Raw genomic sequence first — 72,089 nt, forward strand, 5'->3', positions numbered from 1 at the left:
ACACCATTATCATTGTATGATATTTGACCAGTGTCCCTCCTTGTCATAAAGGCTTCAAGAAGAAAAAGAATCATTTGTCATAGTTACAGAAACAAATACAGGTAAAGTTACAGTCTAAAGACAAAACTTAAAACAGATAAAAAAATGGGAAAGTGAAGCATTAGTGTCTCAAAACAAAAGCCTCCTTGTTGCTAAGTCGTATCTTCAAAGCCTTGTTGATTGGCCAGAATATTATCCTGTAGACCTCGGTCAAGAAATAGTTTATTTGTATTGAAGAAAATATCTCAAATAGATTTACTTTTAATACGTGCTAGTACTTACATCTTTCTTGGTAATGTCTCGTGGGTCAATGCTTGACCATCGAAGGTGGCCACAGGTCATGACGTAGTACCTGAGATGCCATCATCCTTGTGTGCCCTTGTGAGCTTGCTGGTCAGATGGGTGGGAGCAGGGCATGCCATCAAGATCCAGGCTTCACGGGGCAGACAGGTTGGCTGTCAGTTTCACCCCCCCATCAACTGGGCTTGTCTGCAAACCAAAAAATGGTTCTGGTCTGATCCCTCAACAGCACTTAAACACCTTGAAATTAGTTGTGACTGTTGATAGAAAGTCTCTATTAAATAAATAAGGAAAATTACCAAGATTCCTGTGTTTTTCATTATAACAAACTTCCACATGCAGAGCAGTGAACTAGATGCATGCAACAAAACCTTGCTGTGCTTGGGTAATGTCATACGCAATAGGAGGAAATAAGTGCTGAAAATATTCCAAAGCAGTCATAGAAATGCCAATGCTTCTGAATGCTTCCTCTAGCCTGTGGCTTTTCCATCATTATTGTAAAGCAACCTCTCCAATACCATTACTCTAGTGCAGAAGACCATGAATGATGAAGCTCAGATTTAGCAGCGAAAAAACACTGTTCTTCAAACCAACCTGTCAAGTCAGAGAAGAAAAATGGCAGAAGGAGCCTTGTGTTGTTCAATGTGGTTTTTTTCTTTCATAGTACTAAATCAGTTTAACTTTAGTTTCTGCAAAATAAGTTGTCTATCATCACTAATAAGCAATTGTTAAAAAATAATTCTGGCTCTAAGCATTCTCTCAAGGTTTTTTTTGAAAATAGGGACCTAAAATAAGGAATGATTTCTGAGTGGCCTGAATGGTCTGCTAGCTGGAGGTCCAGAGAGTCAGCAAGTTCAGCTGAAGTTAATGGAACTGCAGAGGACTTATTTACATATTACTTTAGGCATTCATCTCTGAAAACATTGATTCTTTTTCTCTCTCTTTAAAAACTGGTTCCATATGAAGTCAAAGGATTCTGAAAATAAGTACTGATTTACTTCCTTGAATGCATTGATCAGTATATCTGTGGTGTCTTTTACTATTAGTCTATACTTGCACACAGGCAATTTGTTCCACTCCAAAAAACAGCAGTGAACTGTTGCAGCTTGCCAAGAGATCATACCGACAGCTTAACAGACTGAGAAAGCAATTTGTCCATTTAGTACACAGACATAAATCTTTTCTCCTAACAGCTTTGTTTAAGGAACAGGACTGCTTGCTTCTACACCTGAACCTGCCACTGACATACATATGGTCACACTGGGAAAGAAGTTATAGTGAGGGAGAATGCTTACATTTGCAAAAGTTGACTTGAATAGTGTTGCTCTCTCTTACATGAGTTTATACAGATGCAGAGTTCATGTTGTAGTCCAAACTTCCCTCGTGTTCAGTACTTCCGTGCTTGTGGCTGTGCGAGTTACTAAAGCGTAGCCACGTCAAGCAGAGTCATACAAATTCCGCCTCTGATTTCCCTACACAAGGGCAGCTCTTGCGTTCAAGGATTACGGCCCACCCGTGTCCCTGCCAGTCTCCCAGGTCTCTGCGGAGGAGGTCTCTCATCACAACTCATCAAACTGCAGGAACCGCGTTCCTTTCTCCAAAATCTTCTAAAAGCAATAGCAACGATAGATTTCTGCACTGCCCAATGGCTCAGATTTTCTAAGTTTGATATCCTTCATAAAAGAAGCTATTGATGTGGAAATGGTTGCACTATTTTTAAATAAAATTATTAAGTTACATAAGGAAGAGCCCTTTTATCATTAAAAAGAGGAAAATACAGATACTTTTTATTACTCAGAGCATAATTTGACACTTAGCTAAGAACATTGGAAAGGCTGTGCTAGGTCAGGGTAAAAGTCTTCTTGCCCAACATTATGTCCCTGACAGAGGCCAATAGCAAATCCTTCTGGAAAGAGTGTAAGGGAAGGACAAGCAGGTGGTGATAGCTTCGCCATCCCGGTTCCAGCAATTACCATTTTAAGGATTTCCTGAATAGAGGTTGCAAGTGGACAATTATGTTTAATAGCCCTTGATGGATCTTGCTAGTAGCTATTAATCGAAAAGGGAGCCTCTTTTGTCATTTCATGACTGATTAGTTGCTTTGAAAGCTCTTAGTGAGGACCTTGTGTAAGGCTTTTTAGACATCCAGGTACACTGCAGAAGCCAAATCACCCTTATTCATACGCTCACTAACTTTTTGAAAGAATGCTATTAGGTTTATGAAGCATGTGTTCCTGGGAGGCTAAGCTGTGCAGGTGCCCCTGGAGCCTTTGGAAAAATTGGCATCACATTTGTTGCCCCCTGTCTTCTGGGACAACTGCCAGAGCCAGTTAAATAACAGCTACTGGCTCAGCAATTTCGTATTTTCATTTGTCAAAACCAGCATCTGATCCCACCAATGTTATTAATTTATTTGAAATTAGCCATAGTGCCTGAAATATCAGTCCTAAAGGCAAAATGATCCCTAGCTGTTGCTCTCATGTTGCTGCAACAGCTAAGTGGTTTTATGGAGCAAATACTAAAATCCTACAGCTTTACCTCCTCATGATTACCTTTTAAGGAGATTAGAACTCTGGAGTGGCATTGCCACTCCTGATTGGCAAACTTTATGCTTAGCCAAAACACATAATTGAAGCAAATGTGTCCTCATTGCCTTTGAAAATGAAAGGAAGGTCATTAATAATGCAGACTAGTGACAACTGATGTATATTAGTGTAGCTCAAATAACATCCCTGTAGATAAAAAAAAAAATTAAAAAAATTAAATTCCCTTCTCTAAAAATATATCAGCTTTCTGCAACAGTTTTGCTTTTTGTATGTATGAATGCATTTTAAGAGTTATTTAAAAAACTTATTTCAATAATCAAATGGCTTCAGATACTGCTATCCAGAAAAACAGATACTGTTAAGACCACTGTCTTCTTCTAATCTAGGCCTTAACAATGAGGCACAAAACTCTGAGGCCATTTAGAATTAAATTGTCTCATTTAAAAGTTGCCTATTAATCCTGAGCTAAAAGTATCTACATTTCTGGGCCTATTTTTAGATAAGACAGTGGTTACATGTATTTGTCAAAAGAGATGCAATTAACAAAAATGTTACAGCTCATATAATTATATGTGCTGCCTACCATATATATAAAAATCATCATCTTTTTAGTTAATGTTTGGGCACATACACCTCCACCAAATTCAGTGGAGAGACGTGACGCTGTGCCAGTTAAAGTTCTGGCCCAGAGCTAGATTTCACATAGAAGTTAAGAGGCATTTATAAAAATTCAGGAAAAGGATTTGCCTCCAAATTAGCCATTACTAATAAAAAGAAATCAGTAAAAAACAAATGGCTGTGTATCTACAGTGTTGAAATGAAGAGTGAAGTGCCAAAAAAAATTCATTGGAAGTGCTGGTATAGTATGAAGATCCATAGCAGTTCATTTCAAGTAACATATTAATGCATACAGGTCCATATGTGTAAGTGTTTGTGTACATGTGTATGTACATTAGCGTGCAACATGCAGATATGTGGTTACACACATACATATTTATCTATATACACACATCTACATGAAAAATGAAAAACAACAAATATTCTCTATGTGTCAGTGCCTATGAGGATAATTTATACATCGATAATGAGATGGTGATAGCACGGCTTTCAGTTCTGAACTAGTTTTTGGTAAACCTGCTCAGACTAAAAGCCAAGGAAACCCTGCCTGCCTGCAAAAGAAGAAAAAACAATCCAGTGAAAGAGGCAGGCTACCATTTAACACTGAGCATGCATGAAAGATGGGTAGGAGCAGCTTTCAAAGCACTTTCTCTCTCTGTTCTAGTTAGGCTGTTGATCAGTGTTTATTCATGGGCAGGGGAACAGGGCAGCAGAGCAGTCACAGCCGGCCAGCGTGCACCCCGGGAACCCTGAGCACAAGCCTCCCTCCAAACCTGTGCTGAAAGGTGCCTTCATCAAAGCCACTGCAACCAGGTCTCTGGTCACTGAGGCTTGAGACCGGAGGCAGCCTAATGCAATGCCAGTTGTGTGTCCTCAGGTCCTCTCAGACACACAAGAGCTCTCTGGTACACAAGACAGGATGACTTTGAAGAACATAAATGGACCCAGGTCTTCTAAAATCTCACTGGCTGGTGAAAAATAAGGGGAAAAAAGCATTCCATGATGAATTCCACAGGCTTCTTTAGACTTATTCCCAGGACAAATAACAGAAGCTTCTCATCGTTGGACCACTAGGCAAGATGGGAATAGACTGAAAGTTGTCAGTATTGGCTTTTAAAGGCATCCATCACACACCGGTACAATGCTAGCAGCAGTCTACAAAATGCCAATTATTTAGACACAGTGAATCATACTATGCTACACGAATTGAAGGGGTTTGATTTTATTACAAATATTTCTGTCTTTTCCTGTTAAGAACATAGAGCATTATGTAGTGATGTGGAACTGTCTTGTTAATTTACCCTTGGAGAGCATTTTTTTCCAAGTAAACAATAACAGTAACAGAGGTAGAAATTAGTTTTCCTCTCTCACTTGCAATGACTGTGATGGGGCTTAATAGGAACGGTAATAACAATCTTGATCCAATCTGCATTTAATCTTCTGTTGCCATGAATGGAGTGACAGCAATTTGCACAATCTGATGATTTTTTTGTTCTTTGCTTCATGACAGTAGCTGTATAAAACAGTTTCAGCTTATTCACTCTTTCCAAAAGAAGGATTAAATCCATACATATTTACAAAAAATATGTATGTTGTTCATCAGTTTCTACTCGGTAATGTACTTTTCTAGATGACAAAACATAATTTTATAAACATGCATAATAATGCTTTACCATTTAAATCCATTGCATCATTTGATTTTGATCTACATAAATGGGTATTGTTAGAACAAAAAAACTTGCAGGTAAGAGATAAAGTGAAATATTTATTCTCTAGTCTTATCTATTTACTTGAATCAGTATTAGATTTACATCTAGGTCAGTCCTTAAAAATACGGCCTCTGAATTACATTTATTTTCAGATATCTCTATTAGGAGTCTTTGCACAGTCCATCAGAAACAAGAATTTTATTCTTTTGTGCTCCACTTCTCTCTCACAATAGAGACGTAACCCTGGATATCATAATCTGTTATCACAGACATTATTTCGAATTACTTTTCATTTGGAGGATAAAGGGGGGAAGAAAAAAAGGAATTTTTGTAGATTTCACTTAAATATGGCTTAAAGTGAGTGAAATGTAGAATCGCACTCGTTTATTCCAGAAAATACATCCCTGTAGACTGTTTTTCTGTTAACATCGTTGAGATAAAAAACACATCTTCAAATTGCCGATTTCCATTTAAACGCTGCCAGGGAGACATTTCCATTCTTTAAGTTGCACTGCCCTCTGGGGGAGATGATCTTCAGATATATCTCCATATCCATGTCGAGAGAACAAAAGCCTTCCTCGGTTTTCTCCTTCAGTTTTGAAGGCTGAATATTTTGCTTCCTCCAAATTTTATGCTGATGCTTGATATGATTTTGGCATCGTAGCACAAAGATGAGAGAGGCCCCATTACAGAGACCTTTTATTTGCTCTTTTATTCCCTTACACACATTCTCTTTTTTGTGTGTGTGCTTGGAAATCTTGTCTGGGAAGGCCTGGAGGTGCTTTTATATTTTTCTGAGATTTGTGGATGTAAGGTAGACTGTTCATGATGAAAGGTCTGCTGCTGCTGGATAGTAGTGCTGGATGCTTCACAAAGGTCCCTAGGTCCTGAAGAAACATGCTCACAGCTTCTGCACAGCTGGGGGTGGACAGAAAACACGTCAGGCTCAACACTTTTCACAAAATGTTTTCACTTCTGCTTACATAGCGCACATTCATAGCACACACACGTGCATTCCCTAACTATATGGAGAACTGCTGGGCTTATGGTGCACATGCTGCACACATGGTCACCGTGCGTATACCTGGTGTTTCCTGCAAGGCTTAGGGTTTATCCTGTGTATGCCAGGCAGTATATTCTTTGCACTGTGTTCCCAGCCTCCTACTTGCTTGTTCCTTCAAACAACAAATGCAATGAATGGTAACTCAATTACTGAGGGCAGGAATTCATGGCAAGAAGTGCAGACTCCCTCCGCGCGAGGCAGGCAGGCAACTTGTCCACCTCCCATCCAGAGCGATTTTCAGGATTCTCCCTCTCACGCTGTTTACCAGTGTGTTGAACCACTAATAGAAAACTATGGATTTGGAAAAGCCTTGCCTAAAGCATAAGCCTGTTTAGTGTATCTTGTGCTGGCTAGCTTGCCCTTCCTCTCAGTGGTCTGAAGACACGAACTTGGGAAACAAAATGGTCACCAGGGCTTTTCTGCTGCAGGTTAAAATGTGTGTAGCCATGTTTGGGATCCCTCATGATGCAGCTCTGGGCTCTCTGCAGACCTGGTGTTCACTGAAGGAGCTGATGGAAGTTGCTTGTGCAGACCATGGAACTGACAGGTGGTCTCTAGTCTGGAAAAATCCTCATTTTCCAGTAAGCATCTGATAAAAAGGCAGTTTTTAGTAAGAAAGAAGCTCCCTACACAAACAAGAAAAAAGAAGTTACTTCAGCTATTTGGGTCCTGTTATTTTCTAAAAAAATTCAGAGAGCTACTCAAATAATGGATGACTATGATTCTTCTATCCATACAAACTCAAGAGGCTTAGAGGGAAGCAGGCGATCACACCGGGGAAGCCATCTGAGACAGATATCTGGGTATGCAGGATTCCACCCTGCTTCAAATTGAATAAAACTGAAGCACCTCAATAAAAATAAAGGACTCAAACCTAGCAATGCTGCAAGAGGCTTTTCCAGTGGCAAGTAGACTGACAGCAACTAGTTAAAAGATGCTCCAGTACAAAGGAAAGTATTTACCATCATGGCTGAAGGTAAGCAAAGTCCTAAGCATTTCCATAGCAGCATATGAACAGCCTAAATAGACCTCCAAATTCCTGAGGAACAATGTTGAGAAACTGCTAGTTTCTACAAAACCGAGATTTCACAATACAATTTAAAGCTGTCAGGCACACTGTATGACTTGAAAGTGAAATAAAACTCCAGAAGAGAAATTCTTGTAGCAGATAGGTTCTCTATTACAATTTCTTAGAAAAGTTGTGTGATGCAGAAGGAGGAGGACTTGGTTCAGTGAAGTGTAGGTAATGCTTCAGTATCTTTCCACAGCAGATGCTCCAAATAAGACAGCAGAGAGAATGAAAGAATCAGAGAACAATGATGGATTTAATATTTTGAAACAAAAGACATCAGGTTGGTCTCTCAGAAATAGTCTGCCTTGGCTGTCAGAGGTTTTTGTAAGGAAAAAGAGCGCACTGTGAAGACTGCGGGAATACTGAAGCAGAAAAAATCTGTAACTAATGAGGGAAAGGCTGTGGATGTTGTCTACCTGGACTTTAGTAAAGTCTTTGACATGGTTTCCCACAGCATTCTCCTGGAGAAACTGACGGCTCATGGCTTGGACGGGTGTACTCTTCACTGGGTAAAAAAGTGGCTCGATGGCTGGGCCCAAAGAGTTGTGGTGAATGGAGTTAAATCCAGTTGGCAGCCGGTCACAAGTGGTGTTCCCCAGGGCTCAGTATTGGGGCCAGTTCTGCTTAATATCTTTATCAATGGACGAGGGGATCGAGAGCACCCTCAGTAAGTTTGCAGATGACACCAAGTTGGGGGGAGTGTTGATCTGCTGGAGGGTAGGAAGGCCCTACAGAGGGACCTGGACAGGCTGGATCAATGGGTCGAGCCCAGCTGTATGAGGTTCAACAAGGCCAAGTGCCGGGTCCTGCACTTGGGTCACAACAACCCCATGCAACGCTACAGGCTGGGGGAGGAGTGGCTGGAGAGCTGCCCAGTAGAAAAGGACCTGGGGGTGTTGGTCGACAGCTGCCTGAACATGAGCCAGCAGTGTGCCCAGGTGGCCAAGAAGGCCAGCAGCATCCTGGCTTGTATCAGAAATAGTGTGGCCAGCAGGACCAGGGAGGTGATAGTGCCCCTCTACTCGGCACTGATGAGGCCTCACCTCGAGTACTGCGTTCAGTTTTGGGCCCCTCACTACAAGAAGGACATGGAGGTGCTGGAGCGTGTCCAGAGAAGGGCAAGGAAGCTGGTGGAGGGTCTGGAGCACAAGTCTTATGAGGAGCGGCTGAGGGAGCTGGGGTGGTTTAGTCTAGAGAAGAGGAGGCTGAGGGGAGACCTTATTGCTCCCTACAACTACCTGAAAGGAGGCTGTAGCGAGGTGGGGGTCGGCCTCTTCTGCCAAGTAGCAAGCGATAGGATGAGAGGGAACGGCCTCAAGCTGCGCCAGGGCAGGTTTAGATTGGATATTAGGAAAAACTTCTTCACTGGAAGGGTAGTCAGGCATTGGAACAGGCTGCCCAGGGAAGTGGTTGAGTCCCCATCCCTGGAGGTATTTAAAAGATGGGTAGATGTGGTGCTTAGGGACATGGTTTAGTGGTGGACTTGGCAGTGTTAGGTTAACAGTTGGACTCAATGATCTTAGAAGTCTTTTCCAACCTAAACGATTCTATGATTTTATGATTTTATGATTCTATGATTCTAATGAAAACTCGTATTTGAAAAAGAGTAAGGACCTCGCAAAGGAGAGGGAATGGACTCCTGTTTTGAGAGATTATGAAATCACAGCTAGCTGGGGCTGATGTAGAGCCTGCGGGACCTTCTGGCTGTCGTGGTGGTGCTATGTAGAAGATGAACACAGCACACTTTACTGGCTCAAATTAGTGCACAAACTCTATCTGAAGTGATCATTAAGAATTACTATTGTGGATCTGCTGGCCTAACTAAAGGGAGTCCAACATTTTCCCCCCGCCCCTGCCCTCCCGTTGCCCTTCTGAGGAGACACGGGACGCAGGAGGACCAAATCCTCGTTCGCCGCCAGCCCCAGCCTCACGCTCCTGTGACAGGGAGCGTGAGAGAGCAGCACTCGCTGCCTTCCTCTCCCCGTGTCTTTCCTCCTCCTTGCCACAGCTGCAAATCCACTTCCATTACCCTGCCGAACATGGGGGAATGTCCCATTGCACTACAGTCAGTCTTTCGGGGGAAGATGGCTCAGGCTCATCTCCCACCCTCAAGTACCTCCACTCTACCAACATTTTTACTTTATTTATAGAGATTTTCAAAAGCTTTCTTAACCTTTTGGTAATGACAAGCATGCTGCATTTTATTTCAGTTCAGCATTCAATGCCCACTAATTCTGTGTACTTACCTTTCAAACTCATAGCTATAACCGTTTTGTTAATTATTCTGATTCCCTTTTTTATCACTGGACAACAATCACAGCCTTAAACCTTCAGGCTGCAAAAGTTCTTTCTTAGCTTTTTCTTTTCATGTTTGATTTTGATTTTCAAAATAGGATTGCCCTTAAAATCAATTATAAATGATAGACTTAGCAACATTCATAGATAGATTAAGTCCAACCTGAGCACTAGTTCAGTATGTAGTATGTAGTACTATAATCACTTCATATGCTAGTCAGAAGATAAACTTGTGAGTCAAAAATGTTTCTTAATTTGTAAAATTAGGTTACATATTGTTTACTCCATACGAAATGTTCTGCCTCATACTGCTATTTTATTTAAAAATTCAATTTAATTATTTATCCTTCTTAAGTGCTTATTTTTGGATATTAAAACACATTTGACAAATGAAATGGTTGTATTTTTTCCGCTGAGACAGTATCCTTGGTATTATTATGTCTGTATTATTAAAACGTACATTTTCTGTTCCTCCATTGTCCAATTATTTTATAAAGATTTTTGAGGAGTACTTTTTCTTTTTGGACTATTTTCTTTTTTGGACTTTTTTGGTTTTGGACTATGTTCATCTTCTACATAGCACCACCACAACAGCCAGAAGGTCCTGCAGGCTCAACGCTTTTATTAGTACTTTTAAGAAATGTGGTCCCTAATGACATTTGATGTGGTGAAAATTGTATATGGTTTTACACGGGTTTTATGGGCTGAAGCCTACCCTTTAGCATTGCTCAGGTAAGGGAGACTACAGCCACCCGGTTCCAGCCCGCCAGTGGGTTTCTGGAGGCGTGGGGCATCAGTGCAGCTGGCCCGTCTCTCCGGGCGACATCTTCCCGCGCTCCGGCACGCCCTGCTTTAGGTAGGCGTGGGAAGGCAACGAAGCGGCACAGGCCAACTCATAACCACTTCATATCCTTTTACCACATCAGGGAGGTGCCCAAAACGCGATCGCGGCCGCCGTTTCAGGGGAAGCCGGAGGCCGCGCCCGGGGCTGCGACCAGCGCGGCCGCCGCCGGCCTAGGCCGGCCGCCACCTGCAGCGGTGCGCGGGGCAGCCGGGCCGCTCCGGGCAAACCAGCGCCTTCTCCAGTCACACGCTCAGGGACGACGAGCTTAAATTTAAGACTAAACCTCAGCCTAAACCTAAGCCTAGGACTGGATTAGGAGCGGAGCCGCCCGGTCCCCGTCCGCCGCCGCCCCGCCCCCTGCTTCCCTCCGGAAGTGACGTCGGCCGCTGCCATCGCAGCAGCCGGAAGCGCCGTTGGGAGCAGTAAACAACCCCGTCGGAGCCCGCGGCCGCTGCGCTTCCATCTTTGAGGAGCCGGAGCCCGAGCCCGCGCCCGCCGCGGACCATGGGCGGCGTCCTGGGCCTCTGCTCCATGGCGAGCTGGGTAAGGTGGGGGCGGGCGGCGCGGTGGTTCCCTGCCCTTCCTTGTCCGCCGCAGGCCCGGAGCCGGCGGCCGGTGCTGCCCCCCTCGGTTCCTCCCCCGGCCCCGGGCCTCGCCCGGCGCCTCCCCGGGCCTTTGTCTCCCAGGGGCGGGGGCGTCTGTGGCGCTGCCTTCCCGCCTCCTCCAGCGCGGGGAGGCTGGAGGCCCCCTCCCCGCTCCCACCCAGGCTTTCTCCGCCCCTGCTCCTCCGGGACAGGGCTCTCTCCCCGGCAGGCTGGAGGAGGCGGGCCCTGGGGCGCGCCCCCGTGCTGGCTCCCCCCTGTCGGGCTTCTCCGGGAGCCCCCCAGGGATCTGCCGAAGCCGTTTCGGTGGGGCGATGGAGAGCTTCGTAGTTAGTCAGACAGGCCGGCCTGCTGCGCGGCTGCTGGGCACTGCTTAAACCTCGGTACTGTGGGGGAGGCGTTGCTGTGTCCGCTAAAATTCCCCCTCCCCAAATCTGTAAAGGAGTCAAAATCTAATTACACGCTTACGAAGTTCGGCGTTTCTTTCAGGAAAAGTAAAACTTCCATGTTTCCCTGAATCTGATGACTGTATTTAGTTTCTCTTTATTACGGCTTTGTCTTGAGCGGCTCCACCCTTTGTGGCATCTTTGTCTTATCGAGGCATCGTTTTCTCACTGCACAGTAGTCTGTGGTAATGTGTCACCACCATGCTGAGCATCGTCAGGTGATTTTTCTTAACAGGAAACAATTGTTTGAGATGGTTTTAAAACTATTAGCACTACGCGTAAAAACATAGAAGTTGGTAGAGATCCTTTATGGCAGTCCTCTGCTCAGTTGAGGCATTGCTGTCTTGTCCGTGAGTGGTATGTCGTTCCAGATCTAGTCCTTATGTAAATCGACACAATCAGGTGGATTGTGACTCTTTAGACATTTAGGTTAAAAATGCCAGTTGGTTTGTGAAAACCTGAATTTTCCGTACCAAAAATATCGTACCATACTTGGATTAAATGAAATTATGTATGTTTAAACAGGGGTCCACACACACAATTTAATGGTTTAACAAAAGTTAGTGCCAGGTTAATGATTGGACTCGATAATCTTAAAGGTCTTTTCCAACCTAAACGATTCTATGATTCTATGAAAACGTCACATTGATTGAAACTCCTATCTTTTGTGCTATCAATGTATATGAACTCTGGTTCCCCTAGTACAGACTGATATTTAATTAGAGAGGCGATATTTAACTCCTTAATCTCTAGTACAAATTCTATGAAATGATCACAGAAGTGGTAAATCTGTATGAGCTAAGCTTCCAGGCTGATATGCCTGTAAATAAGAGCCTAGAGCACTGATAATATCCTGCTAATGAAGTACTGTCAGTGTTCATTTTGCTTTAATTAACATTTTAAACACTTCTTAATGGATTAGCCAGTTAGGCTTTAATTACTAGCTGAATATAGTTAACTTTAACATTTTTAATTATGGTCAAATACTAAGCAACAGTATAACTATAGGTTTTAATTCAAATACTTGAGTTAATATATGCTGCATTTTCAAGTGCATAAATAGCCTTTCTGATAACTGGATGGTGTTTGTAGTGCATGAAGAATCCCTGTATACTTGCTCTTGATTTTGAGTTTTTGTTTCTGTAAAGAGAAATTCAGTTAATGGTCTTTTAGATAAAATGATTTACATGAGCATGTAATCTTGATTTAAGTCAGATTTACTGTGGGTAACTAACCCCCATCCTTTCCTTTAAAGTGCCCAAACAAATAAGGTGGGGTTTTTTTGTTTTGTTTTGTTTTGTTTTTTCCCCCGATGGCTTTAAAGTGTTCATTTTCTTTCCACGTTTAAAACCACAGCTAATCGGCGCTTAAAGCCTATATGATAGTTCTTATAGGAGAAATCTGTCTGCGCTGGTCTCTAAGTATATGTCAGTATAAGCACCATTTGTGGCTCTGAAAGAGAAACAAACTGTAAGGGTGAGGTGGCAGGGGAGCCAGATGTAGTGGAGTTTGTGCTAGTGCAGACTGTGCCATGGCCAGGAAAATTGCTCCTCTTTTGTCTGGGAAGACGCTGCTGCCAGCGTTGCTTCAGCTGTTTAGCTTCTTTTCGAGGCTGCGTGTTGTACTACGCAGAGCTGCTCTGTGTAACTGACCTCGGCATCTGTCCTCATACTTCTATTTCTTCTGGGGTTTTTTTTTTGTGTGGTGTTACTGCTCGTTGTAGCTCTGCCCTAGTGTGTGCTGATGAGGCAGTGCTTCAGGTCAGTGTTTCTAAGAGCAAAGATGAGCATGTCAGGGATGGGGGGGGGAAGAGCACTGTCATCTCACTGGATGACCTAGATTGGTCAGGCAGTGCCGTTTTCACTCTGCTGGGTCTTGCCTCTATTGCACTGTTCTCTGAAATAGCTCAGCTGCTGTTTTGCTCACTTGAAAACTCTCTTACCAAGGCAAAGATCTTGATTGAATCGGTTCCTTTAAGCATGAGTAGGGATGATGTAGCTAAAACCTGACTAGGCCCAGCAGGGGGGGCTTAGTGTTTTTGTAACTACTTAATTCAGTATATAATCATTTAGTCATTATCCCAGTAAGAAGATTATCTTTGATATTAAAAAATTGTTCTGTGTGCATCAGGGGCAGTAACACTTGAGTTTCAGTGGTTTTGTGGGGTTTTCTCTCTCCTGCAGTATTCATGTTGTTATGTGTTCCTCCTGCAATTTCCCCTGTCCTAGAGAAAGAAGTGACTGGTTTAGCAGGCATGAATTAACGTGTCTGCCCAGCTGGCTGCTCCCAGAATAGGTGTGTGGGTCATCTCTTCTTATTTTGCCTCAGTGAACACCACTAAGCTGCTTATTTTTCTCAAAAATGTGCAGGCATGTGAGTGGGTTGGTAGGTCCAAAAGTTACTGGATGGCAATAGGTTTATGCAGTTGCGACTTAGTAGCTGTTGTCCGAGCTTCGTTAGGAAAGCAAGCTCAAAACTAATTGCAGGGTAACTCTTTGTCTGCATCTCCAACTAAGCTGGACTTCACCTGGGGAGTTTAATATTAAACTTTGATCTGTGTAGTAGTATCTTACTGTTTGTACTGTAGTGTTTTTGTTGGTTTTTTTTTTTTTTTTTTTTTTTTTTTTTTTTTTTTGTAGGAGGCATGCTCTGAATTTAGGAAGACAGTGACACAAACTGTCCTTGTCTCCTCTGCTGATAAACTCAATTCCACGGGCCAAATGTTCTTTGCTCTCTGTTGTTTTAAAGTCTGTTACTTGCTAGTAGTGTTTTTGCCAATAGCACAATAATATTATTTTATTGGAATGGTATATATTTTATTCTATCTTGCTAAAAGAAAGAGGGACTTGGACTGTAGTGTGATTCCTTGTGGAAGTGGCCAGCTTGTATAAATAGCATCAATAGGTCTCTTGTTCAGTAATGTGCATGATCACAGCTTGTAAGGATGAGCTGTTTGGGAGCAAAATGTTTTAAAAGCTGGTGTTGGAGTTCAGACACTTAAATGAGGTATATTGCCTCATTTGAGGCACAGTGTTTCCCAGTGAGGGGAAGACAAGTCATCTTTATTTCAGCCACTGCAAGCCTGCCCTATCTCTAGAAACGTGCATTCCTCTGTGTTCCCCTTGATGCACTCAGGAGGAAGCTGCTTGAATTACTTAGGTATTTAACAAGCAATTTAACACCGGGATTCTCCAGAGGAGTGACTTTTATGCCAGACGGTCCTTGCACCAAATTTTCTGCAGCAGATGAGCCGAGGCTTGTATTCTACTCTGCCAAATTCAACCTTTTATTCAACAGTATCTTTAAAAATATTAATGCAGATAGAATTAGTTCAAGAAAGTAGTTTTTTTGAACAGAGAATAGAAGTATTCTTCACTAGAAAGGTTATTTGTGTGTGTGGAGGAAATAGTGTGATACATTAGTACTATAAAATCCTGATGCATCCTAGGCCAATATTTGCCATACATTTCCTGCTTACTAAGCGTAGATGCCCCGAATGTAGTTGCTTGCAGTCGTAGAACAGCCTTGAAGGGTCATCTGCTCCAACCTTTCGTGGGGAAAGGGAGCTGTGATGAGATGATCTAGCACCCTGTCCAGTTGCGTCTTGATAACCTCCAGTGACGAGGACGCTACTACGTCCCTGGGGAGGTTGTTGCAGTGACTGGTTGTTCTCACTGTAAAAAATGTCTTCCTTATATCGAGATGAAACATCTCCTGGAATCAACACCTTCATACTCCTTGTGCTATAATGATGGTGGAGGAGGAGGTGAAAAAGGACAATACAATATCTTTTACATACTGAAGTAGTTACAATGAGAATCTACCTAGTTTCACTTTTTTAGCAAGACAAATGTAATAATAAAGTTTACTAGTTTAAAAATGGTTCTATAGCATAGTGGAGTGAAAATTCTTGGCTCCTCCCTCCTTGTGAGGGAACACAAGTACAAAAAGAATACAAGGAAATTATTTACAAGAGCTAGTGCGTGGGTCTGGTTGAACCTGCAAGAACAGATAATCTGAGCCTTTTCCTGAGGGCTTCTCAGGAGGCTGCCAGGGAGTGTTGTGGCAGGCTGTCTGCTCTTCCCTGCGAGCCCTGAGGCCTTCCTGGTAGCGGCAGACTGCCGGCATTTTTGTTTGTCATATGACTAAACTTTTAACAACTCTGACACATGCCGGTCATACCAGATGATTGACATGCGCTGGTCACGTGGCCGTGTAACTAGTCATGTTCATATGTGACTGACTGGGTGTCTTTCATGCGGTGATTAACTCCTCTGGCTTTTGTCACGCTGTGGAGGTGTCGCTGCATGTGTGCTGGGGCACAAGCTGGGTTTTACTGCCCTACAAGCTAAGTTAACTGCTCACTGGGATTTCCCATGTCTTCTAGGCAAAATAATTTATTTGTAAATTAAAAAACAAAACAAAAAAATTTGATTTGTACCTTTCCTCTTCTGGCTTATGTTTACTTGTGGAACCTTGCCCTTCTTTTGCTTCCTGAATTATCACTCGGCAAGTTGCAGAAAATTGCAAACGGGTGAAGTATGTTACCTGCTCCCCCCGCCCTGGTGAAATAGCACTGGTGAAACAGCTCCCTTTCCTTCTTCCCACAGTTTTCTGTTTAAGACTTAAATCCAGGTAAATGTTGTCCTATTTTTTCCCCTCGTAGTATTACAACGGTACAGCATTCCTATCCACTTCTGCTGTTGATATTTGGTAGCAATGATAATATGTGTCCTGTGTGTTTGCTTTGTTCTTGCAGTTTGCAACTTTTACATTGCCTAAGTTAATTTTGCCAGCTAGCAGAATTATGTGATATGTGAGTAGCTGCTAAATACATAATAATTTGCAACGTAAGCTTTAGGCTATTTTATCTATTGTTTGTGGTCCGGTAATGTTTATGGCCCCAGTGAGGATTGTGGCCCAACTCTGCTAGATGCTGAAAGTGTACCTAGATGGCAGTTGTGCTCAATTTTTTTTTGTCTGTGGTGTATTTGTTTCATCTCTGCAGCTGTGGAAGGGAGGATGTAGTTGTTAGCTAAAAGCAATCCTTACATCTCATTTAGCTGAAATGAAATAAAATCCAAGAGAACAAATGAGCCTGAATCCAGTCTTTTATTTCCTCTGAATGCATAAATGATTACTTTTGACATAGCGTTAATTTCACTGTATAGTGGTGCATTAGGAAGTGCTGCCAAGATTGTTAGGGGGCTCTGTGATATGTCGCAGCGACTTAGTCTACACTAGTAATGAGATGCATAGGATGAGTCATTTTCCATCATAACTTCTGATGATCTACACAACCTGATTAAATATTGAAATCTAGCAATGCAAAACTTCTTTAAAGGATTTGTTTTATGTTCTGTCTCTCTGTCAGATACCATGCTTATGTGGAAGTGCCCCGTGCCTGCTCTGCCGATGCTGCCCCAGTGGAAACAACTCCACCATAACTCGGCTGATTTATGCATTCTTTTTACTTCTTGGCGTGAGCGTTGCCTGTGTGATGTTAATACCAGGCATGGAAGAGCAGCTGAAGAAGGTCAGGTTGCTTCTTTGCTAACATGTTTGGTAGAACAAATGTCACAGATAATTGTAAATGACGTCTTGAAAGCATGGGCTTTATCTGGAAATACGTAATTGTGCTGCCACCTGTGCTTCACAGTCACCATTAATTTGATTGTAGATCAAATAAACAAAGAACTGGTGGGACAATCACTGCATAGATAAAAAGCACTATTTAGAAATAAAGTTGCACCTCTTCTTTAACAGCTCAGAGCAGAAAAAAATAAAATCTTATATCAAACAAGAAAACGTAATTTATATATGGGGGGTTTTAAACTATATATTATTGAGGGGCTTGTATTTGTGCCACTTGATTGATTTTGATTGCTGTTAATAAAAGAAAAAATAACCACAATCTAAGATGTCTTCTAGTTGCATTTTGTTGTACTAGTTAAAATTCTATTTTAAAGTCTGCAAATGCATAACAAAATGTTTTTCACTAATGACAGTAGCATACTTTTCACTAAGGAAATTAGGAAGTGCTTATAGGATTTTATAGTTTATTAGCTATATGAAGATACAATAGTGCATGTAAAATTAGAGAGTGATAATTTGAGTTATGGGAGAGCTTATAGGTTCACTGAACTTGGGTTGCATGTGCTTTGGTTTTGTTAGTCTTCGTTTTGCTGTCTTTAATTTTTTTCTAGTAGATAGTAACTTCTGTTAGGCATGCTTTTGATTTTCTTCCCCCCCAATGACTCATCTGTAAAGTTTATTTCAGAGTGGTATAGTAACCACATTAGAGCTTCAGTGAGAGCTATGTTAGTCACCTAGAAAAGAAAATTACAGCCTTCTGGAGTATGATTTGACTTCAGAAAGATGTTGCTCATGTGACTGGAAGGGATATTCTCAGCTGTTTTCATATGGAAATTACAGATACTTCTAATTATGTTACTTTTTGGGGGGAGGCTGTTTCTGTTCTAAAGAGTTGTAAGCAGGGTACCTTCTCCGAGGTATGTCAGGAACCTGGTAGTAACTGTCAAGTCAAATTTACCAAATCCTAGATCTTTTATTTATCTCCTGATTCAGATCGACAAGTGAAAACTACATTTCTTTGAGAAGTTCTGAAATTTCTAATAACAAAAAATCCCCTACTGTTAATAAGATTTATTTTTGTTTTTTGTTTAGAATTTGCCTATGTGGGATTTTTTTTTCCTTGAATGTGTTTAACATTCTCGTCGGACTGTAACTAACAATAAAGCCCTTCAGTATCATATTTTCTAGAAAAGTTAATAGTTGCATAATGTTACAATATTAATGAATTGTGTATTAATAAATTGCTAATATGCATTTACTCACAGGAGGCCTTTTACAGATCACTGAAGTATCTTGTGTTTATCACAGATTCCTGGATTTTGTGATGGAGGGATGGGAACAACTATTCCTGGAGTGCACGGCCACGTGAATTGCGATGTACTAGTTGGTTACAAAGCCGTGTACCGTGTGTGCTTTGGTATGGCCATGTTCTTCCTTCTCTTCTCCTTATTGATGATCAAAGTGAAGAGCAGCAACGACCCAAGAGCGGCGGTGCACAATGGGTAAGATACAGAAATGAGAACCGAAATGGGCGGTGTGGCGTGTGTATGAGATACAGCTACTGTGAAAATAAAGCCTGTGGCTGAGCGTGCTGGTCAAATTTACTGTTCCACAAACAATGAATTTCATAGTATCTGGAGGAGTGTTGTTGCAGTAGAGGGCCTTCAAAGTTATTAGAGTTCTTAGCCATGGCAGATTAATTTTTGTAAGAGGAAAAGATACACGTGACTGTCACTTTTCAGTGAGCCTGAACTATGACAATGGATAATCTGTCCAGAGATTTCCCGAGATGAGGGATTCTGCTTTTGTCCAAAGATGACAAAATTCAGAGATGGATAATGGTACTAAGTTTCATTCCACTGAGATTTTTTCAGCAAATAGAAAGATTAAAAAGCCTCATCTGTCCTCTAGGAATTACGTTCCTCTTAACTTTGACGTCTGTAAGGGCTTGCTGTTTTCTCAACAGTTTTATTTTAAAGATGATAACAGTTATATCTCTCTATATAGGTCTATAACGTATCTCTTCCCCCTCTGCTATCTTTTCTTCAGTCTCCCCTCTGCTTAAAGAAGGGTTATGTATGTAGTAAAGTGAGTTACGTATTTAGTTTCTGAGCTTCCCAGTAAATTTTTCTTTTCTATTTCATTATAGTTAGGATTATCAGGTGGAAGATAATAGTGGAATTTCAGCTTGCGGGTTGACACTAGTGGTAGTTTTCATCCAGGCTCAGCCTATGCGTAATGTAGCTTCTGGAACCAAGGAAGCGTAAATGTTTATAATAGGGCATGGCACTAAAAAGCATAAAACCATTTATGGTGCCCAGTCTTGGTGGTCACAGTGATTGCTTAGACTACTACTTTTTCAAGATGGTTATATTTAACAGAAGCTATGATCAGATAAACCATAAAAATGAAGAAGCAATTTTATTTTCTATTCAATATAATAAGATGAAACATTTCTAGCATAAAATGAGAAAAAACTTCAAATTATTTCTGTAGGGGAAAAGAAAATAATTAAGACTGAGCAGAATATTGCTTTGTTTACTTCTCTTGTTTGTTTTGGTGTAAAGAAAAAGAGTCTGGGTGCAGTATTAAGATGTGTTAGCAGCAGTAACTCAGTTCAGCCTTTCCCTCCGCCATGCTTTGTTCAGGAGAGCGTACTTGTTACAAGCAAGAAGAAAATGGTTCAGGTACATTCTATATCAACAATTTGTGGGTTTTTTTTTACAATAAAAGACACCTTTTACATGATGTAGAATCTTTTTACCTAAAACCACTTCTTCAGGGTTTGGGATCTTCAAATTTTGGTGCTATTTATGCAGCCCATAGCAGTTTACTCTTCTTAGCCAACGTAGTGTCAGCACTAGGATAAACGTAAAAATGATACTCATTAACTGTTACTGGTAAAATATTTAATAGTGTTACTTCCAACACTTCTGTAATAACTAGTTGCTTCGATAGTATGCATTACAGGTAGCTTTATGAAAACCATAGCTTTTGATTTTTGAAATTCTATCTACCTTCAGTAATACTTTGCAATGTCATCTTTCTATCAGTGATTTGAAATAATCAGGATATTGTTTTCCCATGTATGTGTACTAACTTTTTCATATTTGCGTGCAAGTTAAGCCTATAATGTGGTCCAGTGCCAATGTTACCTTCTTTGCTTTTCTAACAGCAGTCAGAACGATTTCTTGCCTCAGGTTAATAATGATAATAATAGCAAAAATCAGTTCTAATGTATTCACAGGATTGTTGCTGGCTTGCACAGAACGCGTAGCGACTGTAGGTGTTATTTCAGATGAGTATTGTTTTCGGCTCTCATGAACATTGTGTGGGTAGAGTGTTAAGGTCCCTTAGTCTGGAGTTAGAGATGACATTTATATGAACTTGAACCTGTTCTTATTTCTATAATTGAGAATGACATTGATTTAAAAAAAAAAAAAAAAAATTCCACATGTGGATTCAAAAACTAGTTTTAGGGGGGTATGTATTACACCGTAAATGTTATAAGTTAATTCAGCTTTCAAACTGGCTTTAGTCACTTCTTGTTATCACAGTGAATTAGTCTGTTTTTCCCATATTCTGCACTTCTGTCATCTCACGTAGTTCCTCTCCACACAATTGGAATTTATTCCTCTGGTCACCATCACTGGATTCTAACAGCCAGAAGAAGAGATTAAACTTGTTCAAAGTAAGGGAAAAATGGGAAGGAATAGAAAACTTGAATACTGTGCAAATGTTTGACATCGTGGGGGTGTGGTACATGTCTTTGTGCTATATTCAGTTTTGAAGTACGTGTAGATGCTGCTGTGCCTATATTTGGAGCTGCCTGTCACTGTGATCAGAAAAAATAGTCTTTACGTTCTTACAGTTTTGTTGGCATAACTTTTTGATTTGAAGTTCCCTATGCGGGGTATATTTGTACACAGCCTGTAGTTGGGGTGAGTTTTGTGAATCTTCGATGGAAGATACTTCCTTGTCTGCTTTCTAGGAAACATCTGATCTGTTTTGTTTGTCCATGAGCACATGACTTTTACTGGGAAAAAAAAATCCAGTGCTACTGCACTGGAACAAGGACTGAGAATATGATTGTGTCCTTTCTGTGAAGGCTAAATCCTTTGCTTTTGTTGTGATAAATCCTCATCAGATGTAGGCCTGAAGTTAGGTGGGAAGAATCCAGGCTTTTGTACATCTCTCTCTTGTAGGAAATGAATTGAAACTGGTAGGGAACTCCAGCATAATGTTTTCTGTCATTGTAGGCACCAACCAGATCTCCTACCTTTTTGGTTTTGATGTTAAAAATGGGTAGGGATTTTTTTTTTAACCCATTTTTTTGATATGCAGGCAATTCAATAATCTCACTGCTCTAGTTAAAAAACCTTCATAATAAAAAAACCTCAACAACCTCACAATTATATTCCACCCTGGCTTCATTTGTAATACATGAGTGAGATATCTCTGGGACATGTGTCAAACTCTGTGTCAGTCTAGCGCAGTTTAAGCATGATTTTCTGGAGAACAGAAATCTTGGGCAGATAAAATAAGGTTTTTATTCTATTTCAAAAGAAGGGAGCGAATGAGTGCATTAAAAAACAACTCTTAAGGTTGTGCATTTTGTGTACTTTCAAATTTTTGTGAATTAGATCAGACTTCAGCAGTTGCCTGACTATTTTTTTTTTTTTTTTTTAATTTCCCTTTAGGTTCTGGTTCTTTAAATTTGCAACAGCACTTGCAATTAGTGTTGGAGCTTTCTTCATACCAGAGGGACCATTTACAACTGGTAAGGGAATATTGTCTTCCACTGTGTCATGGTGCAATCATAATTGGTTTTAAACCAAAACTAAGTGCATGCTGGTGTCTTATAGTTTTAATTGTAGCTGTGTAACTATAGCACTTTTCTGTGTTTGGGGACATTAAGATAGAGTGGTAAATTATCTATGGTTCTGAAGTAGTTTTGTTTTATTTCTCTTTTAGTGTGGTTTTATGTAGGTATGGCTGGAGCATTCTGCTTTATTCTTATTCAGCTGGTCTTGCTTATTGACTTCGCCCACTCCTGGAATGAATCTTGGGTTGAAAAAATGGAGGAAGGAAACTCAAGATGCTGGTATGCAGGTAAAGGACTGGACTACAGTCAAGTTTTAAATTTCATTGGGCATTATGTTAAATAAATTATTCACCGAGTAGTGCATTTTACCAGAGTGCAGAAGGGCTACTTCGTGCGTAAGTATCATTTTCTCAGATTGTGTAGTTCAGCTCCGTTGTCTTGCTGTCCTTTTGATGTCAAGTTAAATAAGGAGAGGGCAGGGAGGGGGGCGGCAGCCTCTGAGCAATAATATCTAATCCCTGGGCGCAAGGCATCAGTTTATAATAGTAGAGAAGTGGCAATTGTAGGTTTTTGGGTTTTTTTTCCAGCCACAGATTTTGTTGCACCTTAGCGCTGATTAAAAATGAACTAGGCTGTTACTGCTTCGTGTTGAGCATAAGCATCTCAAATAATTGTTTTTGGTTTCTATCTGCTGGTCACTCATTCTTTGAAGGTATACACTGAGTGAAAGCCCAAGATAGCGAAGCAGAGTACAACTCATATCACTGGAGAAATGATACGTTAATTTTAATAAAGCGTTTCAGATGTGACAATTTAGGTGTTTCAATAGACAGCACAGCCTGTCTTCGTGCAATGATCACTCTTTAAGATGGAATTTGGAAAAAAGATTTTTGGGGTTTTTTTTGCTTTTATTGGAGAAGTAGTTCTTCAGTTTCTTTTTTAAGCTTTTAGCCAAAGTATATGTAATATAACTGTATTCCTTCATACTTGCTCTTCTTGGTTGCTGTTAGAGCACTGGAGGATCAAGTATGGCTTCAGGCTTCCCATTTATTGTGTTCTTTCTTTTTAACACCTCAGAGTATTGAGAAGAACTTATTTCCTTTACATTTCAGTGCCCAGGGCTGCTCTCTAATTGTCATTATATACTGTATCCCAAACCTGCTAATCATGCATTATTATTTCAGTTTTAATACTCTCCATTATTAACCAGTTTAACTCTGTTTTTGTCTCTTTTCACAGCTCTGCTGTCAGCTACAGCTGTCAATTATCTGCTGTCTCTAGTAGCTATTGTCTTGTTTTATGTTTATTACACTCATCCAGAAGGTTGTTCTGAAAACAAGACGTTCATCAGTGTTAATATGCTGCTGTGTATTGGTGCTTCTGTAATGTCAATTCTGCCGAAGATTCAGGTATAGTTTTAATTCTGTTACCTTTTTAGGGTTTTTTGTGTTATCAGTCCCAGAAACCTATAATATAATTGTGCCTGAGACCTTTAATTGCCTAACTTTGCTGTTTCATGACTACTTTGTATAGGAATCTCAGCCAAGATCTGGTTTGCTGCAGTCTTCTGTGATCACAATTTATACAATGTATTTGACTTGGTCAGCCATGACCAATGAACCAGGTAAGTGTAGTAGCAGTATCTGACTTTTTGGGTAACCAGTTCAGCAGTAACTGGTACCTTCACCTTTTTGCAAGGCTGTATTAGAATGGGGTACTATAACGCAAGCAAGTTAGAGGCAGGACTCGGTAGTCTGTGTTCTTTCTCCCCACTCCAACTTTCTGTAATAATACTGAATAAATAGTTCTTCCAAAGATAATGTCTTTTTCAATTGCTCTTATGTTTATCGTGTGGAAGAATTTCTACCTATTATTGGTAGGATCGCAGTATTCTAAAGCTTAGACTTTGCAGATTACCAGAACTCTTACAAGGTGTCTGGAAGATTCACCTCGCTACCAAGTTTCAGGTTTCTTACCTGGTGACCGAGATGCTACTGATTATATTTTTCCGAACTGAGGATTTTAAAAAAATTTATTAATAAATGTTTTCAGTGTTTCTTGTGTCTGAAAACAGCTGAGCATCTCAAAAAAAAAAAAAAATCAATTCAGAAGTTCTGGTGATTAAAATAAACTGCCAAATATTGATTTTGGTGTTTTTAATTGGGTCTCTGGCCCTTTTACCTTAATTATGGACAATCTTCTGTGTAACAGCATACGTATGAGTCATATCTAATTCCTGCAGTAATTATGGGAAATAAGATTGTCTGCTACTTTCAGCTGTTTAATCTGTGTTATCTGTGGATGCTGTGGGTTGGGAAGTGTTGATAATACGAAACTGACTTTGTAGCGTTCTTTTCCAACTCTGAGATGACTCTGGTACCCCACCTACAGAGTATATGTTTGTCAAACTTTTTTTCTAGCAGTAGAATTTCTAAAGCTTAATATGCAGAGCATTTTTGTTTTGTTGCATCTAATTATATGAGATGGAACAGTAAAGCTGTTGATGCGTATCTTATATAAGTTTAAAATCCTTTTATCTGCTCAAAGGGATAGATTTTTATGCCACGTACTGTCATTTGCCTGCTTTAGAGAGACTTAATAGGCTAAAATTAGATTCAAAACTTTTTTACTTCAAGACTGTTATAGTCACAAAGTTCCTTTCTGTGGAAATGTACTATTAAATATTGGTTCTGTTCTTGTAAGTTCTAATGTAATTTCCCCCACAGACAGGCGCTGTAACCCAAGTTTGCTGAGCATCATTGGTTACAACAGCACCACCATTCCAACCCAAGGTCAGGTAGTTCAGTGGTGGGATGCACAAGGAATTGTAGGACTGGTTTTGTTTTTGCTGTGTGTTCTCTATTCAAGGTAAGATTCCTTTAAAAAAAATTCCTATTGACGTGTATTACTTCTCATTGTCAGATACTAAATTTGTATTTATTTGGGTAACTGTACTGTGCCCTTTCCTGTCAAATACAGCATCCGAACATCCAACAACAGCCAAGTTAACAAGCTGATGCTGACCAGTGATGAGTCAACACTGATAGAGGATGGAATGCCCAGGAGTGACGGCTCCCTTGAGGATGGAGATGATGTTCACCGAGCCATAGATAACGAGAGGGATGGAGTTACTTACAGTTACTCCTTCTTTCATTTCATGCTTTTCCTGGCATCACTGTATATCATGATGACGCTTACCAACTGGTACAGGTATTTACGTTTGATAATATACGGTGCTAATAATGAGCATACAAGATGCTATCTTTTGCTGGACAAGGAGGCATAAGTTGTGTGCTGTGAGGAATGTAGGTCTTGAAGGGGACTTCTCAAGGGAAGTATACTGTTTGATCTATATTAAATGAGTTGTATTTGAAAATTGGAGTAGCCAATCTTGTTCACAAGTGCCTGTCATGTTTTCTAGGTTAATTCTCATGATTTACAAGACTGCTGAAGTATGTCCTGCTGAAGTGAACAGGATGGAGTCTTAAATTCTATAACAACTAAAAATAAGTAAACACCAGGCCCATGTTTTGTACAGAGAGCTGGAAAAAGGAGAGATAGGATGTGTTATATCAGCAGGTTGAGGGAGAGGTGATCCTTCCCCTCTACATGGCACTGGAGAGGCCACACCTGGAGTGCTGAGTCCAGTTCTGGGCTCCCCAGTACAAGAGAGACATGGACGTACTGGAGAGAGTCCAGCGAAGGGCTGCAAAGATGATGAAGGGACTGGAGCAGCTGTCACGTGAGGAGAGGCTGAGAGAGCTGGGACTGCTCAGCCTGGAGCAAAGGAGGCTCAGGGGAAACTTACCAGGGTGCACAAATACCTGAAGGGAGGGTGCAAAGAGGATGGAGCCAGGCTCTTTTCCGTGGTGCCCAGTGACAGGACCAGAGGCAGTCGGCACAAACTGAAACACAGGGGGTTCCCTCTGAGCATCAGGAAACACTTTTTCATTGAAAGGGTGACCAAGCACTGGCACAGGTTGCCCCTGGGAAGGTTTTGGAGTATCCATCCTTGGAGATACTCGGAAGCCATCTGGGCATAGTCCTGGTTAGCTGGCTGTAGGTGGCCTTGCTTGAGCAGGGGCGTTGGACCAGGTGACCTTCAGAGGTCCCTTCCAACCTCAGCCATTCTGTGAGGGGGCCTGGTGGAAGCAAATTAGGTTGTCTGCTCCCTGAAAAAATCCTCACAATAAAATAGTCCTCCTATGCGTGAATTGTTATGTTAACAGCTTGAGCAGATGTTCTTCAGAATTTATAAATTATGGTCTCTAATAATTTGTTAAGGGACAACTTCTATCAAAATAGCAACACTAGAAAGGTGTTTCCTTCAAAAGTACCTCTTAATAGATAGTCCTGCTGTGGATTTAATTTGTGGCCCTGCTTGGGTCAACGTGACATCAAGATTATGAATTCTTCTAGGGGTTGTCTTTTGGCAAGGTAAAATGCGTTATTTGTATCTATAAATGCTATCCATTTCCTGCCTTTCCACAGATTTGCTTAGAGATTCCTCGTAATTTCTGCTTCTTGACAGCTTCTCTTACTAAATCTTTTTTGGGCCGCTGTTGCTTTCCACCTTCCTGTGACACCAGCTTACAAATGGTGTTCTTGTAGAGAGTGGTGTGAACTGCCGGGAAGAAGGGTAGAGATGTCCTTCGAGGTGTGGAGCTGCAGTGAAAACGATCTACTGTGAAAACAGTGTTGAAGAGTGGCTTACTACCCAAGTATGTCATATTGAAACAAAAATTGCAAGTTATCTCTTTTTCTTTTCCTTCTTTCACAGTCCGGATTCTTCTTACGAGACAATGACCAGCAAATGGCCGTCTGTCTGGGTGAAGATATCTTCCAGCTGGATTGGCATCGTGCTGTACGTGTGGACTCTGGTTGCTCCGCTGGTTCTTACAAACCGTGACTTTGACTAAGCTGTGCTGCTCTCTAGGGAGATTGTGCTAGCTTCACCCTGTCTTTGAAACAAACAGTATTCCAGATAATAGCGCAGTTGTAAATAGGTGTGCGTGTGCTATCCCTGTAGTATACCCTGCTTTATGCTGCATGATTACCTTGAATCATGTCTTTTGTCATTTCACTAAATGACTTTTTCTAGCTGAGCTCAGTGACGATTGCTGTAATGATGGTTTTCGTAGGATTACTCCTTGACTGAGTGCTTCGGGAGCATTAGATGCAAGATCAAGACCTTTTGGAAGTAGGGTTTTTTTCCCCTCAGTTGCATTAAATAGTTGTAGGAAAAAAGGTGCAAGTGTTAATTAGGGTAACAAACTGGTATTAGATCAGGCTTTGCAAGCAAAGGAGGGGCTGCCTTTGATCCCTGTTGCCTTGGTTCCACAGTAAGTCTTGAGTAAGCACTGTTCGACTCAAAGCTGCGCAGGGTGGAGTTTACCGGACACCTCGCAGCGCTTTGGCGCGAACAGCCCGACCTTTTCCCGCACCGAGGGCGGCGACGCCTTTAGCACAGATGGTAAATGGGGAAACCTGCACCTGGAGCTGCCGAGGGGCTGCTGCCCGCCTCGGGGCTGGGGGTCCCCTGTGTCCCGTGGCAGACGGGGGACAGACGCCCTGGTATCGGATGCTCAGAAGCATGTTTTTAAGGCACCTGTTTACAATGTGCATCTATGTATTATTGGGTTTTTTAAAGTAGTGTAAATGGGATAGCCGTGCTGTAATTTATTGCTGTTTTGTGTGCCACTTTCTTTCTTGGCTAAGCTACAATCACAGAGTTTGCAAGGAGCTGAGTGGTGAACACTGTGTAAGCCCTTTAGAGGAATTTCTTGAATATTGTGGGTAAAAAAAAGACGTGGAGGAAAAGGAGCACTGAAATTACAGAAGCTAAAGGAGGCTTGCATTAACTGAGGCTTCAACAAAAGTGTTTCTTCATACATTTGGGGCTTTACATTTTGAAATCTTTCAATGTATTAGGTATTTTGCTTGTTGTCCATTGCCAGAGATGGACTTGAGCCTAGAAAGTTTAAATCTAGGCATGGGGTAAGATATTAATCTGTTTGATTAAAATACTGTATAGTTCCTGTGCGATTATGAAATCTGAAATGCTTTTGTGCTTGCTGCTTTGTAACTGAAGTACGTAAGCCGCGTTATTTATAGCTCTCTGTTACTTGCTACGAGGGGAGCCTAGAGCAGCCTGCCTGGGGGTGACCCTGGAGCCCCCGGCAGAGGCGGTGCCGATCCGATCCGTTCCCGGGTGTTTATACTGGTACTTCCCCTTCCTGATCGTCCTCTAAGCTTTTCTTTTAATTCTGCACCTAAACGCTGACTGTTACTGCAGAAGTCTGACGTCAGTCAAACTTGAGATGGCAACGGAAGGATTACTAACGGCTTGTAATAATTTGGAATATGTTGTTACCTTATTAATAAATAAATTTGGATGAAGACGTCTGATGACTTTTGATGTCTCATACTACTGCCCGAAGCGGATCGCATAGGGTTTTATGTTGTATTCTCACCGTCTGTTCCTGGGACGCTGTACAGCAGGTGCCAGCGGAGAAGCAGCGGCCGGCAGCGCGGCGGGGCGCGCCTGCGCGGGGGCGAGTCGAGTTCCTGGCTCCTGGGGAGCTCACGCGTAGCCCCTGGGGAGGTTTTCCGACGGTTCTGCTCTCTGTGCCTTTGCATCCCTCTCTCTGAAAACACGAACGTGCCTCGCGCTTGTAATGGCACTCCTGCTCCAACTGCTGCCGCGCTGTATTGCGCCTGTGTTTGGTAAGTTTGGGTAAAACACCTGAACGCCGGTTTTAGTACAGCAGTTCCCGAGTCCTGGAACAAGCAACGAGTCGCTGCATGAGGACGATGAGCAGAGAGCTGTGCCTGTGGCTTCAGCTCCTCGTACAAGTGGCTGGACTATCCTTTAAAAAAAAAAAGGGGGGGGGGGGGGGGAGGGAATTGCGTGCAGTGCCAGAGTTGTGGGAGGTGTTTTGGCTGTTGGATGTAAAAAGTTACTAAAATCCAGTTTCTCCCTTCACTGGAACACCTTACATCAAAGCTCCCTCCCTGCAGCTTTGAGGGCAGAGAGGGAAGAAAACTTTATCTTTGGTTACAGTTTAACTTACTGTTCATATTGAATCAGGAGCTTAGGGTGACATGATTTAGTTAGAAGTGTGTCACCTGCACCTTCACCTGGTGGTGCAGTAACCCCGCTGGCATTCAGGGGTGTAGCACAGCTGCAGTCAGTTCGCTTGGGTCCGCAGGGAAGGCTTTGGTGACAGCAACAAGGGAAACGCCTTCGGAGCGGGGGCAGAGCTCTCCCAGTGGAAGGAGAGCTCCAGGGCTCTGCCACCGTTCTCGCTAAGAAAAGGAAGGGGAAAACATTCTTTTTAGCACTACAGGAAAACAGAGTTTGCTGCATTAGCCACTTGTTTTGGAGGCTTATAAATAAACCTTGAAGTTTAGAGATAATGGAACTATTTTTCCAATGAACATGCATAGCTACTAAGGCGTGAAGAACACGGGCTGTTAAGTCCGCATCCACGTGGCACATGGAATAAGAGACAGCAACTCTCACACTTAAGTAACATTTATTTTACCAGAGCAGATGGTCCAAGTTAAAAGTACTCATGCAGTCAAGGGGCCTGGCGGCTGTGAAGAACTTTTCCCCCGTTTGTGCTATGTGTGAGCACTTCCGCTGAAGTGAACGTAAGGCAGAACCAAGATTGAGCAAGGTACAGGCACTTTGTTCCCAGTTCAAGCAGGGAAAAAGAAAGCCTACATCAGGTCCTGGTCCCCCCCACCCCAAAAAAGCCTCATCTTCGTTAAACAAAATGTTGTAAAAAATAGAAAAAACCCAAGATACCGAAAGTCAGTGCTCCCTAGCCATACACTACTAGTTTACGTCATCATATGTAAGACCAGAAGTATACGAAATCATAAATCAAAGCTTACTATTAACAAGCGCTCAGTGACCCGGGCTCTTTAGCGACATGTGTAATACCAAGTACGTGACAGCAGCGCGGTAACAGCCTGACTTGGTATTGCCAACTGTGTCTGACCGCTTGTCTAACCACGCAGTTAAACAGTTGCTTGTAGGAAGTAACAGAGGAAAGGTATTGTAGATGCCACGTTATCTGGTTACATAAAACAGTGATTTACAAAAAACTCATATACCAAACAATATTCTAAATAAATAGTTCATCTTCATGACTATGTACAGAGTCCCCATTACATCAGTTATCCAAGAAGGGCATGTCCGTGTCCATGGGTGCCGGGGCAAGTTCACATAGATAGAACAGCGTGGCTTCGCTCGCTTCCGCCTCTGTCAGCGGCTCCAGCCGCACCAGTTTGCTCTGGGTGGGCTCGGGGTCCAGGCTGCTCTCCAGGAGCTCGTCCACTTCCAGGGGTTTGTCAGCAGAGGCAGGGGTTTCGGCTGCGGAGCTCCCGCTCTCGGTGGCGGAGCCTGGGTTCCCATCGAGAAACGCGAGGAGTGGAAACGCCGTGTACTGTATGAGCTGCTTGTCTGAGGGGAAAAAAATGCCCAAAGCATCATCAGTTCACGTGCCTTTCTGTGTGCACAAGGAAAAAACAAAATCCAACCCACAGAATATATCTGAAGAATAATTACTGAAAAAAAATCATCGTAGGTGTTTGTTTTAAATCAGTCATTAAAGAATTGTTACATTCATGCATAACATCATTATTTGTTCAGATTCTCCTCCAAAAACATCAGTTTCTCTGCACCTGGTGCAGTGCCAAAGAGCTAAAAAGCAAGTATAGTTAAGTATTTTCTTTGGGTTGTTTGCTTTTCAGCATGACACAAAACCAGACAAAGAGCACATAACTGTTAAACTGTTTCAGTGAAACACCACAACTAACCTGATTTGGGCTTAGAAACTTGGGTTTCCTGTGACGCCGCTGGACCAGCGTTATTCTTGGTAGTTTCTATTCCCTTTGTCTCCATCTGGGAAAAAAAGCAAAATCTTAAACACACACTTAAAGCCTTTTCCAATGCCACTAGAACACAGCTGACAAACGATTAAAAAAATTATATTTTTATTTGCGAAGGGATGCAGTGGTATCAGTTACCCGTACCAGCAGACCTTGGCTGAGAAAGTGTGAAATGGAAACACAGGCTTACCCAAGCAAGAACCAAACTAATGCTCATAAATGAACAGGACAATTTCAAGGAGCCAGATCTTTGCTCTGCTGCTTGTTCTTGTGTTTCTTTTCCCACCAGACAATACAGATGAAACCATTCTGACAAAGCGTGTACCATGTTTGCAAGCACTAAAATCTTAGAGGATACAAAAGTCAAGAGACTGGTACAACGTACAAGTATTGGTCTCAAGGTAATACAAGTTCTAAATGACATTATTAATTCGTGTCCTTTTTCCCTTTTCTGTTTAAAACCTAACAAACAGGATGAATTCAGCTGCAGCCTTCCTATACTCATGGAAGTCTTGAAAGTCAGAGCATGAAAAAAAGTGCTATCACACCCGTAAAGAAAACAGTAAAGGATGAGTCAAGTTTGCATCTCTCACTACTGTGCACATTCAGCAATGGATTTAAGACTTACTTTGGTATTAGTGATATGATCTGTGGGATTCATCTGCACGGAGCTTGTAAAAAGCTGAATAAGACAAAACACATCAAGTTTTAGGTATCTCGATGTCGCTATTAAGAATACAAGAACATCGTATCTGCATGTATGAGAATAATCCCTGTACTTCATGTTTTCACCCTCTATCAGGATTAGAGTTTATTTACAGGCAGTTACTACTTCTGCAAAGAAAACCTAGCTTTGGAGCATAATGGTTTGGAATTCCATGAACGTCAGTCCCAGAGGAAACAACGATATTACATCTAACTTAAGACTAACATGGCTTGTTGCAGTCTTAAAATACCGATTCCTTCTTACGTTGCTGCATGGAGAATTCTGTGTACAATAAGGAAGCACACACCCTGACCAAGTCTGCAAGCGACACCAGACTGGAAGGAGGCATCAATACAGGGGAGAGCAGAGCTGCTGTTACGAGGGTCCTCAGTGAAGTGGGAGAGGGGCCAACAGGCGCTCCATCAGGTTCAGCAGCCACACGCATTTAGGACACAACAGTGTCGTGCACTGGCCCCGGTTAGGGAACAACGGGACAGGGAGCAGCTCCTCAGAGAGGGGACAGACAACAGCCTACCCTGAGCCAGCAGCACGGCCTTGCCACAGGGAGGCAGCTCTGCGACAGGCCAAGCACAGCCAGGAGCTGACTGGAAGCAATTATTTCGCCCTGCGCAGCACCTGAGGCCGCTCGTGGAAGTGTCCAGTTTTAGGCCTCCCAGTACAAGAGTTTTCAAACTAGAGGGCGTCCGGAGGGCCAGAGATGTTTGGGGGATTATGATATACAAGAGGCTGAGGGAGCTTGGCTCGTCTTGTCTGGAGAGGGCAGACAAGAGAGGATAACTGCACTCCTCCGCTGCTTCCACAGAGGTCTTACAGGAATACAAAACTCCACAGAGGCAGACAAAGGACAAGAGGCAAGAGCTACAAGCTGCAGCAGGGAAAAGTGTGACCGACATAGGGAAATCCTTCACAAAGAAGAGTCAAGCACTGCAACAGGCACCCGAGAGGCTGTGGAATCTCCCATCTTTGGAGATTTCAGAATTTGAGTCAACAAGGTCCTGAGCAACATGATCCAACTTTCGAGCGGGCCCTGCTTTGAGCAAGGGGGCTGGACTAGATGACAGGCACAGGTCCCTTCCAACCTAGACCGTTCTACTCGACACAAGTCTGAAGAGAAACTGAGAACATACACACTCCTAAGAAATAACCTGAAATGGCAGAGAAACTTGTAAAATAAATGCCAAGAGCCTTTTTAACCCTAGCTCATCGAGAAGGCCACAGATGATGTACTGGGCTATTTCAAAGCAAGAGTATTAACCTAATCGGTGTCTGAGTTCATGTAGCAGCAAATATAAACATTATTTCATTAAGAAAGCTACTCTTCAATCAAAAACTTAAGCATTCACTTGAGCAGTGGTGTAGCACTGAGAATTATACCACTGTCCCAGAAACATATATTCACAAGTATTTATAACTTTCCTTTTTTAAAGGGAAAAAAGGAAAAAAAAAAAAACCAACCTGTTGTGTTTTAAATCTATTGTAAACAGTAACAACCCACACAAATACTTTCTGTAGCGTATTACCAAAACACTTAAAATAAACAGTGAAAAATTACATCGACCAGGAGATCTGGATCTATGCTGAACTGTCGTCCTGATAACATAGCTTGGAAATCCTCTAAACTGCAGTCGATACTGTCAAGATAATCCAGAAGTTCAACTCTAGAAGACAAACAACATTTTATTGCTGTATCCCTTAACAAAAGGAAGAGAAATGCACAAGTAAGCTTTACACAGATGTACTACATCCATCTAAAAATCTTCACCAGAACTAGAATGAACTAAGTCTTTCATTAGAAACAACCTCTGGAAAAAAAATGAAAACTTTCAGCCTCTTTATGAGAGAATCCAAATAAAGCAGAGAGGTGCTCCAAAACAGATACCACATCCACCTAACACCATGACATGACATTAGCAGAGATGCGATTCTTGCATCCAGGTAGCCCTAATGAGTCCCATCTGCCTGCAAGAGCTATGCAGATCAATCCTGACAGTTTAAACAGTGATATCCACAACATTACACTGTCAGATTATGCACCCCAACTCACTCGCTTCATGACGAAAATCAGAGTTCCCACCTTAAAACAGAAGGATCTTTAGAAACTGGCTAGAATAAAGGTGACCTATAAATTGAAAGTTCTCAATAGAAACTACTATTCAGTTCTTTTTACTTCAGTGAAACAATCAGTTCTAATACTTGAAAAAACAAAAGACCAGGCTACTCACTTTCCAAGAAGATTTATATTCTGTGAAATTACTCCATTCTCATTGAGTATGGAATCCATCATCGAGACCGGATCTTCTGCAGTTAAAGTTGACTGGTTATTCAGCTGTACAGCACTTGACATGAGTGGGCTTGTACTGTCACTGACAGGGCTGAGGGGATCATTAGCTGGGACAGCAACTGATTCTGTGCTTTTATCCCCTTGAATTACAGGGGCATATTCTTCTTCGCTATCATCTTCCACAATTACAATATCAGGAGAATGACTACAGCTGTAACATGAGACAAATTAATTAGAGCATCTCATACACTCATTTAAACTGGTACTATTCCACAGGTTTAATTACTTCTCATTTTAGTCAAGCTACTATAAGGAAATAAACTTTCCTACTGCTTTTTAATACGAAACACAGCAAGATACTCTAAGTATCTATTTTCCATTGATATGGTGCTGTAATGCTCAATACAGGTAATGCAGCTCAGCTAGCAGACACTGTTGTGCTAGACCACAATAGCAACTACTAAAAAGATGTAGGAACACTGATATTTTTTGCATTAGAACAACGATAAGCTTGCATATAAATGTAAAATATGTATGAAGTGGACCAAGGCATATGAGGCCACCAAACTAGACAGACAATATATATTTTGCATCTTTCCTGTTGAACAGAATCAACTCTGGAGCATCCATAACATAAAGGATCTGTCGACAGTGTTGTAGTTAATTAACCTTGTTATGTATACCAGGAAGGCAACCTAAAAACCAAGAGAGAGTCTCAAAGAATTTGCTTTCATCCATATTCTGGTTTTCTTAACCCTTAAGTAGCTGTTAGTTGTGCTGCCTTTCTGTCACAGCCTTATCTTCATAAAGCTTTTCTATCAGAGAACACATTCCCAGACATCAGCTGAACAAGAACAGTGGTACCAGTTCAAGGATAAGCTAGAAATATCTCAGTTTTGTTCCTTGAGGCATAATACAGGCCCTATCAATACAATGCAACTCAGGAAGAGAGTCACATCTCAATCCCTGGACCAAGTTTCAACTGCTCATAGCTAAAAGATGAACTACTTCTATAGTGCTAAGTACAGACAAGAAGGAACACACTCACAAAACTTGGGACTGAAAAAAACCCTGAAATTTACTGGCTTAATTAAGTTCAAACACTGCACCAACACTTGACAAACAGCACATGCAAATTATTCTTCATAAAATTCTGTAAAAACAAGGGAAGTCATTCCTCTGTGTATTCATGACCAAAAGTAAGAAGACATCACTTACTCTGTCTTTGGACAAGTAGTATATTTGACAAGAGTGCAATAATACAGATTGCTTCTCACTAGTTTCTAGCCTCCACATATTAAAACTCCAACAGCCAATTAACTATTAGGAACAAATCCAGAGGTCAATAAATCAGAACCTAGTGTGAATTCACAGATGAAGCTTCTGTATGTGCAGGAGTACTGAATAATTCTGACCACTTCAATAAAAAAAAAAAAACCTCAGACTTCTGAATTATTGCGTGTTATACAACACCGAAAGCCAATTATCTATATAGACTTCTAGAGACTTCTTACTTGGAAGAATCTGAAGTGATATCTTCACTTGCTTCTGGTGTAATGGGAAGATTTTCTTCATCACCCATGGGATTTTCTTCATCACCCACATCCTCAGTGACATCATAAATAATGATGTCATCTGAAATCTGTTCCCTTTGTTTTAAGCCCTCATTCCTGTTGAGAGGTACCTGAGAATTATTTTAAAAAGAGTGAGGGGACAGTAGGACAATGAGCTTCAGCATTCTGACAGTTATCGTTCTATCTTACAATGCTTCAATTCTAAAGACGTATAAGAGCTTTCCTACACCTCGGAGATTACAAGCTGTTTGTATAGATCTACATTTAACAGAAAAAACATACAAATAAATGAACAAGCTGGAGAACAGCAGCTACAGAGAAAAACGTTTGGCAAATACTACAGACATAGAAATAAAAATATACTAGCACCGTCAGCAAAAGCAACAAAAAAGCTGCAACAACAGGACTACACAAGAACTAAAAATATTAAAACAGCGACTGCCATTTAAATAGTACTTTGTTATAAAGCTGTTAATTCTAGTGCCATGCTACAGCACTCATCCTAATGATTTCCCCACCAACCATTATTTGGACAGCAGAAGATAACTTTCAGTGGCATGACACACTCAAGTGGCATGAGAACTTGACACGATTTTGTTGGGTTGGATGCTGCCTTGCAGAGCAACACACTGGATCCTTGTCCCTGTACGGGGCTAGGGGCACCTCACTCCCAGAGATAACAACACACCATACATATGCTATTTCTAACAGTACTATTATTAAAAGCAAACTGCTTGTATTTAATACATAGGTAACTGGCTTATACATGCTTATGTTGAAAAGCGAATGGTGATTATCAACACACTTGACTTCTGAAGGAAACACAACGTGGCATATCACTTCTAAAAGCTGATAGTTCTCAGTACACAGCTATGTTTTATTCCCCATAAGGCAAGCTACTTGATCTGCCTGCCCCCCCTCTGCTCCTTCCTTCTTCATAACAAAGAGTACGCATAAAAGAAAACTTACATGGTGGTTACTGTCAGCTGGATCTTTCACAATCTGTTGAAATACATTCGACTTTGTAGGTCCATTAGTGTTCAGAAGTAGAGGCCTAAATCAGAAAGAGTAAAGGAAGAAAGCCATCTCAAAACTAATTCTTTGGTTTGAGTCCACAAAGCATGTCAGTATATTGACTGGACAGCAAGTTTTCAAGACCATATTTACCTCTTGCGTTTTAGGCTCACTAGTTGGTTATTCTGCACCAAGGTAACAATAAATTGTACAATCTGAAAGGGAAAGAACACTACTGTTAGTCACTCTACTCTGTAATTGTTTCTCTCAGAGTACCAAGATACCTTATGGAAGAAAACTTCAATAATAAAATCTATACATAAACAGCAGATCACTTATTTTGTGTAGTAACTCTCATATAGAACTGTTCAGAAAAGTTAAAAGATCATGGTAGAATGGAAAACACTGCTGGTAATAACTAAAAAGAATAGAGTTACTCAGTTTTCACATAGCAGGTGATAAGAGTAGACTTTTACACCACATCATACAGTACACAGAAAAACATCCAGTAACTCAAACTATTAGAAGAAGTCTAATAAGCAATGAAAAGAAGGCGCACAGGGATGGATGTTGACTGTATACATAACCTGTATCTGTCAATACTGGTTCTGGTGAAAGGCATTTTTGACAGATTCAGAAAAAATGACATGTACACTTAGGAGTATTCATCAGCTGCCCTTCCTTTTGAAATGTTAGACTTTCTTCCCCGATGTTCTAAATTTAAGAATTAAATGTATGTATCTGGCTTGAGCAAACTGGAAAGAAAAAAATCATTAAGAGTCTCTGCTACAAGGCTGCTTTCTACAAGTGTTGCTATTTCTGATGTGTGTGGGGAAAAAAAAAAAAAATCTGTAAACTCTTTGTATTTAGATGAGTTTTCATAGATACTCCACTCTTGTGAGGCCCCACCTGGAGGCCCCTTACGTTCAGCTCTGGGGCCCCCAACATAAGAAGGACATGGACCTGTTGGAGCAGGTCCAGAGGAGGGCCACAAAGATGATCAGAGGGCTGGAGCACCTCTCCTGTGAGGACAGGCTGAGACAGTTGGAGTTGTTCAGCCTGGAGAAGAGAAGACTCTGGGGAGACCTTATAGCAGCCTTCCAGTACCGGAAGGGGGCCTACAAGAAAGCTGGAGAGGGACTTTTTACAAGGAAGCACAGCGACAGGACAAGGGGTAATGGCTCCAAACTGAAAGAGGGTAGATTTAGATTAGATATAAGGAAGCAGTTCTTTACTATGAGGGTGGTGAGGCACTGGAACAGGTTGCCCAGAGAAGCTGCAGATGCCTCCTCCCTGGAAGTGTTCAAGGCCAGGTTGGATGGGGCTTTGAGCAACCTGGTCTAGTTCAAGGTGTCCTTGACTATGGCGGGGGGTGGATGATCTTTAAGGTTGCTTCCAGCCCAAACCATTCTATGATTCTATCACCATAAATCTAACTGTTAAACTAAGCTAAGCTAAGCTAACATATTATCAGTGGGTTTCACTCAATAATCTATTCTTCTGGTAACTTCAGAAATAGACAGTCCGTGGGTCAGTTAAGTGGGACAGTAGTGAATTTCCAATACAGAACTTTGTAATTCTTGCAGTGAGAAAGTTTTTCCAGAGATCATCCAACACAGAATATTAGTCAACCGATTCCTGAAGCAATAAAAAATGGATGGACCATTTTAAGGGTACCTTAATGAATGATGTGTGATATTCTTGAACCTCTTTCTTTGAAAATGTTTACAAGAGCTTGGCCTTATCTTCTCCTTACGTGGTAAAATACACTGAATGTTTGTTTCACAAAGATTTGTTCACCATACACCACCCTGTTCTTTTTTCTATTAAAAAGACATTTCACACACTACAAAAAAAGAGTGAGGGCAAAGTAAGGTAACATGCGGCACAGTATTCCTAGTTCACAAGCACTCACTCACTCACTCATTCACATATCACACTTGAATGAAGCCTTACCTTCCGAATAACTTGCTGTTGTTGCAAGTGTTTTGCTCTCAGTTCTGCCACTTCCCTCCAAAGGGATTCATTCTCCCTGTTTGAAAAGGACGATTTAGAAGTCAAACTAAAACTAAGTTTTAAAATATTTACATTAATCATTTTTGTTGAAGATTAGTTGGCTTCATTAAAGCTCTTTGAAATGTCTTTTTAGACTGGGGGGGAAGTCACACAGTCAGCAGCCTTGGCAAATAATTACAAAATGGAGACCCAAACACAACAAATAGCCTGCAGAGAATTTCCAGCCCCCTTAAAAAGAAAAATAATCCCAAATTTGGCAATACTTATTACACATATATTCAGCATTTAAAAATTAATTATTTTGTTTCCTTTCCTGTAACAAAGTTACCTTCTCCTCTTCCTTCTAGTAATCAAACCCTAAGGAACTAAATTAAAAAAAAAAAAAATCCAAGCATACAAATGGTTTCTGGTAGCAGCAAAGGACCAAACAGCATAAGAATGCAGTTTCCTCTCACTGCTAAAAACCAGAGTTCTTCATCTATATCAAGCCTGTTTGTCCTCCTTCACACACCTCTTGCTAGATGCAAGCCACCTGTCATCAACAGTACATCCACCTTGAAACCCCCTTTACAGAATAAGCTCTCAAGTCACAGATGCAGCTGTAGGTCATCCTAACAGTTGCCTCTACTAGCTCCAGTAAAGAGGCATGTTAGATGGTAAAAAATAACAGGAGCACTGCCGAGATGGCAGTTTTCATGAAACACTGCCATTTTACAAACCCTGGTTGTTCCAGTACTCACAAGAGTCCAGTTACTGAGACAGTATAAAAACTGCTTGGCCCTTGCTATCGTATCCATGAACCTCATTGTTTCCAACAGCATAAAGCATATCAAGAGGTAGATAATGAATACCAAAAGCTTCAGTCAATAAGGAAAGACAACATACCACCCTCCTCTCTTCTGCAGTTTAGTTTTCAACAGAGATGTGTGCCAAAAAAGGAGGAAAATCTCTCCACTGGTGTTTGGGTTTTTAGGAAACCTTTAGTTTTCAGAAACAGCTGTTTATGTGCAGTGTGATGAAGCTTATTGCTCACTCTTCAAACTGCTCCTATGTCCAACATACAATTTAAGAGTACAGTTCCATCACAAATTTGACAACTGAGGTCAGGGATTCTGAACTTTCTCCATTTCTCACCAGCTTTATTAACATGTTTTGTAGGACTAGGTCTTCTGATTTAGCTCCAGTTTCTACCTCAATTATTTTAAACTCATGGGACAACAATATGGATGCCAATGACCAACCATTCTACCTTCTCATCTCTACAAACCGTTGGGCCATTAGCAACAGGATGGCATTTCAGCCAAAGTCAGCCCTGCTCTGGGAAGGGGTTTGGACCTGACGGCCTTCTGAGGTTCCTTCCAAGCCAAATTAGTCTGTGATTTGAAAGGGGTGAATATGAACATTTTTACTCTAGACTGGCCAGATTCTAATAAAGACTCTTCCAAGACAAAATGAGTTTCCCTCTGAATATTCTACCACTCAAGTAATTACAACTGAAGACCAGAAATGACAACATTTACTTCTTTAAACTTGAACTAATCAGTGACCTCTGCCACAGAGGTACACCATCATTTACATTCCCAAGTTAATATAAGTTCAGGAGTCCTGAGATAGTTACTGTTGAGGTGCTGTGACTTACAGTGCATAAGCTTACGCTCATATATCCTGTCTGTATCTACATACTCTAAAGGATTAAGTAATTTGAGACACACATCTTTCTCATTGCTGAGAATAAATCATAATTACTAAATAGGTAATAATGCAATTCTAAAAATACTCTATTTACATTTGGATTTTAGATTCTGTACCTCTGTCGCCGAGGTAACTAATGAATTTCCAAATTAGATTTTTAAACAGATTTTCATAGGCATTAACTCTTCTGCGATTTTTAGCAGCGAGGGAATGAAAATAACAACAGGAAAACAAAAAGCAATGAGCAAAGACACTAATTGTAGTAAGAAAGCATTATAAGCAATTTGCACAAACCAAACTCTGCCTCAAACTAAACACAGTAACTACTTCAAACTTGAAGACATAAACCAGCACACTTTATGCTAAGAGCCGTGTTGAATATTCAGCCTCAGCAACATTACGGAACTATGCTTAAAGGCGTTATTTAATTGCCCACTACTAGACAGTTCTTCAAACACCAACATTGCCTATTACTTTTAGCCATACCAGAATATTCAATTTTTAATGCAATTCTTTTATTGAAATTTATTTTCCTAAAGCAGTTATTTAAAGTTAGGCAATAAGAAATCAAGAAACACATAAAATTAGGTATTTGTCTGTTATCTATTATCAGAATTACTCAATTTTAGGGATCAGTTGCTGATGGAGCAACTTACCTCTTCAAAACAGACAATCGAGATTCAATAGTCTCTTGTTTAATTTGCACCTTTTGAGCACTACTTATTATTTTGGAGAGATCTTCCTGACGTATCTTGTTTTCTTCAGGTCTCGAAGAAGAAACCTTTAAAAGATTAGAATTCAGAAACAACACTTTCCTTTACTCATTGTTAACTGTTATTTTCCTTTGGTGATCAAGTTATGTTTTCTTCTAGTGTTGATAAACAAAGTAATAAACCAAAATAAACCAAATAAACCAAAATAAACCAAACATCAAGTAATAAAACACAGAGATGTCCTCTTACAGCTGTCGCCACATTAGCTTTAGTTTGTGTACATTCAGATTCTTCAGGCATTCTCCTAAGTGTTCTACTTCATCATAACTGCTTCACAATAACCCAACGCTAATAAGTACATCCCTCTCACAACTTCCCATATTTCTATTCGAGATCTACGTTCACAATAACAGCAGAGAACACTTCAGCATCACATTTAGCAGCATAACAAATGTGTTTATAGGTTTGCCCCCTGTTCTTTTTGATGGGAAGTTTAATGATTACGGTAGCTTTGTTCTGAAACAAGCTACATAAACAAAGCAAATTGTTATATTACTGATGGTAAAGTCAAAGCATGCCCTGCACTTCTTCTAACAGTCATTTGCAAAATGTCATATTTGCGTAACTCGCTCGTTTTTGCCACCTGTGAAACTTACTATAATGACAGCAAAGCAGGTTAGATAAAGGAGCCTAGTCAAATCCCCCCAAATATCTTTAAACAAGCCAAGATATATATAAGAGCAGTGCAGTTTGCTTCCTCAAACTCCAAACTTATCTGCACTCACAATCCTGCAATTAAACTTGACATGAACTTTGCTATTCATTCACACATACTGGTACAGGTTTTCCACATACTGAGTTTTCACTAACCTTCCTTTTAATGTGTTCCAACAAGTCCTCCCGGCCCTGCTTAAAATATGGGTGCTGAAACTCTACTGGACCATCTCGCTCCTGTTTGACAATCCCAGAATCAACATGGACAACTTTACGGAAGCCATCTTTAAAAAAACAAAACAGAAAAAGAAAAAAAAAACCTCTGAAAGCCCACATTAAGAAATTCAAACCATGCTGTTCCAACTATCCTTATATCAGTTTTGAGGATCAGACAGTCTCCTAGTTGCAGAGAACACAGGGCCACTGCTCAAAGGAAACTGTCTATAACTAAACACGTACAGGATCTAGACCTGTGCTAGAAAGCAAAAAACCAAGAACTTACACATGTTTAACTGTCTGACAAAGCTTGCCATGTTGTTGTGCTTGAAGTACTTGGGAAGAATCTCTTTTGCGAATCTCTGTTCATCCAACACCAAGAAACTCTGGCCATTCTAAAATGAGACAGACACATTAAACTACTTAAAGACCATTGCAGAAAACACGCTGGGCTTTTAGAATTAATCACCAGATAGGAATGTTTCCTTTGTGCATGCAGTACGTAACCGATCTGCTTGCCTACAATTTTCCACAACAAAAAGTGTACAAACCCTGCAGTTGCAAAGTAACGGAGCATTATCAATTTACATCGCTATCCATATCTGAAGGGGAACATCTCTGTTGTTACTCATTGCTTCCTCAAGAAGTGAATTAATTGTTTACCAACAATTATCACAGTTTTACTACAGGACAATACTATCAATTTTGTATGCAGCTTCAAAGTATTGGAAAGGAATCTAACAAAGAGACTGTGCAAGGGAAAAAACCCAACAACCAGCTGAGAGTCCCTTCTGCTTTCCAGTATAAAAGCGTGATTAGCTTGATAAGACTTGTAGAGCAGATGGAGCTGTCAAAGAGCTGAGGGTGTCCACTGGGTTTTGGAGTTACCAAAAAGGTAACCACCCAAGGCAATATCCCCCTCCTCCTGGGATGCCAATTGTGAGGGAGGACTGATCTTTTATTTCATCCACAGGCTTTGACTAAAATAGAAGGCTCAGCTCTTTCTTCTTCAGTGACTGTGCTCCATTAACTAAAGGACAAATAACTGGCAGAATCCAAATTAGCTACTTCAAAATGGTTTAGGTTTTGTCTGTACACCCACAGTACGCTCACCCTGTATTTAATGAGAAGCCTATCATCTTCGACAAATGTCAACACTGATACTGCATCTTCTTAGAAGCCCTTTAGTTCAACGAGTCACGCATGTTTCTTACCCCCAAATGCCAGCAGTTCTATGATCCCAAGAAGCCTGAAAAACCAACCATGAGACCATGTGAAGATCCTGGCCCAAGAGCCTGTTCCTGACAAACCAGCCAAGAATTGTCAGAAACAGGATTTACAAATGGCTCACCACTGGATGAGTTAGGAGCTTAAGACTGAGAGGAGGGTGGGAAGATGAAAACTTCCCAGTAATGCCCATCTACCTCCTGCTGAGAGCCAGTCAGGGGAAGGGAAAGGGGAAGCAAAGGAAGGGCAGGAACAGACCATTTTAGCCGCTGCATTAATGAAACTCACCAGCTGGAGGCAGTCAAACAAGCATTGCTACAGTGCCCTGTGACGCCAACAGACAGCTTTCATGCGGCACCTCACTTTATTGTCACTTTGACATCGTTCAGGCATAGTGCAGAAAAATCTGGGAAACACATCTCCTAGTTCTTGTTGCCCTGGCAGACGTTTACAGCAAAGCTGTACAGACGTTAGGGCCTGACTTGAACTCACTGGAACATTACTACATAGCTAAATACAGTTCTCAAGTCCTCGTGTTACTGACTGCAGCATACAGCAATTTTCCAAGTACTCCACCTGGTACTCCTTGTACGTGTTTCCACGGACAGCACACACCCATGGCTTCACCGACATGTGTATGCAGGGAGACAAAATTTGGCTGTTCAGTTTCAGACGGTGTCTATCCTTTCAGTGTAAGGATACGGATTTGTATAGGCGGAAGGTGAAATATTGTAGTAACTGTACTTTTCCTCCCCTGCTACACTTGGTACATTTTCTGTATCCCATAATAGTGACATAGCATATTTTTAAAAGATGTCATCACTTGTGTACCAAGTGATCCCAATACCTTCCCCCACACAAGAACTGCTGGATGCTGATAACATCAACTGTGATTAGCAGATCTTCCTTCCATAAACAGCCTCGCAGGATCTCAAACAATTAGTCTTTATTTTTAATTAAGAAAATAATACCAGGATACCTAATAATAGCCTTGGTGTGCTTACTTGAGAGCAAGCAATGAATTTGGAAAGTCTCCATTAAAAGTGTAAGGTGGCAAAAATGGCACTTCTTAAGCTAGACAACATCTGGATCTTCATATAGCCCTTAGCATCTCTCTTCCAAAAAAAAAGGAAAAAAAAAATAGAAGAAAAAGCTGCCGTAATCTACCGATTCTACCTGCTTCCTTCTTCAGGGACTTTTGGCAGAAGTTACTGGTAACTCATTATCAGTAAAACGTTTAAGAAGACATTTCATCACTGCTTGAGCATGTAAAATAAATTCGGCTGAGAGCTACCATCTCAACACCACTTGAAGACGTTGATACAGTTTGACAATAGTTTTTTTATTATAAATTATTTTAAAAACATCTAAGATATAGAGAAGAATGAAGTTATTATTAAAAAAAAACTACTTAGCATTTATCTCAAGAGGTAATGATACTTACTGCAGCAAACCTGCCAGCCCTTCATTAGTTTGTGAGAAGGTGGTTATTTCCCACCCTCCAATATTTTAAGATACTTATAAACTTTGTGCTCTGATAACGCTTCTTCATTATTCACTACAACAGCCCGCGCTAGAATATAAAGGATTCAAGATGAAAGGACATCCAACTCAGGTTTTCCATTTTTTTAAAAAACAATCAAAGCAGACGTATATCGACAGGACCACTGCACACGTTTAACCCGCAGATCCCAGCAAAGGGACTTCACTTGCCGAAACAGAGGCAGATCAACGCTTGCTGGCCCCGGGCAGGGGCCACCCCAGCCCCACAGTTGTCGGCCCCACGTGGCCGCCCGCCCCCACGTGACCGCCCGCCCGCCAATGAGCGCGGGCCGCTCCCCGCCGCCCCCGCGGGCCGCACGCCGCACAGCGCGCGGCGGCGGCCCCGGGACACGCGCCGCTAGACCCGCGCGGTGTCACAGGGGGAACCAGAGGCCAGCCCCGTTATGTACGAACTCGCCAACCCCGCCGTGGAAAAACCCCACCGCAGCTATGCGCTGCCCGCACTACGGCTTCATAAAAGCTGCCTCTCAGCGCACCGCAAAACCCCACCGCTCTCGGGTCCCCGCCCTCCCCCCAAGCCCAGCGGCGCCCGCCGCCCGCCTCCCGGGGAAGCCCCCGGCCTGCTCGGTCGGGGCCGGCAAACAGCTTCCCGCCCCCGGGCGGGCACCGCCGCTCGCACTCCCCAGGCACCCGCAACCGGAGACGAGGCAGCGGCTGGGGGCCGGCGAGGCGAACCGGCCTCTCCCCAGCAGCCCCGCCCGGGCTGGGAGAAGAACTGCGACGACCCCGAGCCCCGCGGCACAGGGGAAGCCCAGAGCCTCCGCACGGCGGCTCGGCCGGGGGGGCGTTCCCCCGGGGTCGGCTGAGGGGAGCCCGACCAAGCCAAGCGGGTGCGCCCGGTTTTTCCGCCCTCCCCGCCCGCTCCGACGCCGCGGGCCCCGCGGAAGGCCCGCCGCCCGCCCCCCCCTCCCCTGGCAGGCCCCGGCCGCCCGCCGGCCGCGGGAGGAACGGGACAGGAGGGGGGGGGGGGGGGGGCACCTCCCGCCGCCCCGCGCACGCGGGCGGGGCCGCCAACGGCCGCGGCCGGCGCGCGGCGCACCTGGCTCCAGGTGATGAGCTGGTTGCTGGGGGCCTCGCCCACCAGCGCCCACAGCTTGCTGAGGAAGGCCGGGACCCCCGCGCCGGCGGAGGGCGGCGGCTGGGGCTGGGGGGGCTGCGGCTGCTGCTGCTTCATTGTCGCTCGGGAGCTGCCGCCGTCTGGCCGGGGGAGGGGCGCAGGGGGAGGAGAACGGGCCCGGCCTTCCCCCGCCCGCGCCTGCGCACCGGGCGGCCCCCGCATGCGCAGCGGCCCGCCACTCGCGCGCGTGCGTGCGTGCCGGCCGCCGCCCCGCCCCTTACCCCTGCGCTTTACATAACGGCCCCACGTGCGGCGCCCTCACGTGTCACAACAGCGCGGGCCCGGCCGCCCGCCCGGCGGGGGCGGCACGGGGAGAGGGCGGGCGGGCCCGGCCCATGCAAATGTGGAGGGGCCAGGGCCAATGGGGACGCGCCTCTCCTCTGGGGGCGGGGCCACGCGGTGGGCGGGGCGCCTGTTCCCGCCGCGGCCGCGGGCTCGTGGCGGGAGGCCGGGGGGCAGCTGGGGGCGGTGCCGCGGGAGCGAGGGGGCCGCAGGCAGGGGCCGGCCCCCGCCTCCACAGCGGTCCGGCAGCCAGCCGTCCCTGCGGGTACCGGGCGGCGCCGGGCCCCTCGCCCAGGGCATAGGGAGGCCTGTGGCAGCATCTGCTAAGGTGCCCATCAGTCCCCCCGCCTTGGCCCAGCACTACACACGTGACAGGATTTACACCTCCCATAGGCCGGGCGTTAGTAGCAGCTGTATAAAATGTTAAGGACAGTATTGCTTCCTGGCGGGGGTTGTGGGCGTCCCTCAGCTGAGGACAGATCACACGATCCCTTCCCTTCAGAAAGCATCAAACATGCAGTGGAGATGGAAGCTGCGTCTCGAGCTGAAGCACCACCAAACAAAAAGCCTCAGCACCATCCCCCTTCGACCTCCTGCTCGACTTCCATTTTGGCAAGTTACTTGCCACTGTAGGCAGAGCTGGAGACGCCTCATCTATCATCCTCAAGCTTCTCATGGTTGTAATAATAATATGAAAAAATAAATCTGACTTCCAAGTTTTCAAGTTCCTGAATTTGATGACATTTCGATGAAAATAAGCACAAGATTGTTCAGGTTTTTCGAAGCTAGTTCCAACAGTCCCTTCTGTGCCACTTACCTCTCAGCAGTCTGCCCTCACCTGGGACTGGGACCCGGGGAGGGCAGCAGCACCGGTTGGCAAGGTCTCAGCAGCAACTCAGGGGTGCAGAGAACGTGCCTGTTTAAAGGCTACCCAACCCGATGCTTTCAGAAAGGTCTCGTAGAAAGGTCGAGAAATATCTAGTTGGCTGAAAAACATGGGCACACATAGCATGGTAAATCATTATTACATTATCGAAGAAAAAGAACGTATTACAATATAAGCATATGTACAACAGAAACATCCAAGCTAACTCCAGAGAAGAAGTCAGGCAGTCCCTAAGGAGACCTCCCTCCAAGGCAAGCTGTGTTTAGACTTCAGACCTATAGACTCTGAAAAGAAACTGATTTAAATCAAAAGGATATCCCTAGGAAAATAGTTAGCCTAATGAATGGTAAAATGCAATAAAACTAATTTCTTTCCATACTCTGCCAAGTATTTTGCAAAACTTAATGAAAAACTTAATTGCAAATAATTTTTTAAAAAGTGTTCTATGGAACTGAAACTAGTATTTTCACGACAAATCCTCATCAATTGATAGTGTTACTGATGTTTTATTTTGTTGAGAGTTCTCAAAAAAAGTCTCAAAGAATCAAGGTCAACTTGATCTGCTTTAGTTTGCAGTGAGAATAAAGCACAATGGCACAGGAAAAAACTGAGAACATTTAGCCTGGTAGTCTGCAGGAAAATTAATTTAAATATTTCCATTTCAAGCTGTGTATCACACAGCTTCTCTTTTGTCATAGCATTAGCAAGCTACAACAGCCTGTAACAAACTTGTTGACTGACATTCACTAGATCATTCCTGAGAGGAGAAGTCATAGTTATAAGTTTATGGCTTAGCTTGTCAGGGTAAGTATTTGGAATGATAAAACTTAAAAGAATGCCTTTTAAATTTAAGCACAAGTTTACAGTAATTGTCTAAGTAATTTTTCATCCTGACATGCATGCAGCAAGCTCCTACCAGGTTCCATTTATCTAGCTACAAACGCTAGATAAGCAGAGAGAATACGGTTGTGATTTAATATGGACACAGTATTGCTCTCCATCTTAATTTTTTTTATTTTAACAACATACATTTGAAAAGAGGAGTTGATTTGCAGAATTGTTGGACGATAATTCAAATCGTGCTTGTAAATGTTGAATTATTTCAAAAGGTGAACTTATATCGATATCTTTTGCTCAGACAGAAGTGGAACCATGCACTTAATTTTTTGCATTTCACTAGTAGATTGAAAATCATCTTGGTGAGAAAGACCATTGTATAACTCGATTCCCAACATCTTACGGTTGAGGGAACTCTTTTAACCTTTATTGCTAAACCTCAGTTTAGGAAAAAAAATTTCTTCTGAAGCCTTAAGGCTTAAGAACTGGAAGTTATTAATTTCATACTTAGCGATGTACAACTCAAGTAACGCTTCAATTAGGTTTTTATTATCTTACAAGGTCTGAGCACAAGGTAATTGCTTGCCTATGTTCATAAAACTTCCCATTACATTATTTTACAAGTCAGAAATCATAGAACTCACCAGTCTTTAACCCGGGGCTATTTTACTTCCCAGTATCTTCATAAGCAGTGCAATCAACCATCTTTTTCCACTCTGCAGTAAACTTTTCCTCCATTCAGCTTGCAGAAATCTGGTAATTATCAGTTCTGAGACAGGTCAAGCTATTTAAATCTTTCACAATACAGTTCTCAGCCTTCCTTCATCAGAAAAACATAACACTGTAAAACTTTTTGGGTATTGTGAAATGTTGGTAATTCAGAAAGATCAGACCTCTTCCCATGTCCCTCAACTAACCCCTCGAGCCCCAGCAGATGCTGTTCCTCCTCAACCTCATTCCCCCTCCCTAGGACCCACCGTTCCCTCACATGCAGGAATTCCAACTGAGACCTAGTGCCTGGGGACTAAGAGTGCTGCCGACAGGGAACATCTCATTTCCAGCACTCTCTTTTTCTTACAGCTTTCATAGAGAGGCAGCATAGGCAGTAGCACCTCAAATCTGGGCAGGAGGCCAAGGGAATAAAGCTAGATATCTGTTCATATCACTACCTATCTCTTCTGACATCACGTATGCTTAGAATCACAGCCACCACTGGTCTCTTCCTCTCATGCTAGAGCAGCAGACAAGTCCCACAGCAGTCCTGTACTCTCTTAAACGAGCTTTGGCCACTGATAGTCCAGTTTTGATGTGGTTTAAGAAAAATAATTTGGGATGGGGACTTAAAAAAAGAGGTCACAAAACAGCTTCATGTAACAATACTTTTCTGATATGAACTTCACCCATCTTCTCTCACTTCCTATTTTCTTCCACCATACTGGAATATACAGCAAGGGTCAACAGCCAAGCTTTCCTTGCAGGCTGTTGCTGTGGCTAAGTCTGAAGTGCAATCTGCGTGCATTCCTGTTACATCAGAGCCTGAGTAAAGCCTGACTCAACTCCCCAAGGGATACCAGTCTATAGATTTTCCTTAAGACAAACAGCATGATGCAAACAAGCGACTGAAAATGCCAAGGGAGCCAAGGGTATGGTGACAGACTTCAAGGCAATACTCTCCTCTTTTTGTGACCACTATTTGTCCTGACTGAAGTGCACGACATTTGAAGGTTCTGGCAACGATGAGGCAGTAAAGAACAACGTAGTTACCCTGTAATTCTCAGGCACACAATGATTTGTGTTTCAGATCCAGTTATCTTTATTGATTTGTCTATACTGATCCCCGTGAAAGCAAGATACAAATCAGTCACTGAGCTTGCACACACACTGCCCCTGGAACAAGCACAGAAGGGCACAAGTAAACCGTCCTGGAACGTCTGTAGTATCAAACACTGTGCACAGCACTTCGCAGCCAAATTTCATGCAAGCTTTCATCTTTAAAAAATGTATTACGCCACTTAAATAACTGAAAGTGTTCTTAGGAGTCCCAGCTCTGCACATATTAGGATCTCCTTAAAATAAAGGTGGCCCTAAGAGGCCTAGCTTTAAGTTAATCCTCCTTGAACCTGGGATAGCCTTGGAGATTTCTGCGTTCATGATGAAACTGGTTAGAGTAGGCAAGGTAGATGAAATTTCAGAGAGCTTCTAAAGAGATTGTTCTTCCAAAGCCAATATCCTTTCAGTTAGTTTTATGCTGTCCTTGTGCATCTGATTCAAATACTGGTTTTGGATGGCTAAGTGATTCATTTTCCTCTCTTCGCCACATGCCCTGCAGGAAAAGCAGATGGCATAGTCAGCACACCGGGTATCTAATAGACAATGATACAATAAAGACTGGCAGTAAGTTTTAAAATTAAGCTATGATAACTGTTCCCCCCAGTATATTTAAAAATTAAGCTGTGATAACTAAAACCCACTTCTGTTTATGATCAATGGCTTTTTTTTCTTGAAAGGAAAATTCAGACCTACATTCATATTTATTACTAACACTTCAAGGTAGCTTGTTACAGAAACGGCACAGAAGTGGTATCCGTTTCTTATTTGCTTATATATGAAGATACTTAGTTTAGGCTTTTCCCAATTAGACAAGATCTTCTATACCCCATGAAAATGCTCCGTGTATCTTAAAAGACTATTTTCTCATATTATGAGGAAAAGAGTTACAAACTTTAAAAGGTATATTTTAAACAAGTTCAAGTAAATGCAGTCAGTTTCTTTAAAAAAAAATCCAGTCTTAAAATGCTTGAAGCCATAAAAAAACCACAAACCTTTAAAAAGGAAACAAGAAAAATCCAAGTCTAAACCCATTTCTTAACATGCTAAGAACAAGTTCCAAATTTAGGCCAGATTATCTGATCTTCAGGGCTTTCCGCAAAGTTATTCTTTTTATTGAAGCTTTTGGAAGGATGGTAGATTTGGGAAAAAAGTGAAGGAGGCTTTACGGGCAGCATGCCTGGCAGAAAACTCTACAGAAGTTTTAGAGCAGTTTACTGGGGCCACGTGTTGGTAAATGTGGAAAATCAGTTCCTGTGGTAAAAAAAAAAAAAAAACAACCCAAAAACAAAAAAAAACCCAAAAAACCCACAAACCCTAAGCATGTGTGATCATTTGGTCATCCAAACTTAACACTATTTTATTCCAAAATGAAAAGTAGATATAACAAATTGTTAGCACAATTTCCTCAAGATTTTGTTTCTTCAAGTAGGATTTCATAACATAGTCATTATGAACATTATGGCAATGAAGGACTCATAAATCAAACCAAGCAAGGCATGAAAAGATTTTACCTAACCTCAAGTTAGTTTAGCAAATGCATACTACATCAATGATTTAGTTATTCAAAGACCTCCAATTTCATGCTGTTTCACATTCCAAACATTAGAACCTCCATAAAATAACTGTTCTGCCAGCTCAATTCCAAATTCCAGAGCATGGGAAACCTTTCTTCAAAGAACATCCCTTGCATTGGTTTACTCTTATCAAAAGCACAAAGCACAGTAGAAATTCTTCACAAAGTACCAGTGAGAAACTTTAACTATATATTTGACATGTAAAATTAACAGTGTTCTTACGAAATTTTAAAATTAAATTTATTTTCAAGAATAAATTATATTAGATTAGTTTGTCTCTTAAGGCCATTCAGAGATAGGATTTGAATGGACAAAACACACCTGCTCTGTGGTTGTGGAGTCTGTCATGTCATGTCATGTCTCCCCCCACACTAATGGCCATTTAACAACTCTCTTCAGCCTGTTTAAACTGGAAAACCCTCAGACTGAAAACAGAACAAGCCAAACGGGTTAATCTCTATCTAATTTACCTGAATCTGAACAGGTGGAACTGTAATCTTCCGTGTCTGTGTCTAATCTGCTGTTGTTCACTGCTTGTTCAGTTTCCTCTAAGTTTTTATAAAGAAAAAACCAAAATTACTTGATGTCCAAAAATGTGACCCAAATTACTAGTTTTCCTGTATTGTGAGAGATACTAGATACTAGACTTGCTGTAGTTTTCACAGGATTCTGCTATTTCCTTCCCAGTTTGGTTAAAACTGCTGCTGTAGCAGCCACACACCACAGTTCAGCGGACAGCTGCTGACTGAAATGCTATCTATGCTGCAACTGCAATTGCAGCTGTCATCACCTTTGTTTAGTTAGTAAAATGTAATCAAGCTATTTTTGAATTTGCATCAATGTTTTTCCCTTGCTGGTGTGCTTACTCTTCCCCACACAAATTGGCCATTATGTTGAGAGCATACATTAAACAAAAAAAGACAAAGCCACAACTGGTAGTCTTCTGTATTTTGCAGGTGTAAGAACTCAACACAGACAGAGCATCTGGACTTGACAGTTCTGGCAGATTCTGTCTCTGGTTTGCACATGTTTGGTGTCTTATCCTGAAACTTTAATGTAGTCTCAGCAATGTATCACTTCCTCCTCTCCCCTCATCTAGATAAGAGCTACAATCATATCCCAAAGTCACCTTCTTTAGGGACATTAGAAATAACAATTTAAGATTTCTTTCGTTTCCCTACCCATCGTTAAGGTCCTCCACTCAGTGCTGAGGAACAAGTCTCAGGCTATGGTGCTCTGTATTAGTGCCAAATATTACGAACCAGAAACTGTACTCTAAAGCTGTACACTAAGTTCTTCTTTTACCAAGGCAGTCACACAGAGGGGACCACTAGGACGTTCAACTTGCAGATTTACAGTTCTTCAGTAATACAAGCCCCATAAACAGAACCATCTTTTTTCCCCCTGAAGAAAGCTTTTTCCCCCGTGTTACTGTTCAGAAACTGCTGTCCTCTAGTTCTCTTCAGCTAGGTGCTGTTCCTTCAAAAACATATAGAGACAACACTGCGAGCAACCTCAGGACATAAAAGGCTGTAGTTTAGTAACATTTTCCCCTCCCTACCTCCCCCAGCAATGTCATGTTATTCACTCCTTTCCACTCCCTCCCTGCTGTGCTACTGCCTGCACTATGCTGCAGTAACTATTAGATCAAGGCAAACTGGATTAAAAAAAAAAAAAAAAATCATTCCTTCAACACCCAGGGGAAAGTAAGTTTTTAACCTGTATCAGTTCTATAATCCAGTTCAGGTAATTCAGATGCAAAAGCAGTTACATCATCCCAACTGAAAGAACGGTCTAGGAGTAGAAGTAAAGAGCTAGGTAGCTTGAGCTAAGGTGTATTATACTTTGAGATTCTCTCGTCTCAGTGAAGGATTTATGAAGAGGGATAGACTACAATAAAAGCAAGACAATTCTGTTTTCAAATACTTTAAATCATAGGATGAAGCATAAGTTAAACCATATTCCAAGTGCTTGGTATTTTCCTGGTCAACACAGCTAAGTACTAAAACAAAATTCGTGTCAACAAGAAAAAGAAAGTATTAGAAACAATATAGCCTTGGGTTATAAGAAATCTCTTTATGGAAATAAACAGCAGGCAGAAGAATATGGTATTTTTTTCTTACTAGATGTTTTTGATTTTTGCAGCTTCCACTCCAATGTCCGAGTACCCAATCTGTATTGGATGGATGTATTCTGGAAAGAGAGGGTAAACCTGGGTGTAAGCTGTGTGTAATCATAGAATCATAGAATCGTTAAGGTTGGAGAGGACCCTTAAGATCATCAAGTCCAACCGTTAACCTAGCACTGCCAAGTCCACCACTAAACCATGTCCTCGAACATAACAAAACGCATAATTTCAGCCATGGAAAAAACATACTTTTAGACCAATCTTCTTCAAGTTTTTTCCAACAGTGAAAACAAACATAGGAATTAAATCCAAACACACAGCAACTCTTCCTCTAGTTTTAGAAAACCCCTTCAGTTGCAGAAAACATCAGCAATACTTTCTGTAGAGTGTACCCTTGCCTGCTCTTAAGATACCACCGGTGTGCTGCCTTACTCACACTTTCTTACATGCCTCCCCTACCATTTCCAGGGCAGTTGCATCTCTTCTGAGGCCAGAAGAAAGATTGAGATTTATCCAATCCCATAAATTGTCTCTTTAGCAAGCCTCTACACTTAAAGATTTTCTGCCCTTTTAACTTGCCCGTTCCCTAACTTTTCAAAATCAGTTTCCCTGCCTTTTCAAAATGTTGGTTTGTCAAGATACTCTTTCCTAGTTAGTGAACTCGAACATTTTTATTGCAGTTTGTTTCATTCTGACCCTGACTAAAGCAGATGTCAGGCTTAGGAAACTTCATTATACAGACTAGTTTCTTCCGGCAACTATTCAGCAGAGTATTCCAAATCCAGCTGGCTTCAAAAATCTTCAAAAAACAGTTGAAAATTTTATGATTACTGCTGTAAAAGCTGTATTTTTAAGAGGACAATTAAAATGGTATTATAAAGCTAGGACTAAATCCTGTTTCCTGTATGCATTTCTATTGAAGCCTGTAGGAGATACCGTAGAAGCAAAATGAAAGCATTGTTTGTGTAGTAGTTTTAACATTATACTAAAAGCAAAACCAAAAAAGTACTCAAACATGCAGCCAGGGTAACCGTCAACAAGATACAGAAAAACAATGTTTCTCTATGCCTATAGAGATAAAATTACACATCTATTGATACTTCATTTAAAATTTTCAAAAACTTGCTCTTAGATCTGTGGAGTTTCTCTGGAAAAAGGGAAAAAAAAACCCCATCTATAACCTGACAATAGCAGTTTGTAACTATGGCTAAATCAACATGATGTAACTTGAAAAATATCTCTCTCGTATTGTGTACGCAGTTGCCAGGTGACGACGAAGCACAGAGCTCTCCTTTTGAAGGTTCAAAGGCAGCGGAGGCCACAAATCTGACATACAGGCTCTAGCCATGGTTTGCACAGGATGACTTTCTGTGAAGTCTTTTTTTTATCCTCATTGTGAGGAGGGGTGTTTCTACTTAGTATCCATACAACAGCACTACCAAAACCAGCATCAGGTGTGTGACCAGCACCCCCTGCTCCTGGTAATGTGGTTAGCATAACTAACACCATTTTATAAGGCCAGCAGCCATTCTCTAGGACCAAGCAGGTCACATATTCGTTCCCTTTCCCTCATTATCAGGCCACATATTCATTCCCTTTCCCTCATTATCAGGCCACGAAGGTCCTGCAACCCAAGCAGACAAACCAAACAGATTTCTTCTTCCCCCCCCTACGGTCTTCAAGGCTCCTGGGCGCCAGGCCCATTTACTCCCTTCCTTGCCAGCCTTGAAGGTCCCAGGCACCTGGCCAGCCAGGTGCTGCTGATGGCCCCGTCACAGATAACAGCACACAGAGCACTGCCTGTAAAATCAAGCAGTTGCAAGTCCTGAGTGGGGAACCTGGACCAGAGCTGCTGCTGGACAGTGAGACCCGTGACCCCTGGTGACCAGGGATGCCTCCACTGTCGTCTGCTTCCTCCGAGGACTGAAGGAGTGACTCGTACTCTTTGATATGAGTTTCGAATCTAGATTATGATTGTTATATTGATACAGCAAACCACGTATTAAGATTTGACCCGACATGCAGAGGGTCCGGGTGATTAGAAATTATAAGTTGCATGATCAATGCTGCATTATGCTACTTATAAATTGTACCACATTGATTCTGCTTGTAGAAATCCTGTGCCGTTCTAATCATAAATTCTGTGCTATACTAATCATAATACCCTGTTAAGAAAATAAAGCTTTAATTGTAACTACAGCTTAGTGCCGCCATCATTCTGCCAAAGATCCCTAAAAGAACCTGTCTGTCTCCTTAGTGTCTGGTGACACAGATGTGGATACATTAGGACTGAACACATGAACTCAGTTTACATGTACGCCGTATGTATCTCTACTGAACAGCAGGGATGCCCAAGCCTTAATGGAGACCTTTCTGACTGGGCCAGCCACCTACTTTCTCTCAGGCTCAGGGAGGCCGGAGGCCAGTCACCTCCTGTGTCATGCATGTACTGCAAGTTCAGCACCTTCCCCCAAATACCAGACTTACTGTTTCTGCATAGAAAGGGAAGAAAGCGTTCACCATACAACCAGCCTGAGAAGTTCCCATGAACATTGTTTCTACTATCAGCCCACAGTCAGCTCCGTTCTCCTGAAAAATACTGTTTTCACTGTCAGCGTAGAGTAAAACAAAGGACCAAGAGACTTTCTTCTCTTCTCTGAAAGATGTGGCAGCGCTCTGGGAAGGCTACTGTCACCTCAGTAATGCACCAGTCCACATCCTGCCTCAAGCTGCCAAATCAGCTATGCTACCAGTTGAGCCTTCCAGATTTAGTGAGTGTTAGTTGTGGGACTCCAGCTTCTGACTCATCCTCACTGACAGGACAGCTGGAGAGGCTGAAGACATCCGACAGAGGCATTTTGAGTCACCCTACTACCTAAAGTATAGAATCAGTGGGATCTTAATCAGAGCCGAACCCTATAAACATCCATTTGAGATAGCTCACATAAGCTTTACACTGCTATACTTATTCACTAGCACGAGGGTTTGAAGAAAAGGCTGCATCATAGAGGAAATTAATATTAACGGTGGCAGACAGACATGCCTTTACAAAAAAGGCCGGCTAACCCACCAAATTTTGGATACTGACATGCCAGAATTGGCATGTTATGCACAGGTATTTAAGATTTACTTTCCCAAGCATTCTGCCAAAGGAGATCCAAACCTGAATACAACGCTCATTTGAATGTCGAAGGGTTCTGACTTAATATTGGCCTTGCTGATCCAGATGAAGCAGCATCAGTTCTGCCTATTTCTTCTTTCCTGATGGAACCTAGGTTTGTGCCAGTAACATGATGGTTTCTGCTCACCCTTAAGCAGCTGTTGATGAGAACAATATGCCCATCTATTATACAAAGCTGTCTATACTGACTCAAACACAGCACAGAGTTCTCACCTCAGAACCTTTTCTACCCTGGAGAGAAAGTGAACTGTGTTAGAAAATGCTGATATTAAATACAAAAGTATTACTACATACAAGGCTGTGGGTGTATGCTGCTCTACTATTTAGATACTGATCTGGAACTGGTAAAGAATACAGAGATATTGCTATGAATCAACTGTTTACTCAAGATTTTTTTTTTAAAGTTATACATAGGCGTTGACAGACAACACTAATTTAACTACAGTGTTACTGAATGAACCATGCTATATACCGATGACAAAAGATTAGTTTTTTTTTTAAACGAAGAATAAAATTTTTTTGTGTTGCATAAACAAGGGCCAACTCTTAAACCCATGGATTTATACTGCAGATGGCAGGAGTCAGAGGCTGACAGGCACTGTGTATGCCTGGCCAGTTCTATTTACTATTTTATCTCTTCTCTCAAGAGAAAGCTTCCTAGGGAAAGCTGTCAGAGCACTGGTAAAAATGGAAGGAGCCATTATATCTAACCCTACCACCTGTTTTCCCTTTTTCAACTGTGGGATCACAAGGTCTGGGACTCTTGCTTAACAGCAGTTTAACTTCAAGGCTCTGCCAGAGCAAGCATTCCTCCTAAAGTACACTCAATAATCCTGAAGAGCCCACTGCGAAAAATGCAACTTGTGAGCTACAGACAACTACGTTTGTTAGTATTTGTACCTCAGTGGTTATTGATCTAAAGCAAGAAGAGGTGGCAACCTCCGCTGCTTTGCAAATATACAGCATTTGATACCACAACATCCCAAAATAATGTTTTGTTTTGGATGAAGATTATCCAATGAAAATCACCCACCTCTAAGACGATATAACTTACTAGCTGAGTTGTGTCTAACAGGCATGTATCCTCTTTTTAGGCTCCTTCATTTCGCAATGACTTAGAAAAAACACTTAGATTCTCCCTAAGTCTGATAGAACTTCTTTCACGCTGCCTGCCCTAATCACAAGTAATTTTTTGATCTTTCCTCTCCACACAACACTAGGCATTCTACAGGAGAAAATTTCAGATTTGCTCCCAAAGATGCTCTCAACAAATGTGACAAATGCTGATTTTAGATCAAAACCTTCCAAATGATATTTTTAGTTAAAAAACAGAGGCTACTTGATTTTGGGGTGGTGGTAGAATGTGTTCAGGCCAAATAACACCACAGAATTTTATGTTTGATTTTTATTGTTAATGACTTAATACATCAGTATCTTCGCATCATCATTCGATGCACTCTAAAAACATTTATAGGCAGATGGACTGCAAGGAATGTGAGCAAGGAAAGCCAGCTCATGCTGTAGGGAGGAACACATAGTTCTGGCATACTAAAAATAAAAAGAACGCATTAACACACCATATGCTGTGCAACAGCAAATAGCATTATTTAGAAGTGTTCCAATAAAAGCTAACGATGGTAAAAGTTCAGACCTACTGAAAAAAAAAAAGGTGACTTAAGCCAGCCACATGCTTCACTGCATAAAATAAACACGAGTTTTATCTAACAATTTAGTTTCTTTCATTCTACAAACCTTAGGATAACATACCCAGTTAAAGAGTTTTCCTTGTTAAAAAAGTTACTAATCATGGCAGACAGGAGTTGAAATAGAACTGGTGAAGTAAATTTTAGTTTGTGCAGAGCCCATGACTATTTTTTTTCTTAAGTGACCGACTCATCTTGCACCTCAGTTGTAGTTTCTTTCTATGGAGTAAGTTCTGTTTTAACCTCTGCATTAGTACTACTATGCAGACGCACATTCCCTCTCAAGCTGTATGAGCAAAGCAGTAAAAAAAGGGAGAAAGGCTTTACTAAAGCAAAGTATTTTCTTGGAAGTAAAATTCTTTATCATCACAAAAAACACGTAATTTCAACTCAAGCAATATTCATTTTCAGAGTTTTTGGAAGCCACAGGCAACATGGGTGCAAGAACATGGGTGCTCCTGTGTGCACGCACAGTAAACAGTCAACAAACAAGCAATTGTTTTCCATAACTTTAAACTGAAGATAGCAACCAGGACTGGATTATTTCTTAGAATGCGTCAGTTAATGAGCTTGCAACTGGAGAGAAGCCTAAGGAGACTTCGGAGAGGTAAATATTTTAAGAAAACACTTGTTTATAGAACCACTTCAAACTGCCACACAACAGACAAGGTCTACTGACTGTAGCATGGACCTGGATGAAAAACTCTAAATTTAATGACACCACATCCTTGTGCAAATCTTAATCTAGTTTTCACTTCGTTTATGGAATGGTTGTAGCTACACATACCCTGCAGCAGAGATGTGAAATCAGTTAGTTACACTCCAAATTCTTCAGGGCTGGCAGCAAGCTTCTCAGTCTCAACCTTGCTGAAGTGCTCACTCACACTGTTAGGAAAACCAGCTCCAATTACAGGAGTATACACATGGCAATCACTACATTTTCTTAAGTTTTTGTTCTGTTCTCTTGGTGTCAAAACACAACAGAGGTCTTCCTATTGACTTATTTGGTCTACTGCTTTGTAGTAAAGTAGGTAAAGCATGGAATCAAAACAGGACACCTTTGCTCAACAGCTCTTTAACTCCAGCCCATCAGAAAACAGAGGGAAATGCAGTAGGCTTAATCCATATTAAAAAGCTTCAGTAAATTACTATTCTGCAGCTAAGCCTGTCAGGTAACCTGACATCAGCAAAAACATATGTCAAGGATTAAAACACTCTTAAGCACATTCTAGAAAGGTGCATTTAAAACAAAAGATGCATGGTTCAAGTTCATTAGATTTCACCTGACAGATCTCAAGGATTACTGAACTGTCTGACAGAACTACAGTTGATTCAAAGCATCAAACAATGACTTCACATGTCTTTGTTTTCTTCCAGAAGATGTATTTCATTAGCATCTCAGATGGAAGTGTCAGAGTCCACAATGTATGTTCATCCTGGTATACCTGTATGCTGAATACTACTTAAATTCCCTTTTAAAAATATAACTGGAACATTTGTTCTTAATGCAACAGAGAAGTTGCACTAAGAACTGGCGTTTGCCCTCTCACCAGAAAGTAAGGCAAAAGGAAAACAACATTCCCACCTCAGACTAACGCTGAATCCAAGCTGTCATTCTGAAGTCTCTGCTTTTGTACATGGCAGAACTCCATTCACATTCAACAGCAAGAACTAAAATATATGTGTCTTTCACAGCTCATTTGGAGCAACTGTTGGACCACAATAGCTTACATCCACTGAACACCTTCCCCTCACCACTGCCTGCTTCTGCTTTAACTCCACTTCCAACACAAACAGAAAACCCAAACAAACAGAAAACCCCACGACTCACTTTTCAACTCATAACCTGCCAAATGAGAGGGAATAATACCCTGAGAATCAGCAGGCCTGTAAGGAAGAAGGCTCCACAGAGACAGAACCAGGGTCCCTTTTCTCACCCTTGTTCCCATCAACATAGCGGACTGCTCCCAGCCCCCTCGTATCTGAATGGAGCTTTTAGAAGCTCCATTTCTTCTTCTTAACTCATGAGTAGAGTAGGCCAGACAGTGAAGGGGGATGGCAAACTTTTTCAAGCGATCTCATTCCTCTTTTCCCACATTCAAACATATGGAATGCCTACTAACCCTTCCCAACATACACTCCTGCCCCACATAATAGTCTGCCCTTCTACTACTTTACCCATTTTTTAGTTCAAAATCAGCTAACACAAACCAGCTACGACCACAAGCTAGGACATGCTGAACCAACTGTCATGAACCAGAACAACTTCAGGCACAGCTGAAGGCAAACAGGAGACAAGGAGGAAGGATATTAATTTAACTTGCTTACAGCAAAGCTGTCCCCTCATTATTACACAGAGACCAACAATGCTCAACTCCAAGATCAGTCTTTTTCCTTGCTTATATAGACCTAGGAATTCTGGTACGGTTTTGCCCTTAAAATTACGTGCACCGCTCTTACTCTTCAGCCATCCTTTTCTATGTCCGAGATGTGTCTGCTCCAGCTCTTCATTGATCGAGGCCACCAACTCTAGCTTGAACTCTGTTTCTGGTTCCTGTCCCATCACACTGATTTTCCAAACTCTGAAAGAAGAAAAAAAAAAAAAAAAAAAGGCAATCAGTGATTGCTTGTAGGCAAAAAAAACACTTTTCCCTATATCAAGCTGCCATTTTCTTTGAAATAATTACATCTTTATTCAGTGTAAAACAAAATAAAAATAAAATTCAAGATTATATGGTCCTATTTAATTTATTACACAAGGAATTATCCAAGTTAAGTTTAGGTTATTCAAAGAATGTAAGGAGGAGACTGATACAGGCACAAACAGGGAAATGAGGATACCTAATGACAATACTGAATAACCTCTAAGATGCCCTTGCTTCAGCATTGCTAAAGGGACAACAGAGTGGATGGATCTCCAGTAGCTTACTCATTCTAAGTGTAGATATTACACAGTATATGAGGGATTTGAACTTCAGTCATTGATAACACGGATTTGCTGATCAACATCAACAAGGATCAAGAATGGGCTTCCTAACACTGTATGTTCAAATTCAAAAATCTGATACATTGAATTTATCAAAATTCCTTTTCAACAGAAAAGTGAATTTTCCATGACATTTTGATCATAATCAGTACATTTAACTCAATCATTTTTGTCCTCTTAGTTGTTCAGTGGTTTTATGAGAACCTTTGCAGGCAAACTATCGATCTCATTATCCAAATAGCTTGAGCAGCAACAGCTTAATATCTGTCATGGAAAGGAACATGGTCCTCTGATGACTGCAGCTGTGAGGCCACCAAGTTATTCTTCTACTCTTTCAGCAAGGCACACTATTTTTATACAGTCCCTCAAACCCCCCTCATCTCTGAAGGCTCCAAACTACATTTCAACCAATACGTTAATTGTACCATGAGTTTTCAATAAATAAAGCTTTTCAAACTAATCCAGAAAACAGATCTGGCACTTTAAAATTCAGTAGGGAACTGAGTGATCCCCAGTAACAATCCCAAGAATATTAAAAAAAAGATGTTTTCATTTAAGTACATTCTATCCTTGCTTGCTAAATTACAACCCCATACAACTAGTATGTAAAAGATTAAACTCAAGTTACACAACAGTCTTTCTCAATACTTCAGGTAAAGCATTAAGTAGCATAGCAATACTTAATGTAGTATATCTTCCAGGAAGTTAATGTTTTCCAAATGAGTCTAATAAAAAAAGCTAACTCCTCAATTTCCACGTATTGAGATCACTGTAGTAACAGTATAATGTGACTACTAAAGTATTTTTCCTACCACTTTGAGGTTCTTTGTCTCAAGACTGAACAAATGCCCTTTCAACACTGCATGACATTAACTTGAATGCTTAAAAATAAACATATTCTCAAGAACAGCAATTTAGAATGACCACATGTAGGTAGTAAGAATTACTGTCACGTAAGGCATAATTTCAGAATGCCATGAAGAATATGCTTTTTCAATCAGATATTTGACACTGAAAAACACACATCAGAACACATTAGACCTGATCAGTTAAGTTGTTTTTTTTTTTTTTTTTTAATTTAAAGAAACCCAAAACATTAAGACTACCCAAAAACTGCATTGGTACTATGTAGAATGGGGCAAGAGCACTATTACAGTGAGGTCTCAAAAGTTACTCCATACTTTTCAGCTGTAGACATTCCTTACTGCTTTCATATAAAATTATTTGCATTTCACATCAGTAATAAGAAAAACAAACACACTGTAAAAATTCCATTATCTGCATCAGTGTTGTTTTAAGACCACAAAAAGTGATGATGATTATTACCAAGCTAAAAAAAACTAGTGAGAGTTAGACCGCAGGGCAAAATGAAAAACCTCTAAGGGAATTCTTTTTGCACACCCTTAGGAAGCACTGAGCAGTACTGACTCTACACTAAGTAACCACTATGCTTATTGTAACATCTGTCCATAAGCTACAAATTCAAGCATAGACTGAGCATAGCTTCAGCTACGACAGAGCAAATAGGTGCTGAACACCACCAGTTACTCTAGAGAATAGCTGTAAGTTCTTAGGGTTTGTGGTAGAAGAGTTACTGGTTAAGAACACAGGAAAAAAAAAAATAGAGAAACACAAGAAATTTTATGGCAATTTGAGACCAGTTGTTTTCAAGCACTGTCTCAAGTGCGTGGGTCTTGAATTACTTGTAAGGGGCCTGCAAAAGATAGCTAGTAAAAATAAACCTAAATCTGCTAATATTGCAAGTGCTACATATGTATATTCTCATCCATCCCAAATTTTCTAGGAGTTCCATTCAGAAAGAGGCTTGAAACAGATTCAGACATAGACTACAAACACTGTGAAGTTTACTATGTTAAAAAAAATTCTGAAAAAGGTTTCCCTCATTTACAAGCACTTGTATAGAAGTACAAAATTTAAATCACTCAAATAGATATAAAGCAAATCCATGATTCGTAATCAAAAGGCCTTTTCTTTAAGTAATTGCTTATCTTCTCATGTGTGTATTTCGTAAAGTGAATAAAAACGCACTACTCTCACATTTAGATTACTTCAATATCAAGAGAGAAAGCGTTTCCTGGACTGGACCTGACAAAAACAAGACTAAAATTCTAAGAGAAACCTATAGGAGGTACCATTTTAATGACACATATCAACACAGAAAAACACCTGGGTTAGATGTTTTCAAAAAGTTAAGTTTTACCATCTGTTTCACCTACTGTTTTTGTGGCAGGTCTAGAGTTTGACTGTAAGACTGCAATGCAACATTCAGGGAGGGGAGGAGTGTGAACTGGAGAAAAGACCACTTGTCACTCAATAGTTATATAAAAAAAATAATCCTTCCTACATCAGCCTAACTCTAGATGTTCATTCGTAATCAAGACAAGCAACACATCAGAGTTACTGCGTGTAATCACACGAGTTACTGCTTGTAATCACAAGACAAAAACTCAGAACCATGATGTGGCATTAATTATATTAAATTAAATCTTTCCTAAGATTAAGGATGCTCTAACTTCCAAAACAAAAAATACTTTGAAGATGTTGTGAAGTGAAGGAAGAGTCACAGTGCTGACATCCAGTGAAGATAAAGATAATCTACTGGTAACTGACCAAAATTCATTTAATGTATTATCTTCAAGAGCCATAGTAAAAGCCTGTAGTTTTTGGAGAAGGCTACAGCTAGAGGGATATCAGATACTGCACCGTTCTTCTATTACTTACTAAACATATCATAATTTCAATAACATTGAAATCTGGCTTCTTCAGATAATCATTAGAAGACTTGGGGAGTGTTCGTACGTCTTGCTAGAAAAGTAAATGCACACAGTTTATGAAAATTTATGCATGTTGGGGCATCATGGCTATGCCTTCTGCTCTTAAAAAAAAGCAGCAGTTTTCTCAGTAACTAATTAGATCACAGTAAAAAAAAATAATCAACTAACATACTGGAAAGCCATTAGCCATTACGTTGCCAGCACAAAACTTTTTATTGCTAATGAAGCAGATGTACTACAGGGATTGTTAACAGTATATAAACTAACACCGCAAATACCCACTGCAAAGCAGCCTTGCTGGCTCCATCATCTTGGTCATTGTAGCTGCCCAGATAGATATGTCATATTGATACTATTTATATATACACACACACTTGTTTATGGGAAGAGGAAAGACATAAAATATTCCACCTGAAATACCTCAGAGTAACCAGGTATAAGTAAGGAATTCTAAAGAGTAGTAATACAAACCACTGCTAGATATTCTTATTTATTTAAATCAAGATATATCTTAGAAGTCCATACAGCTGGCAATTACAGGTGGAAAACAGTATACTCCTCAGTGTTAGAGGTACGTAAGTTGGACATAATCACAGTTTTAAACTATCTAAAGTTTTATGTTTTAGCATCACTCAGTAGCTACGGTTACTCACTGCCTCAACAGAGCTGTCAATGCCTCATTTGCTTCTGTTTAAGATCAATAACTTCCTTCCACAGGGTCCCCCCGTCCGTCCCCGTCCATCCCCCCCCCCCCCCCCCCCCCCCCCCGAAAATTTAAGGGAAATATTTCAGTAGATCTTAAAGCTCAACACTGACAGAAGGGGAGGAGAAACTAGGATTTTGGTAACACTAAACTACTCAAAACAATCATTGAATGCTTCCTTCATCATGAAGTAAAACCTATTTACATGAAAACAGAGATGATCTATGGAGATAACACAGGGCAAGCTAAGAGATCATTACTGACACATCCTAACATCTTATTAGTTAAACTGCTTTTGAGTTTAGTTTCCATCTCAAGAAGGAAATACATCCTGTGTAAAGCAGGCATGATAAACAAGTTCCTAGTATCCTTCACTTAGTAACTGAAAGGCCACAAAAATATGTCATCCCATGAAGCACTGTGTTGCTCATGAACAAAAATAAGTTTTAAAGCAAACAAACATGACATAGTGACAAATTACACATGCTTATACATGAAGCATGGATGACCTTTAGGTTCCCAGAATTATAAACCTGGGTCTCATGTATTAAAAACATGCACTGAAGGGATGTTGAAAGATGCCAGAGGCACTGCAAAGTGAAATTTTCCACTTTAATTTAGATAAATTAATTTTGTTTCACAATTTACTTAAAGAAAAGATCACATTGCTTAAAGAGGACTTCATCACATCTTGAATATAAAAACCCTAGACCTGAAAAGAAAAGTGCATATGGCAAACAACAGAGGAGGGAACTGGAAATTGTACACAGAAGAGCACGCTGGTCAGCCTTGGTAATGGTTGCCATGTTGTTGCATCCTTAGCTCACCAAGGCTGCAAATCAGGCAATGTTTCTATGGAGAGGTAATACCTTTTATTAGACTAACTAATATAGCTGAGGAAAAAAGACCATCTGTGCATCTGGGCACATATGCCCTTTGAGGTCACCGTGTGACCAAAAGCTTGCCTGGCACCCTGTCCCATTATAAGCCAGTCTAATAAAAGATAATTACCTCCCTCCACAAGCCTCATCTGATACATATGATTATACCACATGCAGTCTCTGCAAAGAGATGATAGTGAAAAACCAGAATACTGGTTTAGCAAGAGTCATGTACCATCATAATACTTAATCTCTCATGACTCTTACAGCACCTCATCAAAACGTCACAAGCAGCAAAAAAGCTATGCCAAACAAGCAAGCAGCCCTCACATACAGGAAGATAGTACATTCAGGGAACTCCCTAGATTGAGGGAGCAGCACTCTACTTGCTTATTTTAAGTCTGTAATGCAATGTTATGGAAAAAGGCAGCAGGAGGAAATTCAATCCCTGGGAACATGGAAAAACTTAATGATCACGGTAGTATTTATTAAAAGGAGTTCTTATATTGCAGGAGCTGTTTCTCTTAGGAAAAAAAAAAAAAGCAGCAACATGGGAAAGAAAGTTAGCAAACAATCCATCCACCCTGAACAGATGAAGAGACAGTACTTCACCTGGAGAAGCAGAGATTATGGAAGTCCAAGCTAGTCACCTTGACAACCTCCTGAACAAGCTTTAAAGGTCAACTCTTCAAGAAAGTACTCAAAAGCCCTGAAAAGGTCTCAGTGAGGTACCAGTCTTCAGCTGGCTCCTTGGCTTTCACGGCCAAGAGTTCTCTCAGAAAAGCCTCAAGTTGCACAAGAACATGTTAAGCAACTTAAGTTTCCCAACTTTCTTTTACAATACAGGATTTAAACCTCTGCTTAAGAAATGCATTCTCATAATACAATTGCACATCAGACATAACTGAGTAACCCTCCAACCAGCATAAGGCACCCCAGGCATACTACATTTCAGCCACCTTCAGGCATCTCAAAAGGTGATTTTTAAGCTAATGACTCCAGATTCAGGAAGCCACACACATCCAAAAGGAAACTTATCTCACACTAGAAGAAGGTGACTTAAGAGATCTGATTTTCAAACAAGAGTTCCTCAGTTTAGCAGATAGCGTATTTCTTCAGTTGTCTACCCTGCTAGATAGTTGCCTAGCTGCTATTTACAGGAAATAATCTGTGGAACAATTCCAGCTAGACACTAACATACTAGATACATGAACACAAAGAAAATTATTGTTAATTTGGCAAGTACTGGGATGCTGAAGACATTATTTGGGAATGTAGATCAACATTGTTAAAAAATGGCAATGCTTTACATAACACAGATGCAGTGACACAGGCTACAAAATGCAGTATATTGCAGGCTGTTGGCTACCACATTTCATTATCTGATCAGTCCAGCCCCATAAAGCAGGCCCCGGTAGCAACTGACAGACGTACAATTTCATAATGGAATAGCTTTCCGCAGTGAAGACTAAAACTGGAATGACTGTTTCCCAACAATACCCGAAGAAAGAAGGATCTTGACTATTGAGGATGGTAGCACAGAAAAGAAAACAAAAAACCTCCCACCCATAAACCAAGAAAGAACCCACATGCTCAGAGTCTTGATACATACCAGCTTTAGAAGGATCCGACACATTGTTTTAATGATTGAAGTGTGGAATCTATTACATCCTGTTTTCTTTGAACCTGATGAACAATGGCTAACACCTTGTTGACCTCCTCCAGATCATGCTTACCAATTTCTACACAAGGTAAAGGTCCCTAAAACAACCAAAACTGAACACTGAATAAAGGCAGGGAGAAAGAGACAGAATGACTGCTTAAGAAGTTCTTTTATTTAGCATTCCCCTTGGATTCTCAAAAGGCTTATGAAAAGGCAAGAAGCATGTATATGTGACCAGTACCCCCCGCTCCTGAGCCCTGGTAATGTGGTTAGCGTAACTAACACCATTTTATAAGGCCAGCAGCCATTCTCTGGGACCAAGCAGGTCACATATTTGTTCCCTTTCCCTTGTTATCAGGCCACGAAGGTCCTGCAACCCAAGCAGACAAACCAAACAGATTTCTTCTTCCCCCCCCTACGGTCTTCAAGGCTCCTGGGCGCCAGGCCCATTTACTCCCTTCCTTGCCAGCCTTGAAGGTCCCAGGCACCCGGCCAGCCAGGTGCTGCTGATGGCCCCGTCACAGATAACGGCACACAGAGCACTGCCTGTAAAATCAAGCAGTTGCAAGTCCTGAGTGGGGAACCTGGACCAGAGCTGCTGCTGGACAGTGAGACCCGTGACCCCTGGTGACCAGGGACGCCTCCACTGTCGTCTGCTTCCTCCGAGGACTGAAGGAGTGACTCGTACTCTTTGATATGAGTTTCGAATCTAGATTATGATTGTTATATTGATACAGCAAACCACGTATTAAGATTTGACCCGACATGCAGAGGGTCCGGGTGATTAGAAATTATAAGTTGTATGATCAATGCTGCATTATGCTACTTATAAATTGTACCACATTGATTCTGCTTGTAGAAATCCTGTGCCGTTCTAATCATAAATTCTGTGCTATACTAATCATAATACCCTGTTAAGAAAATAAAGTTTAATTGTAACTACAGCTTAGTGCCGCCATCATTCTGCCAAAGATCCCTAAAAGAACCTGTCTGTCTCCTTAGTGTCTGGTGACAGAACAGAAGGAAAATGAGGTTGAAGAACCACAACAAACTTGCGCACTTCTAACATTCACATTAACTGAAACGGGAGATTAAAATTCCAAAATGAGAGTGCTGTTTATACAGCTCTTTAGACACAGATGTTAGATTTGCAGAAATTGCCAGCATTTCAGGATCATACACAATTGTGCCTTCTGAGATAGTACAGTTTGTGCCTTTGTGTCTTTTGACATTTTTAACTGAAGATAATGTATTAGGTTGCTCAGCATGAAAAGTTTTTTGTACCACAGTGCAAATACTGAGGACTACAGAAGCTGTAGTCATACTGTCTGCATCCAGAATAACTTAATAGCAGCAATGCTAACTCACGTTCTCCAGCAACATTTGATAAAGGCCTCTCATGCCTCACAAGGTAAATATGACTAACCAAGAGTCCAAGACTAGAATGCATCCATATCTGTGAGTTCTGAGATATCCTAAGACTAAGTAGAAGTAGAATATTTAAAACCTATGAACAAAGTCAGGATATTATTACCTGGAAACATAAATTGAAGTTACTTTCCTTTTTATCTTTGACAGCAACTTTTCCCATCCTTTTCTGAAAAAGGGATGTCGGTGCTTGCCAGAACCATATTGTTCTTGCTTAGTGAAGCCCAACTGTCCTGCTTTCAGCTGGCACAGAGTTAATTTTCTTCCTAGTAGCTGGTATAGTGCTGTGCTGTTTTGGATGTAGTATGCAAATAATGTTGATAACACACTGATGTTTTAGTTGTTGCTAAGTAGTTCTTACACTAAATCAAGGACTTTTCAGCTTCTCATGCTCTACCGACTGAGAAGACTGGAGGTGCACAAGAAGCTGGGAGGGGGCACAGCCAGGACAGCTGACCCCAACTGGCCAAACGGCTATGCCATACTGTATGATGTCATGCTCAGTATATAAACTAGGGGAAAGCTGGCCAGAGGGCTCCTGCTCAGGGACTGGCTGGGCATCGTTTGGCAGGTGGTGAGCAATTGCATCGTGCATCAGTTGCTTTGTATTTTTTTTTTATTATTAATATTACTATTTTATTTCAATTATTGAACTGTCTATCTCAACCCACGCATCTTCTCACTTTTCCAATTCTCTCCCCCATCCCACTGGGGGCGGAGGAGTGAGCAAGCGGCTGTGTGGTGCTCAGTTGCTAACTGGGGTTAAACCATGATGCCAACTCATATTGCATAACTTTATGAAAGCCATTAAAAATGAAAAACAAGCACAAAGTTTGAGTTAAGTGGCATCACTTTGTGTCCAAATAAAAAGGCTAAACAAAACAGTTAAGACTTGCATTAGCAAGGACAACAGTATGTTCAGCTGCCAAAACTGGGCATGAATGTGGCCAAAGTTCTTATGACCTTCTGTGAAAAAAACAAACAGACTTAAGTTTTCTCAAAAATGGGACTGGGAGGTGGGGAAAGAGGGGGAAGGAGAGATTCAGAATTTCAAGGCCCTTTACAGATACTCTAAAGTTTAAATAATAATTGAGGTTTCCAAGTTTGGACAAAACCCCAGAGTGAAAAAAATCAAACACCTCCCACACACCCACCCCCGCAAAATCCACAAAAGCATGCCCCCATAAATCCTTTGGGCTATATTCTCAGCTTCCATAAGCAGATACTGCTCAGATGCTCAGTTCAAGTAAACTGCGCTACACATCTTGATACTCATTGAGAAACTGCTATAAACACAAAGTCTCTAATACATAAGAGTTCTTCAGCATAAGACTAAATAATTCAATCCTTAAAAAAAGAACAACTCCCCTACACACTCTTCCCCCAGCCGAAAAAAACCAAACTTAAACTGAGGAACTGAAAAGGAGAGCAGTTCACAGCAAAGAAAACTTTCAGAATATTATTTGGTGGCAGAAAACTGTAAGAGAAGAAAGTTAAAGGAATTTAAAGAGGAATATACGACAACTATCCTCTGCCAAAATCTGAAGAGCTTATATTAGGTACTGTGAACATACACATGCATTCTCTTTCCTCCACCAAAATCTTATTTTTTAGTAAGCACGAAAATTTTCTCAGTTTATCTTAAACTTTTTATAGCTGTTTCTGATGGCTGCCACTGAATTACCAAGCATAACAGATAAAACAATTTTTCCTGTTAAGCTAAGATGAATGTAAGAATTAAGGGCAGAAGTAGTTGAGTGCAAAAAAACCACACCCAAAGACTAAAAATTTGTTGCTGTCTTAGGATAACTAAAAATATTTATGAAACTTGTCACAATATTTGGAATAGTTTTTTTTTCCACTAGGATGTGACAGACTGATTACTCAGACAATTTGTGCAACAAGAAAGTAGAAGGAATGACAGCAGGTTCTTGGAATGCATCTATAAAAAAGTTAGTAGAACAGTTTTGCTGGGTTGACTTGCCACTTACATATTTATGAGATGCTTCTAAATTGCACTCTAACCAAGAAAGAGAAACTAGCTAGGAAAACTAAAGTAGAAGGAAACTTTGATGAATGATCATAAAATGATCAAGTTACATTATTTTGAAAGGGGAACACCAGGATAAAAACAAAGATAAAAATAAATTCAGAGAACTGATAAAATAGACTTCATCAGTGACCTATAACACATTAATAAATTAGACAGTAGATACGGCATGCTGTAAGTTAGCAAACGCTACATTTTTCTACAGAAAAATACGAGGAACAATCATCTGACTGACAGGTTCACAACTCAAGCCTTAAGACCAAAGCAAGTACTTTTCAAACCAAGGGTATGTACGCTTTAAGTACTGGGCTTCGAAGCTAAAAAGATTAATCCTGCCTTTGCTTCTAATCAACCCCTGCTGCTGTGCTCTGAGCTAGTACATTGGACATGACAATCAGGCAGATATAATACAACTACAGCAAATCTGATAGAAATGCAACTAAGATGACTCAATGTATTTTTAGGGCTATGGGGACAGGCTTTTACAAATTCCAAAATCCCAAATTTCAGCATGCATGAGCTTAATCTTTACACAGGAACAAAAAACAAACCTCAGAGGAATAGAGAGAAGCAGAGGAAGTAGCTAGGTGAAGGCTGACATATATGGAAAACAATGTAGAGAGGACAGATTTTTAGTAACTCTTCATTAATAGAAATTATTTGAAATACCAAAGTAGTATAAAATTGTAAATTATGCTAAGCAATTTACAAAATTGAGCTAATTACGTATTTTCATTCTTGCTCCACACTTGTCAGAAAGCCTAGCACAGCTTTCCAAACAACACACCGCTCTTCCTGCCAGTGGAACTGCTGAGCTAGTACCACAAAGGCCCAGAATGGCACACCACTACTCCAACAATTTGGGCCTTTATTTGAGATCCATTTTAATAAACATCCTCTGTTTTCAGTCTTTTGAGTCACAAGAACAGGTTTAGGCTTGTACATTTCAGTTTCTTAAAAAAAACTATCAATCACCATTCAATCCAATAGTCTTCCCATGCAATTGCATTCAATTTTTTCATTCCTATCCCCTGGCTTACAGTTACATCGTTATTACAGGTACCCCTTTCCCATGAAAAATTTCTCTTGGGGCAGGTCATCATTTCTTAAAGGACAAAAGCAAACTAATTCTCGCCTTTTCATTGTGAGGTTAAATTACTAGGCTGTGCTTTCAGTCTTCTTGACATTATACTCCAATTCTAGATGATTACTTCCACTTTGATTTAGCGCTCCAATTGAGAATGATGGTGTAGAAGCACTAAGTGCTTTGGCTATGTTCCTTCCCATGCAAGGGAGTCAGACAATAAATATGAGGGCATCCTGAACTGTTACGTACAGAAAGTGGAGGGAGTGCATAAAATTGAAGATCTGCGTTTTAAACTTAATCAGTAACGCAACCAAGAGTCATGATGAATGTACTTCAAGAACAAATCACGTCAGTAAGCATATCAGT

General features: G+C 41.2%; 2 protein-coding genes across 6 annotated transcripts; one reads left to right on the forward strand and one right to left on the reverse strand.

Annotated features, from left to right (window-relative positions):
- The first annotated feature begins 10,870 nt into the window (after positions 1-10,870).
- Positions 10,871-28,358, forward strand: SERINC1 (serine incorporator 1). Its single transcript, XM_082307449.1, has 10 exons — positions 10,871-11,029; positions 16,909-17,070; positions 18,438-18,631; positions 21,830-21,909; positions 22,104-22,241; positions 23,194-23,363; positions 23,488-23,578; positions 24,681-24,822; positions 24,934-25,164; positions 26,735-28,358. The coding sequence occupies exons 1-10, from the start codon at positions 10,991-10,993 to the stop codon at positions 26,871-26,873; spliced, it is 1,386 nt and encodes a 461-aa protein (XP_082163575.1). The 5' UTR covers positions 10,871-10,990; the 3' UTR covers positions 26,874-28,358.
- A 1,115-nt stretch (positions 28,359-29,473) lies between these two features.
- Positions 29,474-45,857, reverse strand: HSF2 (heat shock transcription factor 2). Of its 5 annotated transcripts, XM_082307447.1 has the most exons (14): positions 45,632-45,710; positions 42,916-43,051; positions 42,089-42,197; positions 41,743-41,870; positions 40,816-40,940; positions 38,408-38,483; positions 36,605-36,666; positions 36,407-36,491; positions 35,378-35,547; positions 33,805-34,074; positions 33,135-33,240; positions 31,484-31,537; positions 30,784-30,868; positions 29,474-30,427 (listed from the first exon to the last, which is right to left on the reverse strand). In XM_082307447.1, the coding sequence occupies exons 3-14, from the start codon at positions 42,117-42,119 to the stop codon at positions 30,138-30,140; spliced, it is 1,482 nt and encodes a 493-aa protein (XP_082163573.1). In that variant the 5' UTR covers positions 42,120-42,197; positions 42,916-43,051; positions 45,632-45,710; the 3' UTR covers positions 29,474-30,137. The 5 variants fall into 5 exon arrangements, 3 of the variants coding, with proteins under 3 accessions (XP_082163573.1, XP_082163572.1, XP_082163574.1); XM_082307446.1 differs by lacking the exon at positions 42,916-43,051 and having other exon boundaries at positions 45,632-45,857; XR_014227731.1 differs by lacking the exons at positions 33,135-33,240; positions 42,916-43,051 and having other exon boundaries at positions 30,373-30,427; positions 45,632-45,857.
- Positions 45,858-72,089: the final 26,232 nt, after the last annotated feature.

The sequence above is a fragment of the Platalea leucorodia genome (genome assembly GCF_965183815.1).
Source record: "Platalea leucorodia genome assembly, chromosome: 3".
Taxonomy (NCBI): Eukaryota; Metazoa; Chordata; class Aves; order Pelecaniformes; family Threskiornithidae; genus Platalea; species Platalea leucorodia.

Coding starts and splice junctions, on each gene's coding strand:
- SERINC1 (XM_082307449.1), top strand. CDS start 10,991: ATGGGCGGCGTCCTGGGCCTCTGCTCCATGGCGAGCTGG. Junction 24,823..24,933: donor CTGTGTGTTCTCTATTCAAG/GTAAGATTCCTT, acceptor TGTCAAATACAG/CATCCGAACATCCAACAACA. Junction 25,165..26,734: donor ACGCTTACCAACTGGTACAG/GTATTTACGTTT, acceptor CTTCTTTCACAG/TCCGGATTCTTCTTACGAGA.
- HSF2 (XM_082307446.1), bottom strand. CDS start 45,766: ATGAAGCAGCAGCAGCCGCAGCCCCCCCAGCCCCAGCCGCCGCCCTCC. Junction 35,548..36,406: donor CAGCTGACAGTAACCACCAT/GTAAGTTTTCTT, acceptor AATAATTCTCAG/GTACCTCTCAACAGGAATGA. Junction 33,241..33,804: donor AATATAAATCTTCTTGGAAA/GTGAGTAGCCTG, acceptor TTTGTCTTCTAG/AGTTGAACTTCTGGATTATC.